Raw genomic sequence first — 71,729 nt, forward strand, 5'->3', positions numbered from 1 at the left:
GAATAGTGGCCTCCAGAGATCAGCACAGCTTGGACAGTAGTGCGCTGGAAAATATGAATTCAGTTTACTATATGTTCTGTTTGATCAGTGTTCTGCTGGATTTACACCTAATTTTGTTATGATACACTTTTCATGTATCACCGTATCAAATGTATTAATTCATAATTTGTGCTTCAATTTCAATGGTCTAGATTTCAGATAATTACTATTAACCACCTTAGTTTCTTAATATGAAATGCTTTAGGTAATCTTCAGGTATCACTTTTTTTATAAAAAAGCACAATATTGAAAAATAATCTTTGTATGAAATCTGTCACAGGAATTCATGTCTTTATGTCTGGAAGATGACACTAGATTACACTAACCTACTGTTCCTGAGTTAGTAGGCAACAGACTTTCACGTACACATCACACATAAGCACATAATTTAATTCCAAATTTTGGAAGCTGACTTACTGTTCCACTTGTGGGATAATAGGCCACCTCAAACCAAGTTGCAACAAAGACCCAGTTGGCATTAAAGTTCAGTCCTGGAAAGTATTGATTGATGTCCCGTGTAGCTTGCTGGAGAACACTGCCACTGGTGTATTGGTTGTAGTAGATCTGACCATTTCCTCTGTTGTCTAAATCTGTCCAGAATGGAGCGATGATGTCTCTTAATCCATGCATTGGAATCAGTTGGGGTACATAGCTATACCATGGTGCGTCAAAGGTCAGGTGTCCATTGTGATTGACCTGAAAAAAAAGGGAAAATAAAAACATTCTTGCAAATACGTTGTGGGAACCTCTGACTTATAAATTCACTTAGTGGACCAGTAAATGTTAGGTGTCCATTATGATTGACCTAAAAAAAAATTGAAAAGAAAAGAATATTTCCTGTCACAACATCTAGATAAACAGATTCAGATTTTGTTTTGCAAACCAGGTTTTATATTGTAATTAGTGGCAGGAAGTTTAATTAGACAGCTAAATATTTTTATGGTACAAATGTAGTAAATGAATTGTTCCTGTTAATTTTACATACATAAATGCTGTTATATGTCCTCCCAAAATAGAAAAAAGGTCTTAGCAGGGTAATCTTTGGAGAACTTCCATCATCTATCGCAGAGCTTGCAGTTCCAGATGTTGGGTAAAGAGGTCCTAAGAAGCAATTAGGTAGACCATGAAAAAGACAGAAAAGGCCTATATGGTTAATATTCTGGAAACATAAATATAAAACATTCATCGCTGGCTTTCAGTCTTTACTCCTATGTATGTGTAAATGTGATATAAATTGAGGATAAACTGATGAAAGTCAAATCTTTAGAGAAGGTTTTGAGAAGACACAAACTTACTGACAACCTGAGCAGTCACACCTATACATGAAAAAAACACAAATAAATAAAATGCAAAGCAGAAAATTATGTTTTCCAAGATTGCAAGATTTTATTTCTGATCCAAAAACTTTGAGTGATCACTTAGGCAAAAATAAACACACCATAAAATGGATTAAAGGAACATAAATACAATTACTAACCTGTCATTCCAAAAAGCAGCACAAAAAACATGATTGGACCTGCCATTCAGTCAAATCAGATCTCTTCATTTAAAAGGGAAAATTTATTTTTTGTTTAATTTATAACCTAAGTGCAGAGCTAAATTCAGATGAATCTGTTGAATCTTGATGTAATATTAGTTGTGAGTCTCTCATGCTCATTTGAGACTGCAGGGGACACACAAGGCTTTATATAGTTGGGGATATTTACCTAAGAAATGTAATCTAATACTCTATCAAAGGATATTCAAGAAGAATGATATCAGATACCGTTACCATGGTTAATAGTCAAGCAGTAACTTTAGCAACCATAGAACAGATCCCGGACAAAGGGTTTACTGCTGACACAGTAAACCATTCTCAAAATACAAGTGATGGTAAATACTGTACTTACAGTCAGGAGGAAGGAGTGGAGGAAGACAAAATGTTTTTGCCTCATCAGTTTTGCTGCATTAAGTAAATTGAGAAGCTCTGGCTTTTTCTTGTCCATGCTGACTCTACATGACAGAAAAAAAAATGTATGGGTGTCTGCTGCACACTGAAACACTGAAATTCATCAAGTCAAGTAGTGGACTCCAGCTGTAGCTCAAATCAATTCAGTTAAATTAAATTATATTTATACAGTGCCAAATCAAAAGCACCAGCTGCCTCAAGGTGCTTTATATTGTAAGGTAGACCCTACAATAATACATACAGAAAAAAAAAAAACAATCAAATGACCCCCCTATGAGCAAGCACTTTGGCGACAGCGGGAAGGAAAAACTCCCTTTTAACAAGAAGAAACGTCCAGCAGAACCAGGCTTAGAGAGGGACGGCCATCTGCTGCAACGGGTTAGGGAGAGAGAAGGAAGACAGGACAAAGGACATGCTGTGGAAGAGAGCCAAAGTTTAACAGCAAGTATGATTCAACACAGAGAGGTCTATTAATACATAGTGAGTAAGAAAGGTGACTGAAGAAGAATCACAGGCAGAATAACTAAGGGAGGATTCAGGGTCACCTGATCCAGCCCTAACTATATGATTTAGCAAAAGGAAAGTTTTAAGCCTAATCTTAAAAGTAGAGATAATGTCTGTCTCCTGAATCCAAATTGGAAGCTGGTTCCATAGAAGAGGGGCCTGAAAACTGAAGGCTCTGCCTCCGATTCTACTTTTAAATACTCTAGCAACAACAGGTAAGCCTGCAGTGCGAGAGCACTAATGTGGTGATATGGCACTACATATGGAATGCCAGGACTGCCATAATGAATTAATTAAATACACCATTAAATAATTAATTAAATGTGGCAATAATTAATTAAAATTGGAATTAATTAATTAAATAAATAGTTATGACACATGTAATTAATTAATTATTGACACATTTAATTAATTATTTATGTATTTCACATTTTAATTAATTATTGACACATTTAATTAATTATTGACACATTTAATTAATTATTTAATGATATATTTATTTATTTCATTTTGGCAGTCCTGACGCCTGGCTCTCATCATGAAATAATTTTATCTGTCAGCCTCACCCATCAAACTCAGGGGGCGGGGTTAACGCTGATCGAGTCAAAACCATTGCTTTGGCCTGGTGGCCATTGTTTCTAGCACACAACAACCGGCATGTGGAAGCTAACAGAACTGAGCTTTGAAAAACCCTGTTTGTGTGTCACCAAATACCATTTTAATATTTTTTTTAGCCGAGAATGTAGTGGTTTAATCTTCATGTGTCTGGTCGGTTTGTCAAGATACAGCCTCTTTGCAAAAGTGTTTCGATGATTTCGGAGATGTCTGCCCAGTCTCACGGCAAAGCGTGGGATAGACCCGCTCGCCTCGCAAGCAATCCCACCGACAAAGCGCAGGCCCCGGTACACAGCTGTAGTAACCCCCGCTGACTTCTTTTACTGAGGTTATATTTATCGGTGTTTTATTTCCTGATGTTCTTATGTGTCCTACGTGTTTCAGTCGCCAATTCTGAATTATAACTAACATTAAAAACATGTTTAAGGAGGAGAGAGAGCAAATAAATCTGTTTAACATCTGATCTTTGGGTTTTTGTTCAGTAATCAGCGTGACCTGTGTATAAACGCATAAAAGAGATAACGTTGGTGTTTCTGTCATGTAGTAACTGCTGGCTTTAACTGTACAAAGGTTGTTCGACACTATGAAACACATACAGACTTCATGATGTTCGGCTAATATTTTTATTGTGAATATTAATCATGCTGACCTCGCTCTGTACACCACGCAGCGAGGTCAGCATGTCCACGATATCCACGATATCCTCAGCTCCATGAGTTAACACAAAGTTTCCCACCTGACTATCTAACTTCCAACTATTCCAGAGATGTGAAAATATACAGCATAAAGAAAAGTGTAAGAGACTCAGCAGCAGATTAGAATGACAGTTATAGATTTAATAAATCACCAAATGAATCCAAGAAACGAGCAAACCTGTTCCGACAATTTGAGTTTGTATTCCCTCAGCTGCAGACTCGCTGCTGTTTAAATGTTTGAAAAGGAAGATTAGATATAAAAAACATAGACTCAGTCTGCCTTCACATTTGATATGAGGCCAGCACGTATAGTGGCCTCAGCTATTACTGAAATACACGTGCTATATCATAAACTATGATATAAATAGGGAGGTCCTATTAACATGTTTAGTTTTAAAGGACACCTTCCTGCCTTTAGTCTCATTCATGAGCAGTATTAGTTTTCTTCTAACATCCAGAAGTCTGCACGATGTGTTTCATAGTTTGTAACAAGCCTTTGACAGGTAAACATAACATGACCGAAAAAGCAAAAAAAAAAAAAAAAAAAAAAGAGAGAGAGAGAGAGAGTTGACATAAGAAGAGAAAATGCTCTCAATTATGGAGACAGGCAAATGGTTCATTTATGTTTGATGTGTGTTTATTCCTCCCTAAATATCGTCGGTGAAGTTCGCCATGCACGTCAGATTTTCCTGCGCATTTTTATACCTCTGCCAACAGAGAGAGAAAAAAAATCACATTCTAACAGACAGCTGGTGCTTAGAATACAGTTGAATAACTATTAAAAAACAGATGATATTTAGATGATAGTTCAGTCTAACACATGTGCCAGTGAACCATTAAACGTCTGTGAAACTATGCAGTTATGAAACGTAACTTTAACCTCAGCCAAACCGATTTGCTCAGTTGTAAATAAAACAGCGAAGTAAACGTGACCCGACAGACAGAACCTGAGTGAATGAAGTCCAGCGTTTAACCACTGAGAGCTAAAACTCAGCTGAGGTTTGAAAGCTGTGTGCCGGTGATTGGACATCAGCCGCTGATGAAGCTGTTCGCCTATAAAGTGCTCTGTAAGGAAACAAGCTCCAGCAGCTCTGCGCTCGGGGAAAACACTATATTTACTTATCTTGTGCAGAAAAATGCACTGACATTGCTTTATATCGAGCACCGGCTGCCCAGTTAAACTGTGACTATCACCAGGTAACGTAGGCGTGTTTCTTGAATTAGCAGCAGGTGTTAAACAGCTGACAGATGAGGAGGAGAATGCATGCAGGTAAACTGAGGGTCTGTTGAGCTGATCGCTGGTTTCGTGAGAAAAATGTCAGCTCGTTCTTTATGTTACAGAAGCACAGAGACACAAGACCAGGCGGAAAGAGACGATCGTTCGGTGAAAATGAGAATCTGCGAATGCAACATGTGGAACACGGAGAGTGGAATATGTAAACAAACCGGTTAACGTAACCCCCTCGGTGCACTCTGCATGCTAATTGTTAGCAGAGCTAGTGAAATCTCTGAAAACATCTGAGCACTTTTGCAAACATATTCTATGTTGACAACCTGACCAGACATACGGCGTGACATTCGCGGCTAAAACACTGTTAAAAGTGTAGCTGGTGACAGAAAAACGGGGTATTTTAAAACTACACCACCACCATTGCTGCCTGTGATTTGATCTGCATTCTGGGATACCTGGCTGCCCCAAGTCTACACAAGCAATCGATTATCTAGGATCGACCTGTTTTGACTTACTTTGCACGGCAACCAATCAAATGTTAGAGAAGCTGCATGGGCAGCGTTAACCCCGCCTCCTGAGTTTGATGGGTGAGGCTGACAGATAAAATTATTTCATGATGAGAGCCAGGCGCCAGGACTGCCAAAATGAAATAAATAAATATATCATTAAATAATTAATTAAATGTGAAATACATAAATAATTAATTAAATGTGTCAATAATTAATTAATTACATGTGTCATAACTATTTATTTAATTAATTAATTCCAATTTTAATTAATTATTGCCACATTTAATTAATTATTTAATGGTGTATTTAATTAATTCATTATGGCAGTCCTGGCATTCCATAACTACAAGCAGTGTTGGGTAAGTTACCTTAAATCCCCCCTAATATTGGTATGATCCGAGCTCAGGCACTAAGCGGGGCGGGGCAGCTTCTGCCTATGAGTGCGCTGTTGGAGAAATGGAGCTAGGCAGACAGAGGAGAACTGAAGTTCGACCAGGTACCAAAGCAAATCATTCGTACTGTACAAATAATGTAAATATGACGGTGTATCACGAAAGATTGATATCAAACTGATCACTTGACCCATATTACGTTACTTGCTCTTCAAGTGAATCAACAAATGGCGAAATGAAAAGCCGAACAACAACAATGCTGTTTCTTTAGAGAGTCTTAGCTTACATGTGTGTTTATTTCATATTTTCAGTTGTTGTTCAGTATATTTCTATGCAAAACAAGAGGAACTTCAATACATAGCAGTATATCCACAGTTGAAACCAGATATTTACATACACTTTATGGAAAACACAAGAACATCTTTTTACTGTACAACATCAATTTAGAGTAAACTTGTTTTGTTTTGGATAAATAAATATTGAAATATCTTTTGAATTAGTTAAATGTCAGAATAAAGAGAGAGCTGTCTGTTTTTTTATCACTTTCATCAAATTTAGGAGTACATATACACTAAGTTTATTGTTAATTAATAAGAAAACTCCAGACGATTCCATTCTGAGCTGAAGAAGCTTCTGATAGGTTAGTAGAGTCCATGTGAGCAAATTGGTGGCACAGCTGTGGATGCATATAAGGCAAAACACAGAGCCTGTTTCTTTGAAATGGGAAAATCAAGAGATGTCAACCAAAACACCAGAAAAAGAATTGTGGAGCTCCATAAGTGTGGCTCAATTTTGAATACAATTTGGTGCCATTTACAATTAAGAAATACAGATAGTTTATCTCTTTACTCTTAAAGTTAACAAATATGTTTTTTATATTTATCAATCTAAAAAAATAAACATTTAGTCTGATTTGATGTTACAATTAAAAAAGTGTTTGTGTTTTTATCTGAAGAGTACATAAATATCTGGTTTCAACTGTATAGTTGATGATTGTCAGCACAAAGAGGGAGAGAGAGGAACAGAGAGGGAGATGGAGAATGAGGACAGAACAGAGATGAACAAGAGCAGGTGAGACACACATGTTAGTCAAATGGTTGTTTACCAAAAGTATCACCGTATCATAGGTTCTCATGTATCTCGTACCTAGTGTTTCTTTTTAGGTTTGCTATTTTTCAAATTCTACATTTATTAAGTTATGCAGGCTTGTTTGCACAACAAGGCTAAATAATTATATAAACTTTTTTCAATCTAAATAGTGGACTTTGGTAGAATTAAAAAAATAAGTGTAGTGCAGGTCTATGATGATTTTTAGTGCTACTATCATCTAGTTCTGATTCTGGTTCTGTCTTGGTTAAGTCCTCAGTAGTCCTGATTTTGAACTGTTGTAGTCCTGTTTTAATTCCGGATCGGTTCTGGGTCTGGTTGAATTGGGGTTTAGTACTCGTGTCTTGATACAGCCCTGACTTTGTTCTGCCTTGCTGCTTAATTAAAAAAGTAGTTTAAGGTGTCCTGCATATGTGATATATATTTTTCCCTATTTGAAGTCATTGTTTTTTGAACAAAACTCAAAACAGAGCCTATTAATCTTTCAGTCATTTGTAGCCAGGTGGACGATAGATGATAACAAATAAGACTGGTTTTTGAGTTTTACAGCTGGGGTGGACAAGGCTAAGCATCAGGCTTTCAAATGAATTAAACGTCTGTCTTGGTCTTTGGTTGATTAATAGGCTGGTGTGAAAAATTGCTGCCACACCACCCCCTCGGCCTGTGCTTCGAGGTTTCTGATAGTTAGACTGACTCGGGGGTGTTGATTCATTTAAACTAAAATAATCATCCTGCAGCAACCAGTTTCTGTAAGGCAGAGTAAATCGATTTGTTGGTCAATTATTAAGTCATGTACTAACAGAGACTTGGAGGAGAGAGACCTAGATGTGGATACTGTATTGTTCTTTCTTTGTGATTTTTTTGTCTTTTAAGTCTTTTTTTTTTTTGCTGGTTTTTAGTTTGTTTGTTTTTTGTCTGTTTGGGAGCTGACACAGTCTCTAAGGGGATGGGGTTTTGGGGGATAACAGGAGGAGAGAAGCTACAGTGAGACGTGTAAGACTGCAACTCCGCTTCCTGGTCCCAACTCTGGATAGTCATTTGGGGGGTTTAATACATTTGGCCAGATTTCTAGAAATGAGAGCTGCTCCATCCAAAGTGAGATGGATGCCATCTCTCCTAACAAGACCAGGTTTCCTCCAGAAAGTTTCCCAATTATATATAAAGCCCACATCGTTTTTGGACACCACTCAGACAGCCAACAATTTAAGGAGAACGTGCGGCTAAACATGTCACTCCTGGCCCGATTGGGGTAGTGCTTATAACTGCAGCTATTCTTTAATGTCAGATATTTGTCATTTTCCTTGAGAAAAGTTTTGTCTAAATAGCTGCAGAGGCAATTCTGTCGCACCCAGGATGTCAACACTTTTATTGCGGGTTATCGCTTGGGATAGCGTCAGAGAAAAGTTATGCTTGGACATGTCTTAAACTAGGCCGAATTTTTTTTTTTTTTTTTTTTTTACAGTGCGCTGAAAGGAAAACCTGTCAGGTGTCATCCCTCCAGGGGATGATATTTTGTGTTGAGAATTTTATTATCAGCTCTCTTTTAAGCAAGCCTGCAAGGCTGAAACTAAAAGCGCTATAAAATATCTTACTGAGAGCAAATGTAATGTGAGCTTCTCCAGATTACAATGGGCTTCGGGGAAATTCACCTATCTGGGCCACAGATAACATAGAATGGTGAGTCCCTTTGTCTAAAAGGATTGCAGCGGGTCAATCCATTCCAAAGTCATAAAGATTTGTGTTTTTTGTTTTTTGATATGACGTCATATTGGTCTCAGTGGATACTTAAATATGCTGCGTGAGAGGCTCCACTATCAGCAATGATACACGTGAGGGGACTGTGAAGGGCTGATGACATGTATGAGCTCAAATTGTGGTCATAAATATTTTGTACTTGTAAATCAGAATGCGTAGTTGTGAACAGAGTTTTGTAAACTTGTAAACCAAAATATCTGAAAATGTTATGTTTGTGCATCTATAGATAGGTGCATCTATACACAAACTTGGAACATGCCCTGTCCAGATGGCAAACATCCATGGGTTGATGGATCTAATGATAAAGAGGAGAAACATGTCTCACACTGAATTGCTTCAGATTCTCATGAGTGAACAACTTGATGTAAGGTAACTTGAAGCTTTGTTTTAGCAGATGAACAACTAATGCTGTTTCATATTTTTTTGTGAAGTTTTTTTTTTTGTATTATTACTGTTATCTTTTGCATATGAAGGTTAGACTATGAAGATGATTGGAAATGACCAAAGGGTGGAGATTCAGACTCAGAGGAGAGGATAGTGAGGGCGAGGATAAAAATTAAAGAGTGAAATTGTTTTTTTTCCTTCTGACTGTAGTGAGAATGCACATTGTGAAAATTCCTTGAGCGTGTAATGATGTAGGGGAGCTAGAAAATAAATTCCCATATTTTTATGTTATTTTTGGGTAATCACAAAGGGTGGAACTGTAGTGGAAAATTTCTTTATTCTATGCATTGATCACATATTATAACACTATCACTTTAGCAATAATAATAGTAATATCACTTTGTCACTTGGGATACCGTCACATATATGTCTTAAGTTTCCATACACAACAGTGGGGCCATTGTGAGCAGGCCAGAGACATCCAGGTGCCGTATGTGCAGGGGTGTTGGACTGATAGGTAGTGGGGTCCTGGTGTTTGTCTCTGGGAGGTAGGGAGGTGACGGCATGGCCGTAATTCTTTGAAGAGAAGGTTTTAAGGATGAGCTAAACTGAAGGTATAGACTCACGTGATGTGTTGTGGAATGTTTTTGTCTGTGTGTTAATATAAGAGATCAGGGCGGTGGCCATTGTTAGAGACCAATTTGGCGTTTCATCAGAATGTTTCTTTCCATATTGCAGTATGTAATTAAACCTACTTCAAAAAGACGCTCACCAGGTGTTTGCAGTTTATTTAAAAATTCCACAACAATAGCGATGACCCTTTTGCTGGCAACACTCCCATCACCATGACCTGCCCTGTCAAGGGTCTGGTTCAACAACTTCCATTTTCCATGTCTTAGTCATGTCTTTGTGTTTGACTCTATCTGTTTCCATGTTCCCCTGCTTGTGTTTTTTGTCACTGCAGTCTGATGTGCGTTCCCGTGCGCCTCTTCCTGTGTCAAGTTCCTATGTCTTAGTCATGGTCTCATTGTTTTACTTCGTGTTTTATTTTGACAGTCTCATCCTGCGTTCGGTGTGTTCAGTTTTGCTTCCCCTGTCTTGTCATGTCTAATTCATTCCTGCTGTGTTCCCCATGTGTTTCCACTTACTCTCCTCATGCATATACATTTGCTATGTCCAAATTCAGTGGTAGCATGCTTTGATGGCCACATTTGTAGCAATTACGTCGCAGCGACGCAACAAAGCTGTCCAAATTCGAAGTTTCCTCCAAATGCAGCAACAAATGCGTCCTAGTTTTCCCCAGATTTGAAGGACGGGTCAGGCACATCTTTTGTGGCCCAACATATCCCAGGATTTAGTGCGGGCCATACAGGAGAATTTTATTCTAATAACAATCGTGGTTTATGCAGGAGAGAAAAACACTTTTAAATTAAAGTATATGAAAATCTGGTGGTACAAAAGTTACATTTTTATAGCGGTTGTGTTGTTAGGCTTTGGGCATTTGTATAGACATGTTTTTTGTTTATTAAAAAAATCTTCGTAAAAATTGCCTGTTAATGAGCTTGTATGGTGGGTCCCGTTTTGTCATGTATTGCTGCTTACATACAGCTAATTTAGATGTTTTCGAATTAACCTTTTTGTGATATGCTTTAGGGAACAAAGGCCAAATGGCTCAATTTACTAAAACGAGAGGAGAAACATAGTTGTCATGTTTTTCTCTCATCTCTTATTTTTCGTGTGTGATAAGGACAATACTGGAGAAGATGGGCCTGCAGGGGAAAGTCACCCCTTTGCAGGCCAGAAAGAAATGGGATTACTTAAAAAAAAGTATGTACGTGTGTTATCAAGAAGATAATTCTTAAGAACACAAGTTAATAAATGTGCAATTTCTAAGAGTTGTTGCGTTGTTTATATTCACCTCATTTGTTCCAAAATGAGAAATGCATTAAGAAATTTATGTATTTGAATATATTTATGTTATAATATGTATTGCATTAGTTTAAAAGTTTTATGGTGGGGTGGGGTGGTCACTCAGGCACAGCTGGCTGCCGGCGGAGCTCACGGGCGCGTCACTGCAACTCCCCCTGGCTTCTGCTCCGCGGCTGCTGAGTGAGCCCTCATCTGGGACTCTCCTCAGCTCTTACTGGGACAGTGGCGCGGCTGCCCCTCTGTTAGTCTTCCTTGGTCTCTTGTGTTCTGGGGGCCTCTGGATGTCTGGAGTTTTGATCTCCTCCATACCTGCTTCATACCCTGGAGGACGGGGCTGTGGCTCCCCACACTCCCTAGCAGATCGTTACATGGAGAAACCTTTGGAATGCAAGCATGCTGATCCACACAGGTATGCACACAGGTGTACACACGGGTATTCACAGACGCGGACTACAGCTTTCTTGGCTGCTGCCTCAAAGCACATTGTGCGCTGTCTATCTTGCGTGCTGCACAATATCGTTTATTATTTAGTATCTACTGATATCTACTGCTAGCTAGTTTATTGTGATGGTGCCATTTTTTTTTATTATGTTGCTCTTTGTTGTTTGCTTTCTCTTCTGTTTTTTTTCTCCATACAGGTGACCCAGGTGTTTTATTTTTTTTTTGTTGTTTGTTTTTTTTTCTTTCTTCCCCCCCTTCTCACCGTCTCTTCTCCCCTTTGGTTTTCTTTCTCTCCCTCTCTTTCTTTCATTCTTTCTCCCTGTCCTATCCCCCAGTCATGTCTGTCCCGTTTGTAGCAACTGAAAATAAAATAAATTCATAATTATAATAAAGGTCAATCAAATGGACCAATATGGCAAGGCCATGATGATCCACTTGGTAAAATAAATCCGCTTGGCATCTTTCTTGGCCTTAAGACAACAATTCTGATGGCTAAAGATCCAAACGGGACACAAAAAAAATAAAAAATAAAAGTTTTATGGTATGAATAAATTGATTAAAACAAACAGTAATTGTCACTGAACAAAAATATTTACAAGTATTTTTAACATGTATGAACATAACGCTAACTTTGAACTATTTTAAATGGATGTTTATTTAATGAGAATAAAGAAACAATAACAATGAAACAAGAATATTTATAATACATCAACAAAAATCAGGCTTGGGATCCTCCTGATTAAAAAAAAAAAAACGGTCCAGGACTTGGACACTCAGGTCAATCCTGCAGTACAATGGTCTGGTTTGGTTAAAGAAAAGGTGGAGAACAACAAACAGTTTTAGTAGAAAGGTATGATTTAATTTATTTTATGACATCAAAGCATTATTCTGATTATTAAGCTTAAGTAAACTATACTAATACACTGTGAAAGGGCTTAATTTTTATACACTTCATCTGTGTAACTAAGCTTTTTTGTTAACTCAAAAATAACCCTGTTTTCAGCTTTGTGATATTTTTACATCTATGCAGAAATATCATCCATCTATGCACACGGAGAATGAAACACATGTATATGCAGACGGACTGACAACGAACACAGGAGAACACATTAAATATACAAAGAGGGAAATGGGGAAACTGCACACAGGAGGGAGACAAACCTAATTAACGTGACGAGACGGAGCACGCAAACAGAACACACTGATATCAGACACGGACCTTCAAAGTAAAACAGGAAATACACTGACTGAACTCAGAGACACTGACAGAGTACGGAAGGCACACACGGGCAGGGATAACTGGACACTAAATGGAAGGAGCACAGAGTAACATGAGGAGCACAGGGACCAAAACCTAAGAACAAGAAATACAAAACAAAAACACTAGTAAAAACATGAACCAAGAAGAAACCCCAGACTATATAGAAGGACCATGACAAAAGGTCCAAGTTTTTCTAGCTCCTCGAGAATTAAAAATGTACAAAATAACGGAGTGACATTTTTAGGTCCATTCTAAAGTTCTTGCGCTGTGGTGCTAGTGACTGTAAAAAATGCAGAAGTAAGGGCGGACTTGAACAAAGGCTAGAAGACTGTCCAAATTCACAGCTGCTCACTTCCGGGCCTTCCCAGCCTTCGAAGGACCCGACCCACATAGGGCGGGTCCTTCGAAGCATGCTACCCCTGAATTTGGACACAGCCATTGTGTCAGTTTCCCGCTTTTCCCTTGTCGATGTGTCTCCATGTCTCAAGTGTTCAGGGATTTCCAGGCATTCCAAGTTTAATATATTTACTTTTTAGTTTTGTTATCGGATATAATAAATCCATGCTTTTTTTTTCTTTTTTTTATCTAGTTTTGCCTCTTGTCTTGTCAGTTCGTGACACACCCATGTTTTGGACTGCATTTGAGGGCCTCATCAACATGACAGGTTTGGGTCCAGAGAGCATTATTTAAACACCAATGCTGATCATGTTCATGCCTGTATAACTACAGTCTACTAATCTTCTGATGGATGCTTTCAGAAATATAATGTGTTTTCATAATGGGGGTTTCCAGTGGTTAAATCCAGTGGTACTTCCTTGTGCTCTCTGCTTTTGATTAGATTTCAGGCATTTGCTGTATTATATATCACATTATGGCACAGTACAGGAAGACAGTAAGCATTGGTTTTCAACTCATCATCAGTGTAGCTCTGAAAGAAGCATCTTTATTCATTTAAAAAATAAAATGAATAGACATTGCATTTTAACCGTTAGGTGTTTGGCCAAATTTAGGCACTGATAAGGGATTTATAAAACTGATTGAATGGCATATTCATTATATTATATTATATGAATATTCATATAATATAATATAATAACTGAATCATCTGAGTTTATTGTTAATTTCAAGTCCTCTGTGAATCCACTCGGGATTACAGTAATAATGTGATTTATGTGAACAATAGTAGCAGTTGTGATAATTGCATTAAATATTATTGCTCTCTGTGTATCATAATGAATTGTCACAGATATCATAGTGTGATGGAAATTTTCCGTTCTTCTCAATGAAAGTGTTTAAGTGCTTGTGCATTTGCTTAGTTGTGACACTGCAATGGAAACGTCCACTGAACAGTCTAAAACTAGATGAACTTACTTCAGCCTCAAAAGTAGAACAAAACAACAACTCCTTTTGCAGGTGTTGATAACACCAAGGGCACAAAACAGCATTACCATTGTTCAGTTAGGTTTCATGTCGGCCAAGTGATGTGTGGTATCAGTTTGTGACTTCCTCCCTTTTCTTGGTAATGCATAAAGGAGAGCTCCACTTCTGTTTCAGACGTTGCATGACGGCACCTCGCTGTGTGTACTCTCTCTCATGTGCATGATAGAGTGTTGACTGCAGCTGACCGGGTCTGCGGACTTTGTTAAAGGTTCCACTTTTCCAGTAAACGAGTGCAGTGGTGGCTGACATTTTAATATGATATATTATTGCACACTATGTATTACAGATATGTAATTTCTTCTTACAGAGAAGCTACATTTTATCATGTCACTAATGATGCATTTCTTTAACTACCAGAAAAATGAGCACAGGTGTGGTTTATGATCAGTATGAACCAACATTTTACCAGAGGAGTCACTCACATGTTCACTGATTGTGAAACGTGACAGCAGAGATGGTACATTGCGTGCAAATAACTTGCTTTCCCTGTGAATCAATGCAAGTAAGCAGTGTTACAACTATAACAAAGCAAAACTTGCCAATTTGGGGGTTTTTTTCACAGCTGACATAGTGGCAGATCATTTCATATTTGGCCAGTCAGGTAGCCAGTGGTTAGATGGGAAACACACACTCAAAATCTCCTTCAGTTATGACGTTATCCACGTACAGTGTTGGGAAGGTTACTTTTAAAATGTATTCCACTACAGATTACAGAATACATGCCCCAAAATGTATTTTGTAATGTATTCCATTACGTTACTCAATGAGAGTAACGTATTCTGAATACTTTGGATTACTTAATATGTTATCATGCTTTTTACAACTACATGAATGTACTATTACTATGTGACTTATTACTTTTACTGAAGGTTATTTACCATACCAATACCAACTAGATTTAAAATCTTAATATAAAATGAGTAACAGTAGGTTGGCATTAGGTAAGGCTGCACTTTTTGCAGCTATCTCCTATAGAAAACTATTCCGCACCTGTAAAACAGGTTCGCGGCTCCGAACCGTAAAGGCGTAAAACCGTAAAGGGACCTCTGGCTAATACTTCGGGGTTCGTGTCGGGCTCATAGCTGAAAACTAGCTTTACTTTGCCGTCATGGTCAACTTTGCTAGCGAGAGACAGAGAGAGGCGTTGAAAGGCTCCTCCAACGGAACTTATTGTTTCGGAGGAAAACACGAACACAGTGTACAGTCGAGTCTTAATAGCTTGCTTACAACTTGGCTCGTCAGGCACTCTTTTTGGCTGCAGTGGTTATTATTATATTTACATGCTTCCATCTCCCATTTCTGCTCAGTGACAGCTCGTACTTTTCTACTCTTTTTCTCCCTTCCTGGTGCTCACAGACGCATAACGGGTATGGCAGTCCATTCTCCCTGCAGCACAGACTACACTGCCCATGAGGCTACATTATTTAAGGCAATGCCTGTAACACTCTGCCTATTGCCTTCATATTAAATAATTTTTGTGAATAATTTTATAAAATATTTCTTCACGTTATTATGCCGCAAGTAGAGGTGACATGGGCCGCAAGATTGAGACACAGACATTAGAGCCTCTTAATGCATGTTTTGTTTGGGTTTCCACCTGCATGGAAACTAAAAATAGAGAGGGCATAGCCTAACATATGAAACGGGAAAATACTGCCGTGTAATCCATTCATTTCAACAAAGTAACTGTATTCTGAATACCACTGTCAGGAGTAGTGTTATGGATGAGAGAAGGAGGACCCAAACGCTGGACTCACAGACAGGTAGGTGAAGGTGGATGTTTATTGCCGATGGAGTGAGCAAACAGTACAGAGGGAGGAAATGGCTGGCTGACTGAATGAATGAACAAAGGACCGACTGGCTGGCTGGCTGACTAACTGAACATACAGACGACATTAACATCAGATGTACATCAATGACACGACAGTGAACGAATAGAAACAGAGGGCTTAAATACACAGGTTGAATGCTGACAATGATTGGAAACAGGTGAGTAGTACAGGGCTGAACATAATCTGACTAATGACACGAGAGACAAGCTGACACGGGGAAAAAACAGGAAGTGAGAACATTAATGTGGCAAACTAAACTGAACATGAACAAACTGAAATCACTGGGTCGTTGACCCAGGAACCCTGACAGTACCCCCCCCCCCCCTTCAAAGGCCGGCACCCGACGGCCAAAAGAAAAAAAACCAGAACAGGGCGGGCGGAGGGGGCCCAGGACGGAGGGACGGAGTCCACACAGAGACAGTTCAGGCGGGCGGCCACGTGGCCCAAGGCCGAGATGAGACAGTTCAGGCGGACGGCCGCGAGGAAGGCGGCGGCGGCCACTGAGCAGGTCCGGCGGGCAGCCGCGAGGAAGGCGGCGGCGGCCGAGACGAGACGGGTCCAGTGGGCGACCACGCCGGCGATGACGTCCCGAACGTGGCTTGGGCGACGGCGTGGCGGCCGCAGGACCAGGCGAAGCAGAAGCTCAAGCTGGACCAGGCGAAGTGGAAGCTCAAGCTGGACCAGGCGAAGCGGAGGCTGAAGCTGGACCAGGCGAGGCGGAGGCTGAAGCTGGACCAGGCGAGGCAGAGGCCGAGTCCGAGGCCGGACCAGGCGAGGCAGAGGTCGAGACCGAGGCCAGACCAGGCGAAGCAGAAGCCGAGGCCGGACCAGGCGAAGCAGAAGCTGAGGCCGAGGCCGGACCAGGCGAAGCAGAAGCCGAGGCCGGACCAGGCGAAGCTGAGGCCGCACCAGGCGAAGCTGAGGCCGGACCAGGCGAGGCAGCGGCTGAGTCTGATGCCGGACCAGGCGGCGCGGAAGCCTCTGGCTGGAGACAGGCAGGGCCAGTAGGCGCGGAAGCATCTGGCTGGAGACAGGCAGGGCCAGTAGGCGCGGAAGCCTCTGGCTGGAGACAGGCAGGGCCAGCAGGCGCGGAAACCCCTGGCTGAAGAGCGGCCGGGCCAGCTCGGCGCGGAAACCGCTGGCTGAAGAGCGGCCGGGCCAGCGGGTGCGGAAACCCCTGGCTGAAGAGCGGCCGGGCCAGCGGGTGCGAAAACCCCTGGCTGAGGAGCAGGACAGCTCACAGCTGGCTCTGGGTGCTGTGGCTGCAGGTCCGGGAACTGAACAGGATGGTGGACGGGCGACTGGGAGACAGGAGGCGACTGGACTACAGGCTGGACAGGAGCAGACTGGAGGGCAGGGGGAGACTGAACTACAGACTGGACTACGGACTGGACAGGAGCTGACTGGACTACAGACTGGACTACGGACTGGACAGGAGCTGACTGGACTACAGACTGGACTACAGACTGGACAGGAGCAGACTGGAGTGAAGGCTGAACAGCAGGTGAGGGAACTGACTGGAGTGGAAGCTGAACAGCAGGTGAGGGAACTGACTGGAGTGGAAGCTGAACAGCAGGTGAGGGAACTGACTGGAGTGGAGATGCTAAGGGATGAACAGGGGTAGGTGAGGCTGACGACCGAGCTGAGGTGGGAGTGGCTAATGGCTGAGCTACAGATTGAGCTAGTGACGGAGATAAAATTACGGCTTGGGCTAGTAAGGCTGGTGCCTGGGCAGGGGACAGTTCAGCTAATCTGGGTCGTTGACCCAGGAACCCTGACAACCACCTTTTTAAACGGTAACTGTAACGGAATACAGTTACTCATATTTTGTATTTTAAATACGTAACGGCAGTACACGTATTCCGTTATTCCCAACACTGTCCACGTATGGCTCTGCGACACTTTCTAGAATTTATCAACAGTACACAATTTATTTGGGCTGATTGGGACCTGATGAATGTAAAAAAATATATATATTTTTTTTTTACCTGATTTTGCTCCACATATGAGGACATTCGTTTTAAATTTGGATAGAGCAGTGGCAGTATAATGCCCTTGTAAGTGGATAGCAGGCCCATGTAGACTAAAATTTAGTACTGTGGTCTAGACAACCCAAAATGTGATGTCCACATATGTGGACGAAGAATTAACCACACATTCACAGGCAACGGGCCCTTTCAGAACAGAAAAATAAAGTGTTAAATGCTGAAAGTCCTGATTTAACACATGGACGGCCTGAGGATAGAAGCTCCCGTTGAGCCTCTCTGTTTTCGCCCGCATGGTGCGGAACTTTCTGCCTGATTGCAGAAGTTGGAACAGTTTATTGCTGGGATGGGATGGGTCCTTCAATATCTGAGCTGCTCTGGACCAGCATCTCCTGGTGTAAATGTCCTGTAGGGAGGGGAGATCAGTCCTGCAGCAGCATTCTCCTGTATGGATCACTCTCTGAAGAGCTTTTTGGTCCTTAACATACCGGGATGTGACGTTCTGTGAGGATGCTCTCCACAGCACCTGTATAGAAAGTCCTGAGGATCACTGGAGAGACCCCGAACTTCCTCAGTTGTCAGAGATGATACAGGCGCTGCCTAGCCTTTTTGGACTGGACCTGAATGTGGGCAGACCATGTCAGGTTTGAGGAGATGTGGACACCGAGATACTTGAAGGACTGCACCCTCTTCACTGGAGCTCCATTAATGACAATGGGCTTGTATTCTCTGTGCTTACTCCTTCTGAAGTCCACCACCAGCTCCTTGGTCTTGCCGACGTTCAGCTGGAGGTGGTTATCCTGGCACCACGATGCCAGATTCTTCACTTTGTCCAAGTAGGCCGCCTCATCATTGTTGGAGATGGCGTCCAACAACACTGTGTCATCAGCAAACTTCACAATGGTATTGGAGCCATGCGTGGCCACGCAGTCTGAAGTACAGAAGTTGTAGAGCAGTGATGAGAATACACACGCCTGTGGCGCTCCCGTGTTGATGGCGATGCTGTCAGAGACGCACCTACCCACCCTCCCAACCTGAGTTCTGCCAGTGAGGAAGTCCAGCACCCATGCACACAGACTGCTGTTGAGTCCTAGATCCCTCAGCTTTGTGAACAGTCAGCCGGGCAGTATTGTGTTGAACTCTGAACTGTAATCAACAAACAGCAATCTCACATAGTTAGCCTGTTTCTTGTCCACATGGCTAAGGGTGGTGTGCAGGACATGGGCCATGGGGTCATCAGTGGATCTGTTGGGTCGGAGCGGATCTGTGGTGTTTGGGATGGAGGAGGTGATGATGTTTTTCAACAGCTTCTCCAACACCTTCATTACCACCGAAGTCAGTGCAACTGGTAGTCATTCAGGCATGAGGACTTGTTGTTCTTGGGCACTGTGACGACCTATTGCACCCTGCCTTCCTTTTGGCTTATGTGTGTCTTGTTTGCAGACGTTGGAGAGGCAGAGTTCCCATTTACAATCAGTGACACTGGTAACACCTGGGCCAGCGTGCCAGGGCTCCATAAAAAAGCCTTTAGGGCATAGTTGTTTTTTGGCTCATTTCCCTGAGACACCATGTTAGACTCTGGCTGCGTTTGGTTTGGCTTTTGCTTTTAACACCATTACATGCACCATTTTTCCACCCATGTACTCCCTCACACCACTGATGGTACTGACCACTTTTTTAACAGTAGTTTTTCTTTTTCTGTTTTATTTATTTAAAAATAAAGTAGCTTGGAAGACATTCCTATTCATGTCTTGGTTTTTTGAATTGTGTCTCAGGCAGGGATGGATTGGGACAAAAAAATCAGCCCGGGCATTTTGACTAGTGACCGGCCCACCATGGTATTATAGGAAAAGCCATAAAGCTTTTATAATAAACTTAAACCTACACCTACACCATCCTCCCTATTCTGGTATTCTAAACAGTACTTAGTAAAAATATAAAACAACCTAATTAATAATTACATATACCTAACTAATAGGGTTGCCAACTCCCAGCAAAAAAAGAAAAGAAAAAAAAAAGGAACCACTCCCGTACCCTCTGCCTCAAGATGCTTAATTGACAAAACCAATTTTAATTTAATGCACGTATAAAACAAATGCACAGAAATCTATTATTTTTCTCCAGTAATTAAATAGATTCAACATCTTTCTTCAACAGAATTGCAGACTGCACAGATGGTACCTTCCCAAAGGAAAGAATACTATAACTTACTAGGGTGTATACTAGACTTAATATTTACTGAATACAATAATGGACTTCTATACATTTTACATCAGATGAAAACTTTGGTTGGAAGATTCAGATAATTATTTATTAAAGCTAGACATTTTAAATAAGAATAAGAAAGAAAAGTATTTCTTTGTGCCCCCCTTTCCCTGTTAATGCCCTACCTGGCCCCCTGGCAAAACTTTGCTAGACCTGCCCCTGCACACGTAGCCGTCAGCTACGTGTGCAGGGGCACACGTAGCTGCACACGTAGGGGCACACGTAGCTTCAACACTATTCAATAACTTTTATCCAAATACTACTTGGTCACTTAAATACTACATGTTGTCTTCATATTACATACGGTTCAACAAAGTCTAGATCCTGGTTACCATAAAAATTGAATGGGTCTACAACAACTACCATCCTCCTATGGTTGCAGGAGGGCTGGGAAATAACCCTGAAGTGATAGGTTACGAGGCAGGGTACACCCTGGACAGCTCACCAGTCTATCACATAGAAACAAACAACCATTTACACATACATTCACGGATAATTTAGAATCATCAATTAACCTAGCTCTAATAACTGCATGACTTTTTCTTTCACACTGGAAACCAGAATTTCGTACAGATCTTTAAAGCGTGAGGCAATTGTGTTAAATACACGCGAGATGCTTACGTAAATCAGAGGGCTGGCCCCTTTTTTCTTTCTTTTTTTCAGTGTGTTCCTCCTTCAATTAAATCTCAATCACAAAAATGTGGCGCTCCGAAAAACTCACATCGTTAATTCATCATTTTCACTCTGTACCACTGCTCCTTACCAGGCTGTGTGAAGCACAGTAAACAATTCAGTCGAGGCCTTAAGCCATAAACAGACATCACGCACAGACATTGTTTTCATAACCAAACTGCTCTAGACCTTGTCCCTTAAATCTACACAAATGCCCTCTGGGTGATATGAACTGCATTTAGCCAATAAACAATCAATGGCTTCTTGTTGTTGTAACAGATTCTGTATTTGGATGTTTGTGTGCAGCATTTGTTAGTAAAGCATTCTTCATTGCATCAGCGTGTGTGTGTATCACTCTTCATTGCACAAACGTGTGCATGTGTGTGTGTGTGGATCACTTCTCATTGCACAAGCGTGTGCATGTGTGTGTGGATCACTTCTCAGTGAATTGAATCAGCATTTCGATTTGTGTGCGGGTGTGTGTGTGTCATTTCTCACTCAATCAACGAGTGCATATGTGTTCATATGTGTGTTTCTCTTCATTCTGAGTCAGTGTATGTAGATGTGTGTGTTCGTGTGTGTTCGTGTGTGTTTGTGTTCATCACTTTCCTGTTCTGGTGTTCTGGGTAAACCACGGCCTGAAGCGGGCCCTGGGGTCCTGCCCTCCTCCTTTTCAGTCCTTTTGCGTTCATTGGTGCTGCTGCTCAAAGTTCTGTCCATACTGGTTCTGGCCCCAATTGAGGCAGTCCTTTTCTCCAGTGTCCTGCATCTTCTCCTTGTCCAGCTCCTCCTTAACTTGACCCTTTTGCTTCTGTAGCTCCTTCAGGGCTTGCTCCTGCTGTTGGAGCTTCTCGTTCCGTTTGGTGACCTCCTGCTCCAGCAAGCTCCGGCCTGATTTCAAGTCCAGTATCTGGGACTCCAAGCCTGACTGATGGGTTCGATTAGCAGCCAGCTCCTCCTGAGCCATGCTCAGTTTCTGCTCTGATGCCTTGAGCTCTGACTGAGGGCAGAAACCTCAGAGTCTTTTCCGTACACATCAGATTGAAGTTTATTGATGTTTTCCTTGCTTTGCTCCACGGCCTTCTGCAGCTCTGCTGTCCGGCTCTTCTCAGAGGTCAGCTCCTGGCCAAGCCCCGACACCTCTGCCTTCAGCTTATTTTCTTCTGGTGCTTTTGTCCATTCTGAGGTGCCTCCTGACCTCAGTTACTCCTCCTGTCTCTGGCACGCCCTTTTTGCTGCCCAATCATCCGTGTTGGTCCGTCACTGTCCTGCACAGTTTTAATACAGAGTTGTTAAGGTCAGCATTCTTTTGCTCGCCCTCACTTTTCATCCGGGCTTAATGGGCGTCTTGTCACAGCTCTGTTAGCTGAAGCTGTCTGGAAATCTCCCTCGTGTAGTGAAACGGGCCTTGGATTTAACGCTCTCCGTCTCCGCTGCATGAGATCGTTTTCCTGCAGCACTGTTGACATTTTCAGGTTGTTGTTGTGGGTCCAGCTGCTGTAGCATTTGGTCAGGGTCACATCAAAGATGGTAGAGGGGAGAGCAGGAGTCCAGGTCAGCCTCGGCTTTCAGAGCCGGCAAAGCAGCCTGTAATCAAGCATAAAGAGAAAAAACAAAAACAAAACAAAAACAGACGAACAGGAAAATGATGTTGTTTTGGCTGTGTTATTCAGAGAGGGGAGAAACAACGGGACCAGGCCCTGTGTCAGCCTTCTCTCCCCCTTTTTTTGTTTTTTCTCACCATATAATCAACTCATAACCCACCAAGTTGACAGGACAACACAGGTACATGTTAAAATTCTTAAGATCATGTTTAAAAGCCCAAAAAAGGAATTTTCTTTCATTCACTAATCACTTGTATTAATCAATCAGCAGAAAACATGTCACAAAGTGGGGACAAAGTGAGAGGTCAAGCTGTAAAATTTTGAGCCAAAGCTTGGCCTGTCTGTCATCCCAATTCTGTTAATCTATCCTTTTGCCGCTGTACTCAGGTTTCCAGGTTGAGAGAAATCCACGTGTATTAACACACTAAAACATTCACTTAGTATTTCTTTTCTGAAAACATCCATTCACTTCATCTGCCTAGATTTTACTCTCTCTCTCTCTCTGGGTGCATACTTCACACAGTCAGGCAGTTGCCTTTTATGGGCATGCAAAGTTCCTGTCACACACACACAGCTACTCACCCCCAGCAGCTGCAAAGCCGTCTTCACGTCCTCTCTCCACACTCTTAGCCACAATCCTCCGTCCTCAATATGAATGTATAAAACCAGTAATAATTATCCCTAAAAACACGCCCTCAAGAAAATTCACTGTATTTAGTCATTTATTCATACTCACTGCGACAAATGCAATTCATGTAAAGAAGATCCCCTGTATGTGAAATTTCAATTCGGCATGACCCTGAAATAAGCATGCCTTTTATCTAAGTAAAATGAAATTACTGCACCACATCTAGTGCTGAAATTCGTGCTTGATCACACCCTATATTATGATAAAACCAAAAGTAAATCAAATGTAACTGCTTTTTGACATGGTCCTGGGTCGGTGACCCAGCGCTTTAAGTTTATTATTATCATTTTCCAATTTATTATCATTATTATTATTGTTTGAGTTCTACGTGTTATATTCGGTCTGCCTCTGAGTCTGCGTCTGTATCTGTCTGTCTATGGTGTCACCCCGTCTGTTTGTAAATCTGTTTGTTTAGTTCAATGTCTTGTCTGGTTCCATGTGTCTGAGTTTCCTGTTTTATTGTGAAGGTCTGTGTCGTATGTGAGTGTGCTCAGTTTACGTTTCCCAGCTGTGATTTCTCCCAGGTGTGTTCCCCTCCTGTCTCTCATCCCTTGATTACTGCCATCTGTGTATTTAAGCCCTGTGTTTCTCTGTGTCAGTGTCGCGTCGTACCCTCAACTTGCTGTGTGTTTGTAATGTCCTGTCCTCCAGCACCTCGGTTTAGAGTTTTGTTTTTGTAAGTTTTATTTCGTGAATCATTCCTCCAGCAATAAAGCTGCGTTTTCAGTTTATTCCCATCTCCAAGAGTCCTGCAATTTTGGGTCCTCCACTTCTGCTTGCCTGTGACACAGCCAAACATGACACTGATATTATTGAACTGAAACAAGAACCACTTAACAATCTTATAAATTCTGCTTCACACCACAAAACTGAAACAAATCACCCCCGTATTTATTACTCAATCTTACCCTGCTGACTGAAGTGCCGGTCTAAATCATGCACGATTTGTCTCTTCTATATCAAAACCCAGCCAAACATCAAACATTCACCATAGTCATTCAAAACTTTATTTGTAATATTATAATCAGCAAAATCAGCATCTTAATTACAGGCATGTATCATTGTTTGCAAATCATAATTATAAAACTTAATAACACGCTAAACAGGAAGTGAAAGTCCTCTGTGTGCTTCACAGCAGCCACCTCATTTGCATGTTCACACACCGTCTAAAAATAGCTCGCAGCGCTGCAGCGCGCTGACGTCACACACAGCCTCGTTTCACACCCAACTCTATTATTTTATATTACAAAGACGTCTTATATTTACAATCACTCTCAGGCCTGACAGCTTTAGCGCCTACACAATTTTGACAAATTTAAGTTAACGGGTCCAACCGAAGAAAGTCCAACTTTTTTGTAATCAATTAACCAGTATCTGTCCAACAGTTTCTGGCCTCATCTCTAAAGTCCCTAACTCAATTTAAAAGTGTCCGACACCCAAGGTCCAACCTTTGCTGCCCAAAAAAATCACAGATACCATTCCAAACGGTAAAGTGGTCCAACCACTAGTTATTCTGGAGTGCCCCAAGCTCCACAGTGACCAACTGACCATCCCTCAAAGAGGACAAGGCCTAGGCGTCCCCGGCCTTGGCAAGTGTTACCTCTGAGCACTGCGCTTCTTAGCGGTCCCACCGCCGTTCTATAATAATTTATAATACTTTGAAACAACAGTCAACACCCCAAAACAAGAGTATGACTGACGCAGGTCCAACCTTATGACCAATGGGGCCTTTAACCCACAAAATGACCAACTCAGGTCCAACCTTATGACCAATGGGGCCTCTAACCCACAAAATAACCAATTCCCTATCAAACTACTTGGGCCTCTAACCCAATTTCACTGTTTTCCTTTTCCTTGGGCCTCTAACCCAGTACTGTAACTTACAAACTTCCATTATCATTACTTCAACTTTCAATTCTCATGAGATTTTTTCATCAAAATCAAAACAGACATCTACCAGTAATTTCAGTGAGTAGACTTTAATTTTATCATGTCCAATTTTGCACACTTTGGAAATAATTCAACATCTTGCAGGAGCTTTCCTCTCCTCAGGAACTCTCTGCAGGAGGGGGAGATACAGGAGAGGTGGAGGAAGATCTCAGCCTGGGCGTCTATTGTCTCATGTAGTCTGGAAGATGAGTGGATGGTGGGGTGGGTGCAGTTTTCTCTGTGGTGGGGTTGGGTGGACTGTCCCGGGCTCTATGGGGCCGGGGGGCGCTGCTGCGCCTGGGCCCCCTTTCCCTGGCGGGTCGCGGAGTATGGGAGTGCCTACTGGGGTCAGCGGGGGAGCTGGCCCCAGGGAGGGGTCACCTGCCCCTCCCTTCTTTCCCTCCCCATCTCCAGCTGCCTCCCTCTTCCCGCTCCACCACAACCACCCACACATGCAGGGCCTTGGAGTAGGGGTATGTCACCAGGGTGCAGAGGAGGCTACCCCCCCCCCCCCCCCCCCCCCGTCCCCTTCTGGCTGCCTCTGCCTCAATTTTATCCCACAACTTAGACATTCACATTACTCACACTCTCATTACACATACATATAGGATCTCGGGGGTGGGCACGATACACGGAGTCCAAATTACCATCAGGGTGTACACCCCACCCCTGGCGTCGTTGCCCACCTCTCAATTTTGAATACACGTAGACATTGAGGGCTAGCAGGAGGGACCATGCGCTTACCTGCTGCTCCTTGGCAGGTAGCTCCATGCCCTCCTGGGTTTTAAATGCACCTTAGAACACACATGCATCAACACTACAATGAGCGGGTGGAGGGAGGTTTGGAGTCTTCTCTCACCCCCGTTCTCTGCGGCCTGCTGGAGCGGGGGGGCTAGGAGGAGTTGGCCGTCCGACTGCGGTCTGGAGTGTGGGGCCTCCCTGCTGCTGCGGAGTCGGGGCGGTCTGCCTCTCCCCACCGCAGGGAAAAGGGTAACACCACCTGGGTCTGGGTGCAGTTCCCCCCTCCAGGGGCAAGGGTACCTAGACCCGGTTCGTAGAGTACGCTTGGGGAGTGTGATCGTGTGTACAGCGTCTCTTTATGTCTGTCTCCACGTTGGTTGAGTGTGGAGTAAGTGCATATGAGAGCATGAGGGTGGGAATGGATGTTTGTGTCTGTGTGTGCCTGTATGTCTGTGTCTATATGTCAGGTTGGGTGTCAGGCGCCACCTCTCTGGGGACATCTCAGGCCCTCCAAGGTTTGGAGGCCTATCTCCACCCACCACCACTTCCCCTGCCAGTGGCGGACTCCCTCAGGTGTCGGTGCGTTGGTGGTTCTTTGTGTCTGGGGGTGGGCGTCCGGGTACACACCGGCTCACTCCTTGGCGGCAGCTTATCGGGGCCTGGAGCCTGGGGCTCGCTCGGGCCACTTCGGAGGTGGGGTGCCCCCGGCCTCTCGGCCTGGGGCTCGGTCACTCAGGCACAGCTGGCTGCCGGCGGAGCTCACGGGCGCGTCACTGCAACTCCCCTTGGCTTCTGCTCCGCGGCTGCTGAGTGAGCCCTCATCTGGGACTCTCCTCAGCTCTTACTGGGACAGTGGCGCGGCTGCCCCTCTGTTAGTCTTCCTTGGTCTCTTGTGTTCTGGGGGCCTCTGGATGTCTGGAGTTTTGATCTCCTCCATACCTGCTTCATACCCTGGAGGACGGGGCTGTGGCTCCCCACACTCCCTAGCAGATCGCTACATGGAGAAACCTTTGGAATGCAAGCATGCTGATCCACACAGGTATGCACACAGGTGTACACACGGGTATTCACAGACGCGGACTACAGCTTTCTTGGCTGCTGCCTCAAAGCACATTGTGCGCTGTCTATCTTGCGTGCTGCACAATATCATTTATTATTTAGTATCTACTGATATCTACTGCTAGCTAGTTTATTGTGATGGTGCTGTTTTTTTTATTATGTTGCTCTTTGTTGTTTGCTTTCTCTTCTGTTTTTTTTCTCCATACAGGTGACCCAGGTGTTTTGTTTTTTTTTGTTTGTTTGTTTTTTTTTCTTTCTTCCCCCCTTCTCACCGTCTCTTCTCCCCTTTGGTTTTCTTTCTCTCCCTCTCTTTCTTTCATTCTTTCTCCCTGTCCTATCCCCCAGTCATGTCTGTCCCGTTTGTAGCAACTGAAAACAAAATAAATTCATAATTATAATAAAGGTCAATCAAATGGACCAATATGGCAAGGCCATGATGATCCACTTGGTAAAATAAATCCGCTTGGCATCTTTCTTGGCCTTAAGACAACAATTCTGATGGCTAAAGATCCAAACGGGACACAAAAAAAAAAAAAAAAAAAAAAAAGGAAATGATTCAACAGGTAGTGCCTTACCTTTGTATAAGCCGGCTTATGCCCACTCACGTCAGACCACTGGCTTGTGCCTGTCCGTTCGACAACCTCGGACCGTCTAAACCTCCAACTTCCACCCCAATACCACAGGACGAGCCCCCAAACTGTTACGGATTCAAATATTGGGGATGGATACAAGAGGAAAACCAAAATAACAACACTGGTCTGGCCGGGTTGAGTCAAACGATGATTTTAATGTACACGCGTGGGAGATGGACACCGTACGCAGACAGCATCAGATCTCAAAATGGTGGAGCGTTGATCAAACTCTTATAGCCTCTAGTGGCCCCCGCCTAATCATAAAAGCCTAAACATTGACATTCTTTCTCTCACACGGCGCCTAAGCTACGACCTTGGCTCCCTGTTTATCTGCTCCTGCTGAGATGGGGCAGAAAACCTCTCCGGTATGCTCTGTTCTTTTCTAATCAGACAAATAAGGCGATGACTTTCTGTGAACAGTATTTCTTATAACTCAGCAGTATAATGCATCGTAAAACAATATCATTCATTCACAATGAATCAGCAGTCTAATGTAATGCAAATCAGTTTAACAAATGTAATAGTTATCACCTTCTTCTAATTCAGGAGAATAATGCAAACTAAAACTACATAATAATTCACAATCTTTAATTAGGGGTCTAACATGGCATAGGTAATATTATAATCCCACATGACGCAAAAGCAATGTAGTAACATTTTTATTAAAAAAAAAAAAAAAGAAACAGAAAAAGAAACAGAAAAAGAAAGCAAGACCATCAATCAACTCAGACTGTATTTTGACACAGTTTACAAGGCATTAATATTTCAAACATACATTTATTCTTCATTATTTTTATATTTGCTAATGAATGGATGAATACCACAAAATAAATCATGATGTAACGATGTTAAAACAATCCTGAATGACCTGAAGGTAAAACTCATGAACTGGAAACAGAAGCATACAAATATGTTTTTGATCAGATGCTGCCCTCCAGTGTTGCAAAGAAAAACTGCAGAAATTACAAATAGGAGTGCTCAGAGCAAATAAGAAGTATTTTAATAGATGTCAAATATTCAGTAACATCCACTTTTCAAACCATCACTATTCCTCTGTGCATATAAAAAAGTCTTCTGATTCTATTTTCAGTGCTTTTATTTATCAAATCTATACTAAGTTATTATATGATTGCTGAGTTTGCTGTAATTTGTGCATCAACTTGATTTCTCTAGATCAGAATATTTGCAGTCAGCAAACAGATTATCAGGGTCACCAGAGATGTCAAGAGGCCTGGAGAGCTGCTTGCTTTCATTCTTCTTTCTGTTAGAAAACAACCAAAATCTACAGTGAATTGAAACTTGGCTCATGAATCCAATTGTCACAATCCACTGATTATACAGCTGTATCATCTACAAGACTGCCAATTTTGTACAAATGTTACCTGTGTTCAATACTAGCGGTCCCAATGAGATGCCTTCACTGTCATGGTAGGAAATATCCCTCACCACTCTTGTATGGTAACCTGGGTAGCAATGCTGTGGAAAGCAGAGTGATTTCAGCAGATGAAGGAATCCAATAAGTGGTATGAAAGATTTTTTCCCAGTGTTAATACAAATCGTTATAAATAGTACGTACAGCTGTGCAGTTATTGTGTCTCAAAAGACACAGGTGGACCTGGCAGTGCAGGTAGATAGATGAAAAGTTGGTAAAGGTGAACATCCTGAATGAGAAACGGGCTACGGTGGAGACGCCGTTCTGAAGCAGCTCTACTGTGCCATCTGCTGGATTAGGACACCTAGGTAACAGCATAATGTGAAAGTTGCAGTGTTAATGTGCAAGCAACTTAGTTATGATAAGAAGATGATTAAGTTCACCCATCAGAAAAGAAAAGTTAAGGCAATGTCTTTACTGTGTGGTGATCAGATCCCAGCGCACAGGGTAGCTGGCATCATTAACAGGCGTTGCCCAGCAAGAGTCCAGGATAGTGGAGATCTGCCGCTCATCGATTCCCTGCGTCTGAACCTCAATGTATAACCTCTCATCTAATTCCATTTCTAAATTTCTGTTTCTGGTCAAAGGGAAGTGGAAGCCAGGGTCCCAGTAGGGTATCATCCTCAAATGATAATGGCCCAGACCAGATGGAAGTCTCTTGTTCACAATGCTACAGGAAAACATGATAAAACAAGATGTTTTCAGGATTTGGAATTCATAAAGCGGTCAGGTGTGTGTGCAGTTTGTAGCAAAATATATACATAAATATGTAACACAAATGAGGGAAATACACAATTAATGCATTAATAGAAAAGCACTCTAACTCTTAAGTAAATTTATTATAAACAGCAGTACAAAGATAGGGTGATACAGCCTAGAAGAAATTACATATAAAAGTGTTCAACCACCAATTAGAACATATTGCAGATAGTAATTGGAAATGATCAAAACAAATTAAGGTGACAGAGTGGGTGTACAAAAAAATGAGCACATTAGAATAATGTTTTTATTAAGCAGGTAGGACGAATGTTTTTAAGCATCCAACTAACAATTTGAAATTCCTTCATTAGTTCTTGATTCCAACAACAGTCACTTTAACGTTAATAACCTCAACCTCATTGCTTTACTGTACTCTTAATGCACTGTGATTAGAATTCTTGCCTTGCCTTTCACAGATGCACATCACTATAATGTTATATAACACAAAGGCTGCAGAAGCAGTTGCCTCCTGTATCCTGCAGTCTTACCATTAAAAGTGCAGCCTGTTGATCCATGGTCTGTCCGGAAGGCCCAGCGACCTGGTTCATTGACGTTGCTGCCAAGGCGAAAATTTGAGTTACTCCCTGATGCAGCACTGGTGAATGATCCAGGGAGGACATAATAGTGAGTGGAGTCGATTGTATCATAACCAGCCTGCAAATGTGAGTCACAAAAATATGATTATTGCATTTAGAAATAATGAATGTTTTTTCATTAGTAAATATGCAGAGTATTGACTATAGTAGGTCTGACCTGAATTCTCAGTGTTGTTGAGGCTATTATACCGTAGTTCATCAGCACAAATGAATAGTGGCCTCCAGAGATCAGCACAGCTTGGACAGTAGTGCGCTGGAAAATATGAATTCAGTTATTATATGTTCTGTTTGATCAGTGTTCTGCTGGATTTACACCTAATTTTGTTATGATACACTTTTCATGTATCACTTTATCAAATGTATTAGTTCATAAGACATTAAGTTGTGCTTCGGTTAGAATGATCTAGATTTCAGATAAATACTATTAACTACCTTAGTTTGTTAGTATGAAATGCTTTATGTAATCTTCTGGTATCACTTTAAAAAAAAAAAAAGCTCAATATTCAAAAATAATCTTTGTATGAAATATATCACATGAATTTATGTCTTTATGTCTGGAAGGTGACACTAGATTACACTAACCTACTGTTCCTGAATTAGTAAAGTAGGCAACAGACTTTCACGTACACATCACACATAAGCACATAATTTGATTCCAAATTTTGGAAGCTGACTTACTGTTCCACTTGTGGGATAATAGGCCACCTCAAACCAAGTTGCAACAAAGACCCAGTTGGCATTAAAGTTCAGTCCTGGAAAGTATTGATTGATGTCTTGTGTAGCTTGCTGGAGAACACTGCCACTGGTGTATTGTTTGTAGTAGATCTGACCATTTCCTCTGTTGTCTAAATCTGTCCAGAATGGAGCAATGATGTCTCTGATACGTTGTGGGAACCTCTGACTTGTAAAGTCCCTTAGTGGACCAGTAAATGTTAGGTGTCCATTATGATTGACCTGAAAAAAATAGAAAAGAAAAAGATTTCCTGTCACAACATCTAGATGAACAGATTTGGATTTTGTTTTGCAAACCACATTTTATATTGTAATTAGTGGCAGGAAGTTTAATTAGACAGCTAAATATTTTTATGGTACAAATGTAGTAAATGAATTGTTCCTGTTAATTTTACATACATAAATGCTGTTATATGTCCTCCCAAAATAGAAAAAAGGTCTTAGCAGGGTAATCGGTGGAGAACTTCCATCATCTACCGCAGAGCTTACAGTTCCAGATGTTGGGTAAAGAGGTCCTAATAAGCAATTAGGTAGATCATGACAAAAAGATAGAAAAGGCCTGTATGGTTAATATTCTGCAAACATAAATATAAAACATATTCATCACAGGCTTTCAGTCTTTACTCCTCTGTGAAATGTGAGGCTGATATAAATTGAGGATAAAGCATTAAAAGTCAAATCTTTAGAGTTTTGAAAAGATACTTACTGACAGCCTGAGCAGTCACTACACCTGTACATGAAACAAAACACGGATAAATAAAATTATGACAAGTTTTTTAAGATTGTAAGATTTTATTTCTGATCCAAAAAATTCAAGTCATCACTTGGGCAAAAATAAACACACCATAAAATGGATTAAAGGAACATAAATACAATTACTAACCTGTCATTCCCAAAAACAGCACAAAAAACACGATTTGACCCGCCATTTTGTCAAATCAGATCTCTTCATTAAAAAGGGAAAAAAAAATTTAATTTATAACCTAAGTGCAGAGCTAAATTCAGATGAATCTGTTGAATCTTGATGTAATATTAGTTGTGAGTCTCTCATGCTCATTTGAGACTGCAGGGGACACACAAGGCTTTATATAGTTGGGGATATTTACCTAGGAAATGTAATCAAATACTCCATCAAAGGATATTTAGAGAAGAATGATGTCAGTTACCGTCACCATGGTTAATAGTCAAGCAGTAACTTTAACAACGATAGATACAGATCTCAGACAAAGGGTTTACTGCTGACACAGTAAATCATTCTCAAACTATTAGTGATGATAAACACAGTGTTTACAGTCAGGAAGAGGGAGTGAAGGAAGAAAAAATGTTTTTTCCTCATTAAATTTGGTGCATGAAGAAAATCGAGAAGCTCTGGCATCTTCTTGTCCATGTTGACTATACAAAACAGAAACTCCAGCTGTAGTGTTTGTAACTGCAGCTATTCTGTAATGTCAGATATTTCTCATTTTACTTGAGGAAAATTTCATCCAAATAACAGCAGAGGCAAAAGCTGCTGCACCCAGGCAGTCAACACTTGCGGGTTACAAAAAATGAATGTTAACACTTATTAAATTCTTAGAATCAATTGTGGGTGGACTGATGTCTGATATCACCTCACATTTCTTCTTCTGCACCTCCTTATATAGAGATGACCCTTTTGCAGGCAAGACTCACACTGCCAATACCTGCCCTGTCAAGGATCTGGTTCATCAACCCAGCATTTTAAGTTATTCTGTATTTGGTTCTTTCTTTGGTTTATTGTTATGTTTAATAAGTTTATACAGTTTAGTCTTGAGTTTAGTTCTTTTTCATGTTTCTGAGGTCATTTGTATTTCTGGTTTATGTTTTCTTGTCTTTGTCTCCTATTTATGTGTCCTATGAGAGTCCATCATGTCCTCTGTGTATGTTTTCCGGTTTGTGTCTCTCGCCCTTTGTGTCGTAGTGGTCTGTCTGTTTTTCATTTCCCTCTCTGTCGCTCTCCATGTCTTAGTCATGTCTTTGTGTTTTGTCTCTATCTGTTCCCATGTTCCCCTCCTTATGTTTTTTGTCTCTGCAGTCTGGTGTGGACTCTCGTTCTCCTTTCCTCGTGTCAAGTTCCTACATCTTAGTCATGGTCTCAGTGTTACTTCCTGTTTTTGTTTTTTTACAGTCTCGTCCTGCGTTCAGTGTATTCAGTTTTACTTCCCCTGTGTCATCATGTCTAATTCATTCCTGCTGTGTTCCTAATATGTTTCCACTGACCGTGTCTTTCCTCATGTGTATATATTGTGTCAGCTTCCCCTTTTCCCTTGTTTATATGTCTCCATGCCTCAAGTGTTTGGGGATTTCCAGGTGTTCCAAGTTTAATGAATTTACTTTTCCCAGTTTAGGTTTTTGTGATTACTTTTTGTTTAGTTGGTTTTCTTGTTTGTTTAATATTTTTTAAAAATCTAGTTTTGCCTCTTCTCATCTGCATTTTGGATCCTCTGACATTGCAGATCGTGACATGCCCATGTTTTGGACTGCATTTGAGGGCCACATCCACATCAACATAACAGGTTTGGGTCCAGAGAGCATTGTTTAAACACCAGTGCTCATCATGCTCATTCCTGTATAACTACAGTCTACTAATCTTCTGACGGACGCTTTCAGAAGGATAATATGTTTTCATAATCGGGGTTTCCAGTGGTTTAATGTTTACATGACAGGGGTCAGAAACACAATGTCCTTGGAGCAGAAAACATTTTTTATTGTCCAGGAAGGAGAATGAAAATACCCAGGATTGGTGGAAGCTGAACATTCGATCAAACTCCTAGTGTTATCAAGCCAAGCCTTTTTTTGTTTCTAGATAAAGTTTTCATGTCTTAAATGTGCCACTGGATCCTCAGACAAAAGAGCACAGGCGTCGTTTATGATCAGTATGAATCAACATTTTACCACTGACATGTTCACTGTGTCAGGGTTCCTGGGTCGATGACCCAGTGTTTTCAGTTTTGTCACATTTAGGTTATGTTGCCACATCAATGTTCTCATTTCCTGTTTTTTCCCCGTGTCAGCTTGTCTCTTGTGTCATTAGTCAGATTATGTTCAGCCCTGTACTCACCTGTTTCCAATCATTGTCATCGTTCAACCTGTGTATGTAAGTTCCTCGGTTTCACCAGTTCTTTGTCGTGTCATTGATGTTGATTTTGATGTTCGTGTGATGTTGTCCTTCCCGTGTGTTCCCTCAGTTCAGTCAGCCATTCAGTGATCCAGCCAGTCTGTGTCCGTTCACCCTCTTTTCATCTGCTCCTTATAATAAACCTTCACCAGTCTTCACTTACCCGTGAGTCCTGCGTTTGGGTTCCTTCTTCCTCGCCTCCACACAACGCCTGACACACTGATTGTGAAACGTGACAGCAGAGATGGCACACTGTGTGTAAAATTCCAAAAGTGAAAATCCTTTCCTTATGAATTAATGCATGTGTAAAGTGTAGTAAATTTCTATGTCATTTGATACACAAAGAGGTGTTTAGGAGGGTTATAGAGTTAGTTATGTACCCATTTGGTGGTTACATGTTTTGATATTTACATGTTTGCACATTTGAATGTTCACACCTGCACTTTCAAACCAGTAATAAGTATGTGTTGAATCTACCTCATTGTTTTCCCTGCATTTATCCGAATATAGGATTTCCTGGCTTCTGAGTGGCCAGTGAAGTCTCATGAGGGCCAGATACAGGAAGTGTTTTTGTTGTTGAGGTGTGCGGTTTGGCCTGTCAGCTGTGGTTGGATGGGAAACACACTCAAATCAAAACACTTGTTGTTTTGATTTGCTACATAAATAAATTTGAATTGAATTACATTAAATTACAAACTCTAACTCCTGGAAAACTGAAATTGCCATTTTAAAGGCTTTTAACATTTAAAGTATTTTATAATACAAAGAATGGTGGATTTTCCCTTCTGTCGAACAAGATGACATTTTTAGTGTCTTTGTAAGCTTTGTAAGCGGCTGCATACTAACTTTTACTTGTCTTTTGATTTATTTTGTTTTTTTCTTTTATTTTGTTGTAAAGAACTTCAGGGTCTCTAGGATGGGAAACAAGTCTCCTTCAGTTACTGCACTCAAGCAGATGGATAACAATTTAAGGTAAAATAGCACAAAATCCTGATCCTGTTTCAAAACATAACCCATGAAACGTCCTGATGCACGCTCAATCATCCAGGTAAGTAAATGCCCAAAAGTTGATTCTGTTCATCTGGATGTAGCGTCTTCAGTGGGAGAAACGTTTTGTCACTCATCCAAGTATTCAAGATACCATAAGTAAAAAACAAAAATGTGGGCCTTGTGCAGGTTGCGCGGCTCCTTTTGGGTACATTCCTCCTTTCATTCTTTCATTTTCATTTACTGAGAAATGAAACTAATATCAATCACATATTAATCATAAACAATTTATCAGAATAAACAATAGCTTTGATAGGAATAACATGAAATGTCCTGGCAGCAATGATGACAATGGGATGTGGATAATAATTGTTTCTCTTATGTATTTAGGTCAGCAATTATTGCACAGCATTAGCCTACTTAGAGTAAGAACAGGTTTAAAGCTGTGTGCAGGCTCAACCTATTCATTACTCCACCATCAAGTTGGCTTTCACCCAACCCAATCATTCCTGGCTTCCAGTCAAAGTTCACCCAGTGCAGTATTTACACATCTACAGTTCCAGCACTCATATAATTAAGATAAGATAAGATACCTTTATTAGTCCCACAAGTGGGAAATTTAATGTTAAGGCTGCCGACCTATTGCATGCAATGGCGGCGCCATCTTACCCTCCGACCATACATACATTACACAAAAACATCACATGGGGAAGACAATTAGAAACTGAACGTGACATTGGTTGCTTCACTTGCAGTGCTTGTGTTGAAATCCTGAGAAAAGTTCATGTGCTAGCCAGCCACGTGATCTTATCAATGGAAATATCACGAGAGAGTGCGACAGATAACTGTTAAACATAATCACCATGTTGTAAATGAACAAACTAAGTAAAAGGAAATTTCTCAGGCAAACACACTGCCCAATATTCACATGGATCTGTGGATTCACATAAGTCATTGTGAATCTTGCCTTCAAATCACTGCCACTTTTCTGTTAAAGTATTATGAATGCCACAATCAAAACCTCTTCATGGGCAAAGCATCATTTAAGCAGGTGGGTCTAATGTTTTTACTCCTGTAACTGTAATCCAAGTTGATTTTCCCGGTATTTTCCTTTCCTTCATGAGTTCTTGATTCTAATAATTAACCATAGTAAGAATTTGTGGCCTGAATTTGTGGTGACAGCCCAATTTTTGTTGAGCAGGGAAGGAGGAAAAATGTCTTATAATAAATGCTATCAAGCCAAGCCTCGTCTTATTCTTAAATATGTCATTATGTCTGTCAGGTTTATATTGTCGATTGTCATTTATGCTTAGAAATATCTACTCATATATGCTTAGAAGTATATAATCATTTGTAGATTGAAAGAATGTCTCATCCTAGGAGGTCTGTAACAACTCTGTGTAGCATGAAGAGGGGGGTGCGTTCACTCCTCTCCAGAGTGTTCTGGCATAGATCACACACCTCTTGGGATCATGAGCAAGGTTTTATCTTTTCTTGCTGATATATGGTATAGCAAACACATCTATATCTGTTTTACTCTAAATGCCTTTTGTTTAGATGAACTGCTGGACTTCCAGACCACACACACACTTACACAACGCACAGGCAAGGTACTCTTTGTGTGTATGTAGACGTCATATGTTAATGAACCTATGTATATTCATGTAACCTCAATAAAAGAGCAGTGTTACGGGGGAGCGGACGAGAGCGACTGGGGTCAAGTGAAGGAACGGCGTTTGTCCAGTTCTCTCCCGTGCACGAGAAACAAAAACAACTTTGCCTACTCGTCTTGCTTTGCTGTGTAGTTAAATTGTCTTGAACGTTCCAGCGAATAGGTTTAAGCTACAATGTCTTAAAGGTAACGCTTGCAACAAACAAGCACAGATGCGCTTAACAATCAATGAGCAACGATTAAAGCTATGTTATTTGGGAGATCATTCCTACTGTCAGTTTAGAATCATAAGCACAAATGTTTTAACAGATGAGTCACTGATTTGTGGAATTGTGACAGCAAAGATTGCATATTGTATACAAATAGCTTTACTCCAAAAATAAACATGGATAAAAATCCATAACAGTATTGCGGGTTGCAGCTGGCCGCCACCCGGCATTGTGTGCCGGGTGGCGGCCAGGAGCGGAGGCCCTGGCGGACTGACCCCCGGCTGCCAAGACTGGCAATAGGGACATGGAATGTCACCTCTCTGGTGGGGAAGGAGCCTGAGTTAGTGCGTGAGGTTGAGAGGTACCGCCTAGATATAGTTGGGCTCACCTCTACACATGGCTTGGGCTCTGGAACCAGTCTCCTGGAGAGGGGCTGGACTCTGTCTCAGTCTGGAGTTGCCCCTGGTGGGAGGCGGCGGGCTGGGGTGGGTATCCTAATATCCCCTCGGCTTGCTGCCGGTACGTTGGGGTTTTTCCCGGTGGACAAGAGGGTTTTTTCCCTGCGCCTTAGGGTCGGGGAACGGGTCCTGACTGTCATCTGCGCTTATGCGCCGAGTGGCAGTTCAGAGTACCCAGCCTTCTTAGAGTCCCTGGGGGGGGTGCTGGAGGGTGCTCCACCTGGAGACTCTGTTGTCCTGCTGGGAGACTTCAATGCTCACGTGGGTAACGACAGCGAGACCTGGAGGGGCGTGATTGGGAGGAACGGCCTCCCTGATCTGAACCCGAGCAGTGCTCTGTTATTGGACTTCTGTGCTAATCACAGTTTGGCCATAACGAACACCCTGCAAGGTGGTTGGTGCCTGCCGTGGTGGTAATCCCCGAACCAAATGGTGGACACCAGAGGTGAAGGGAGCCACCAGGCTGAAGAAGGAGTCCTATCGGGCTTGGTTAGCCTGTGGGACTCCGGAGGCAGCCGACAGGTATCGACAGGCCAAGCGGAATGCGGCTCGGGCAGTGGCTGAAGCAAAAACTCGGGTGTGGGAGGAGTTCGGAGAGGCCATGGAAAAAGACTTTCGGACTGCCTCGAAGAGATTCTGGCAAACCGTCAGACGCCTCAGGAGGGGAAAGCGGTGCTCTACCTGCACTGTGTATAGTGCTGGCGGAGCGCTGCTGACGTTGACTGAGAAAATTGTCAGGCGGTGGAAGGAATACTTCGAGGACCTCCTTAATCCCACTGACACGTCTTCCGAGGAGGAAGCAGAGTCTGGGGATGAGGGGAATGACCCGCCAATTTCTGGGGGCAAGGTCACTGAGGCAGTTAAACAACTCCTTGGTGGCAGAGCCCCTGGTGTTGATGAGGTCCCCCCCGAGTTCCTGAAGGCTCTGGACGTTGTAGGGCTGTCCTGGTTGACACGCCTCTGCAATGTTGCGTGGAGATCAGGGGCAGTACCTGTGGACTGGCAGACCGGGGTGGTGGTCCCCATCTTTAAGAAAGGGGACCGGAGGGTGTGTTCCAACTACAGGGGGATCACACTCCTCAGCCTCCCTGGGAAAGTCTATGCCAGGGTGCTGGAAAGGAGAGTTCGTCCGTTAGTCGAACCTCGGATACAGGAGGAACAATGCGGTTTTCGTCCTGGTCGCGGAACACTGGACCAGCTCTTTATCCTCTCCAGGATACTTGAGGGTGCATGGGAGTTTGCCCAACCAGTCTACATGTGTTTTGTGGACTTGGAGAAGGCATTCGACCGTGTCCCTCGGGGTGTCCTGTGGGAGGTGTTGCGGGAATATGGGGTGTCTGGCCCATTGCTACGGGCCATTCGATCCCTATACAACCGTTGCAAGAGCTTGGTTCGCATTGCCGGCAATAAGTCGGACTCGTTCCCGGTGGGTGATGGGCTCCGCCAGGGCTGCCCTTTGTCTCCGGTTCTGTTCATAATTTTTATGGACAGGATTTCTAGGCGCAGCCAAGTGGCGGAGGGCTTTCGCTTTGGTGGCCTCAGAATCACATCTCTGATTTTTGCAGATGATGTGGTTCTGTTGGCTTCATCGGGTGAGGGCCTCCAGCTCGCACTGGAACGGTTCGCAGCCGAGTGTGAAGCAGCGGGAATGAGGATCAGCACCTCCAAATCTGAGGCCATGGTTCTCAGCCGGAAAAGGGTGGAGTGCCCACTCCGGGTCGGGGATGAGTTCCTGCCCCAAGTGGAGGAGTTCAAGTATCTCGGGGTCTTGTTCGCGAGTGATGGGAGAAGGGAGCCGGAGATCGACAGACGGATTGGGGCTGCAGCTGCAGTAATGCGGACGCTGCACCGGTCCGTCGTGGTGAAGAGGGAGCTGAGTGTAAAAGCGAAGCTCTCAATTTACCGGTCGATCTACGTCCCTACCCTCACCTATGGCCACGAGCTGTGGGTAGTGACCGAAAGAACGAGATCGCGGATACAAGCGGCAGAAATGAGCTTCCTCCGAAGGGTGGCTGGCCTCTCCCTTAGAGATAGGGTGAGAAGTTCGGCCATCCGGGAGGGGCTCAGAGTAGAGCAGCTGCTGCTCCACATCGAAAGGAGCCAGCTGAGGTGGTTCGGGCATCTGACAAGGATGCCCCCTGGGCGCCTCCTGGGTGAGGTATTCCAGGCATGTCCCACCGGGAGGAGGCCCCGGCGCAGACCCAGGACACGCTGGAGAGATTATATCTCTCGGCTGGCCTGGGAACGCCTTGGTATTCCCCCGGATAAGCTGGAGGAGGTGGCTGGGGAGAGGGAGGTCTGGGCCTCTTTGCTTAGGCTGCTGCCCCCGCGACCTGGCCCCGGACAAAGCGGATGGATGGGTTGCAGCTGGGTGCTAAAGATCAACTTGGCCTTCTACTTCAATAACAGAATGACTAAGTGAGATTTTATTCAGCAACACATTTTACTGTATGATCTTACTGGAGATAAAAAATAGACATTGTTCATAATCAGATTTTTATTACATATTATGAATGATTTGTGATACATTTAGGCAATTATTCATTAACTTTTATTTCAACTGATAAAACGAAGCAAAAATAGTAATCATGTTATGATATTAAATTGTAGCTCAAACAGTAGGTACCCAGTTTATTGTACTTCACTTTGTACTATCACTTTATTTTGTAAATCCAAAGTAGTGTTGGTTGCGTTTCTGAGAGACAAGTATATGTGCACTAAATACTTTATTTAATCCTTGATTTGCCTATTTTAATTATGATGTAGATTTAATTATAAAAATCTTACACAGAAACCAAGAACAAGTTAATCTTATCAACAAACAGTGAATGCAACAAGAAGGTTAAAACTTTAATATCACACATATTTTATCCCATTTAGATTTAAAGCCAACTTACTGCAAACCTTACCACAACTAAAGAAACACTCCTCAAGAAAGACAAAGACAACACTCAGATGAAAAATACCATTTAGAAGTAACTGAATAATGAATGATTTTCAAAATATGGATAATTTTTGATCTCCAGAGTTTTGGCAGTTTCTAGACTGGAATTTTGGGAGCAAACCGTTTGACCAGCAGGGTTACCAGCATGCTGGCTAGGATCAAACTGGCCAGCAGGGCCAGCAGAGGTGTCACCTGGCTTTGGCCACTGTTTAATTGCATCACTGGGTCTGCAAGAGAAGAACCAAAGTTTACATTTACTTTATCCGTGAACTTTATGTGATCAATAAGAGTGCAAGGTGAAGAGACATGAGAGCTTCAATGTACCTCTGCTACCTGGCCTTGAAACAAGCGGTCCAAGTGAGATGGATGAAGTGTCATGGAAGGATGCATCCCTCCGAACTCGCCTGTGGTAACCCGGGTAACAGCGCTGAGAGAAAAAAAATGTTTATAGGCTTCTGCAGATTTAACAGTTTTTAAATTTATTAGGTAAAAATGAAAACCAATAAGAATTTAAAACAGTGGTACGTACAGCTGTGCAATTGTTGTGTCTCAAAAGACACAGGTGGACATTGCAGTGAAGGTAAATGGATGAATAGTTGGTAAAAGTGAACATCCTGAAGGAGAATCGGGCCTCAGTAGAGATGCCGTTCTGAATCAGCTCTACCGTTCCATCGGCTTCATTGGGACACCTGGAAGACAGGCAGACGTTTAAATATCCCACATTATAAAGCAAAGCAGCAGAATTCATTATGAGGAAGAATTGGTGGAGAAAAACCGAGGAGAGGTCTGTCTGGGGCTGATTCTTTCAAGTTTTTAATAAAGTATACTAAGACAAGGTGACACTGCAAACGTGCTCTTACTCTGCAGTAATAAGATCCCAGCGGACGGGGTAGTTTGGCATGTTGACTGGTGTGGCCCAGCAGGAGTCCAAAATAGTGGAGATCTGGCTTTGATCCACTCCTTCTGTTCTCACCGCCACATATAACCTCTGATCTATTTCCATTTGTATGTTTGTGTCACTCCTGAATGGGAAGCGGAAGCCAGGGTCCTGGAAGGGGATCATTCTCATGCTGTACTGTCCTTGACCGATTGCAATCTTCTTCCTAATGATGCTACAAAAAACATAATAATACTACAAATGAGTTCATTATTAAATGATGAACATTATTAACATGCATGAACATCAAAAAGTGTAATGTTAATGTGCGGCAAAAATGACGTTCTCATTTTCATGTTTTTATTTTGTCTTATTGTCAGTATTGTGATCTTAAAGCACTATCTTTCAAAATAAGTTCCCAAAAGATGCCTGAAGTGCACATTTAATTACATAAAACACTGGAATATGTAAAAATCTAATCTAAGTATTGTATATAATGCATAGGAGATGTATTGTTACCTTTCTACAGGATTGATGCCCACGGCCATAGACAGGGCCTGATTCAGGGGGTATTCGCAGCAGAAACGCAGATTGATGCTCCTCTGGCGGCTGATAAGACTTCCATGAGGATCCACAAAACCCTGGACGATGTTCTCATACATGAAATGTGTTCCGTTGCTCTAAAATTAAAAAAACAAAACATTACAAATTGAATATGATGTCATTTATAATATAAATGACAAAACATGACATGTATAATAACAGTGACTATCCATAATATTTTGGTTTTATAACTGTACCCTGAGTGCTGTCCCACACAGATGGTTGTCATTGTCAAAGTGGAAAACCAGTCGACCATACTCAAGAGTCCCATTGCAGGATTCATCTCGGAGATGGAGGGCATCAGAGTGAAAGCCAGCCTCAAATAGCTGACAACGGGACACGGACATGGTGCCTGAACTACTGGCACAAGTGATGGTTGAGTCTGTTAATACAAGTTTAAAAAGAAGAATAAGAAAACAAATAACTAACAAATCCCATTTTTCTTGTACAAACTGCACTGCAGTACCATTGCCAATGACCCAAAAATAAAACAAGGTTTAAATAGGAGCTTCCTTCACCATAGCTTTCACTGTTGCCTCGGTCATGGTGTTCATCACAGAAGCAGCCATAGACACCGTCCTTCTTACCACACCACTCGTACTCTGTGCAGTCCAGCTGTTCACATGGGTCTGACTCCTCTGCAGAAGAAGAGTGACAGGAGTACAATAAAACAAAGCCAATCTTTCAAGAAAAACCTGTTAAGCTCTATCAAAAGACATCAAAAAGACATCACTTAATTATCCAGCACAAACTTACCACACAGTAAACCAGAGCGCCAGTCAGGGATGTCTAGCCCTAGAACAGAGCAGGTTTTCTCATAGGCGGAGACAGCGGAACACAGCATGCCATTGGCTGGAGTGTAGAGGCAGAGGTCATAGACACAGGAAGTGAAAAATGGCTCGGGGTCAGAGTGCAGGTGACAGGCTCTGAATGGACCGGTGGTGTTGGTGATGACACTGCAAAGTTGGGAGTATTCTTCTCTAAAGGTGCAGTCATTCAGTCCATCACCACTTCTTTGATCAGTAGACCCACATCTGGAAAAGACATTATATGTTTAACACTTTGGGAAATTTTGTGTACTTTGGTAAAATGTCCTGTACATCTACACTCCCAATTCACACTCAACACAACGGTACATTTATTATTTTTACTGGGATGTAATATATATGCTGTTGTCCTTAAATGTCCATAAAATCTTCTCATTCAAAGCAAGACATTATGTTATATGAGTTGATGAAGGTCAACAAGACTCTATTTTTGGAATGTCCTAAAGAAGTTCCAAACAGCTCACCCTGGTTGGCTTCTTGTTGACTTCCAGCTCTGTCCAAAGTCATTGTCATTTTGTGCCAGTGTGCCATTGGGTGAGACTTTGTCATCCCCAGAGTCGCCATTGAAGTTTCCACACATACCTGTGACTCTGTTTTGACGGTTTTGGGCGATTCTTACCAACAAAGTACTCTGGCCATCAAACTGGACCGCCAGGTCAAGTGCATCGACAACTATGTAGCTTCCTTCCCTTACCACCTGAGCTAAAGTTCTTGCAGAGGTGGGAAGAGACACTTCTCCACCATTTACCTAGAAGAACAAGAGTTATGAGAGACATGCAAAGTACCTGCTGTGAAGGTGTTCATATGAGCGAAACATAGAAAGCTTAGTATTTACCGTTACTCTTTTATTGGGTCCGATCCTGATGTGCACACTTTCTGGATGGTTTGAGAGGTATATGTCCACTGCAGACACAAATGACACACGGTTGTTTCCACGGTGATTGTTGGTGGCTATCACCTGAAACTGGGTTTCATTGGTGCCATGGTTTGTGCTCTCAGTGATGATGTAGGAGCAAGTTCCCTGGAAATGAGCCACTGCTCCATCAAAGGTGATGTAGTGTGGATCCCCCCACACTGTGCAGGTGGACATGGCATCGTAACAGCCCAGCTGGCCGTCTCTGATGGAGCACTGTTGTGCAGGAGCGCAAGACGAGGCAGAACATCGCAGGTCATTTGGAGCGTGACATTCACATCTCTGTGAGCAACCGTCTGTCCAGAAGGACTCGCCAGCCTGTGTGAGAGAATGTAACAAAAAGAGGAAGAATAACCGCAGTTTATAGTAAAGCCTACCATGTATTTACTGTTGCCAAGCTGTCATTGTTAATTATCTGCTCAAATCATTTATGCAATTAAAACCTTTAAACTATATCCCTCTTTTATATAGCTCTATGGTTCTTTGTAGAACTTACATTATAGTAGAATCCATTATACTGGCAGCCACAGCGTTCCACTGGGACACAACTGGTTCCACTCCTGCGGTAGCCTTCGTCACAGAAACATCCCTCAGAGCAAGCCCGTTCACAGGTGGTATCATTACTGCTGGCACAGGTGTGGCCACAGTCAGTACCACACAGCTCATAATGGCTGTTGGCTGGACAGTCCAGTGCTAAAAAATCAAGAAAGCAAAAGATGGATGTCAGGTGGTTAAAAAAAACAGTCATGAAACTTAGACACCATATTTCAACACACTTACAAAAACAACAACAAAAAAGAAGCATTTTATTTTCTTGTGCTTGATACTATATCAGCAACACAATGGCAGGTTCACTCACCGCAGGTGGTATTTTGTCTCCAAGGGTAGATTCGAACATTAGCAGACTGACAGGCTCTAACATATGTTTCAAGAGCCCTGCAAAGGAGGTCATGACCTCGATTTCCTGCCACACACACGTCAAACACACAGTCGTTGAAATATGGTGCACGGTCCACCTCCTCGTGGCAGAAACTGAAGGGCCCATCAGCTGCCTGGATCACCTCACATTGATCTCTAGCGGGCTGTTCATTGGGACATCTCGGACATGATGAGCCGCATCCATCACTGCAGGTGTAGTTTCCTGGGACCTTCCAGGCTCTCCCAAACTCATCTGGAGATGCGACTGTTATTCCAGATGGGGTGTAGAAGTCATCATTTGAATTTCCATTGAAGTTTCCACAAAGTCCACATGTTTTTCCCCTTTTGATGAGAACAGTAAGATAAAACAGATTCATTGGTTTTACTGTGGGGAGGATTATCAATCTTATGGGACACCCCAAAAGACCATTCTGAGCCAAATAAAATCCTGTACATTCGAATTATGTTATAAAAGTGTGGTAGTGCACAACTATGAACACTTTTAAAGGTGTGAGTGTGTGAGTAATTGCAACACCAGCTGATTTTGAGCGAAGATGAATGGCAGATACCTGTAATTTGGAGGCACAGTGATAGAAACTGTACTCCATCCATCGTATATGACGCTTAAGCCAAAATCAGTGCGGACAATTGTTCGAGATCCACTGGCAAAGATAGATACTCGACTTCCATTCAAGAGAATTGGTACATTCTGTGTTATTCCATTTACCTGGGACATTGGAAGGACAATTTAGGAAAGCCAAAAATATTTAATTTTATTCATATGCCCTTTATCCGTAGTCATATGTCAGCACTAAACAAATGTAATAGCAGCACAATGACCAACAGCACATGGCAATTATTTACCAAGGGTCTCTCACATTTGGTTATTTTTTATTACTGTCCCTACAAGTGTAAGTGATAGCTCATTGTTAAAAATAAACTCAGTGAGGCTCTCTAGTGAAGAAATTGAAGTTTCCAGACTACTTTCTCTTTAACATTCCTTTACAGCAATTTTTTGTTGTCCATTTTCTAACAATACTTTGCAGTTAAGTGGAGGTCTCTCTCATGGTAGGTTCATCTGTAACTGTCTGTGGCTTTAAATTTTGCTTTTTATAATGTAAAATATGAGTAATTGTTCAGAAACAGTTCCGCTCACCTCTACCATACCCCTGTTGTATCTTGACATGTGCACATGATAGCCCCACACATTCACGAAAACTTCTGCTGTGACTGAAACTGGCAACCCATTCAATGCCTCATTCTTAGCTTCCACAGAAAACTGATTCAGCTCATCAGTGGCATTACAAAGGGTCACCAGAACATAGCGACATGTTCCTTGGAAGTCATAAGCCTTACGATCAAAGGTGAAATAGTGAGGGTCTCCAGAGGCAGAGCACGTGCCAGAAGGGTTGGGATGGCAGCCAAACTCGCCCTCCACCACACGGCAGGACTCCTGGGGCCCACAGGAGTTGGGAGTACAGTGGACGTTCCCTGTATTTCCGTTACAGGTACACAAGCTCTGACATTGTTCACCATCCCAGAACTGCTCACCACTTTCGCGATAGCGTCCTTGATGATAGCATCCACAAGATGTTGGTGGAACACACTGGTCACCATTGAGGATAAAACCACTGTTACACTGACAGCCCTCCTGGCACACACTATCACAGGTGAAGGGGAAAGAGAGGCTGGGGCAAGCAGAAGGACAAGAGGTTCCACAGAGTTCATAATGGCTGTTTGATGGGCAGGTTAGTGCTGGAGAAGAACAAACAGGTTAACATATGAAAGCATTTTTAAACATTTGGAGATCGTGGCTAGAATTAATTCAAAAACAGTTGAATGCTTACCACAGCCAGTTGCATTTCTCCATTGTCCTAAGGCAACACCCTTCTGTTGACACATTAGTGCATAATCTCGTAGGACGTCACACAGAGTTGATGCTGGATTGTTAGAGCCCCTCATGATCTCCACACATACATCCACCTGCTGCCTTGGGTCAACCACAGACCAACAGGGTACAAATGGCCCATCTGGTGATCTGAGAATGCCACAGTACTGACTAGAATTAAAATCGGTCCTAGGATCATGACCTCTGCTTTCCACACAGTGAGCAGCCAGAGAGCCAACTCGCCAGCTGTCTCCAAAATCCTGAGAACTGTTGACCAGGACACCGTTGGGTGTGCGGAAGTCATCATGCGGACGACCATTGTAGTTACCACAGAGTCCACCCAGTGAACCGCTGTAGACACCAGGAGCAGTGACACGGACAAAGTGAGGCCAGACTGTCTGCACAGTTACACCAAAGGAGGTGCGAATGATGACACTGCGCAGGTTGCTGTAGAAAATTTGGATTCCATTGGACCCAGCACTGAAAGGCAGCCTGATCACCTGACCAGCCACCTAAAAGGCATTAAAATAGTCAGTCATAATAATTATAATAACACTTTTAAGTAAAGACCATTTTGTTAATGATGTTTCCATCTGTCATTTCCCAATAAGTCCTAAGCTTGGTACTTATTGTAGAATGTAGTAGATAATATTTTTTTTTACCAAACAACCAGTTTGGAGCTATTATATTAGATCATTTTTATTTGTAACAATTTCCAGATTGACTCTTAGAGCTAACTGGTCTTCCTTAATGCAGCTCCAAAACTCTGCAACAGTCTTTTCTGTCTATCTTACATCCTGACTGTTTTAATTTATTATGCTTTAAAGTGCCAATTGTTTCAACTGCTTCAATATACACCACTATAATCAACATCTGTTGTATTTACTATACTGTCGTACTATAAAAATGTCATACTATAATGATCATATGGCAGCCTGTGATGTGATGGTCTGTTTAAATGAAGGAGTATATCAGTAGGACAAATTGATAGTTAGTTAAATAACATCATACTAAATTAAAAAGTAAAAGTGAATATAAAATGAATAATTTTGGTACACTATAAAGGAATTCATTCTTATAGGGGAAAAAAGCAACTCAAAGCTAAGTGACAGTATTTAAAGGTAACCTTTCCTATTTCAGATTTTCTGGTGTAATATTCTGGTTACAATGAAAACAACAATGTAGAATAATGTCCGCATAAGTACAGAGTGATCTCTACTTAATGATTCTCTATTATTAGTAGCTTATCTGCTTGTGTCAACTTTTTTTTGTGTCTTTCATTATGACACATTAATCTACAATGACTTTCAATTGTATTTCTGTCATTTACCTGAACTTTGCCGTTTATTTCCATCTCAATTGAGACCTGTGTCCCCTCTGCCTCAAACTTTAGCACATTGGAAAAGCCTTGCTGGTTTCTTGGCACTTTTTCTGCTGTCACCGTGAAGTTTGGGTGACTGGACAGTCCCATAACTTTGGCAAGTGTCAATTGACACGCCCCAGGATATTGGTATGTCAGTCCATCAAATGTCTGATATGACCCTGGGCCTCTGATCCAGCATGTTTCATAGCTATTTGGTCTGCATCCTCTTTCTCCATCCTCCACCCTGCATGATTCAAATGGCCCACAACCATGAGAGTGGCAAGTCATGGAGCCATAACTGCAGCTACAACGTCTCCCACAGTTTTCATCTAGTATTACAGTTTGTCCAGAGCGGTAGTAACGGCCCTCAAAGCTGCAGCCACACTCGGCATGAGGGACGCAGACCCCACCACTGAGGATGTAGCCTGAATCACAGATGCAGCTTTCTTGCACAGGGAGAGGACAGTTGTGGGTGGAGTTGGGATTGAGACAAGTAGCTGGACATCCTGTGCCTTCAGACTCAAAGTGGCTGTTGGCTGGGCATGGGATTTCTAGAAAGAAGAGGAAAAATTAGATTTTAGCATCTGTGGCATTTTAATAAAATTATATTTTGAAATAATTATTAAAAATGTGTTAATATACCACAAAAGCCGGTTCTCCTCCAGCTTTGCAGCCGAATATTATTTTGTTGACACTGACTTGCATACACACTTAAGGCTTGACAGAGAATAGGTTGGTACCCTCCTCCTACACACAGATCATACAGACAACTGTCCGCAAAGGACTGTGGAGGAAGTTGCTGATGGCAAGCAGCAAAAGGTCCAGAACTACTGCTGAGGATACCACAGTGGTCAGTGTTGCTGTACAATGCTGTCTGTTGTGCAGTGCAGCCAGCACAGGCCAGACCTCCACACTGTGCCTCACAACCAGGCTCATCATCCCCTGATGCTCTCCAGCTGTTAGCAAAAACCACATCAGAGCTCACAAGCTGGCCCTGGCGTGTGCGAAAGTCATCTTGAGGTTGATTGTTGAAGTTTCCACAAAGACCGCATGTTGTATTCTGATAAGTGTAGGTCAAGCTGATCTGGACATAATGATTTGTGTCATAAGACACCACTAAACCAAAGTCAGTGCTGACGACCACAGAAAAACCTGACTCATAAACTTGCACGGTGCCATTGCTAAGGGAGAATGGAGTGGATGCAAAGTTCCCATTAACCTGTAAAAACACCAGCATACAGAAAGAGTAAAACACACATGTCACAAACACATATCACCGTAAGTTTAAACTTGATTCTTATTCCATACCTTTGCCTGACCACGACGTCCTTTGACAAGCTCAATTGTGTCATTGTAGACATGCACTTTTACCAGTCGTGTCCAAGAGACTTGAGTACTGCCTCTGTGCTCATTTTTGCCTTCTACTCTGTAGTAGGGCAGTCCACTATTACATTGCTCAGAGAGAACATAGGTGCAAGTGCCCTGAAAGTGGAACACTCGGTTATCAAAGGTGTAGTAATGGGGATCACCACTTATGGTGCAAGTGCGTCTCTGCACTGTCTGGCAAGAAAACTGGAAGGAAGTTTGCTGGCAGATCTGTGAAAAGGAGCACGGCTGGTTGCGGCACTGCAGGCCTGCTGAGGTGCATGTGCACTTCTGTGCACAGGTCCTGTCACTCCAGAAGGAATCACCAAGCTGCACTGGTAAACCTTTGAAACAATAGAAAAATGAATACTTTACATTTTTTTACTTCAACTTGAAGAGATTCTTACTACTCAAACAGTGTTCATTTTTAAATTTTAGGATTCATTTTTGTTTACTGTTTTCACAGAGTGAAGATCAAAAAATGAAGGGCTAGAGAGGGGGATTGTCATTTAATATAATAACATTCTTCTCATAGAATTCTCGTAGAATTTTAATCAGCTGGCTATGATGATCGTTCTCTAGTTCAGATCTTACTGTTGAAAGTACAGCCTCTTGATCCATGGTCTGTCCTGAAGGCCCAGCGACCGGGCACATGGACATTGCTGCTGAGACGGAAATTTGAGAACTGTCCTGTTGCGTTTCCTGAGAATGATCCAGGGATGGAAAAATGGTGAACAGAATTGATTGTGTCATATCCAGCCTGAAAATGACATGTCACACTGTTAAAAATAATTGCATGGTTATTTTGTATTTACATATCCCTGCATTTAACTTAAAGTAAGAGATGGCCACAAAAACTAAAAATATATGTTTTTACTATATTATATTTTAAATGGTACCAACCTGTATAGAATATGCTGTGTAGGCTATTTGCCCATAGTTCATCAACACAAATGAGTACTGGCCACCCGATATCAGGACAGCTTGGACTGTTGTTTGCTGAAAAAAAGCAACTTCTTGTTTTTAAAGTATATATATTCATAGGTATTATAACCCTATGCTTCATATTGATTGCATAATTTAGTAAGAGGTGACTTACTGTTCCACTCGTTGGAAAATAGGCAACCTGATACCAAGTTGCAACAAAGACCCAGTTTGCATTAAAATTGAGTCCTGGAAAGTATTGATTAATGTCCTGTGTAGCTTGCTGGAGAACACTGCCGCTGGTGTATTGGTTGTAGTAGATCTGACCATTTCCTCTGTTGTCTAAATCTGTCCAGAATGGAGCGATGATGTCTCTGGATCCATACATTGGAAACAGTTGCGGGGTGTAGCTATACCATGATGCATCAAAGGTCAGATGCCCATTGTGGTTTACCTAGAAAATAAAAACATTCTTGTAAGTCAAAACCAGTATAAATTAGGTATCAACTGTAGGCACTTCAGACACAGGTGTTGATCACTTGTTATTAAAATGGTGGATCTGATATCACTGTGTTGGTCTTGTTCCTGCATCATCATAGTAATTATGGTCCAGGATCAATATTACAACTGACCAGTCACATTGTTATAATATTATGTCTTTGTAAGGAAATGTAAGGATGTGTATGTAATGTAAGGAAAAACATTTTAATAAATACATTGTCAGGGTTAAGTTTGCTGTTGGCCAAATTTATGTTACTTGCTGATTTGCTAGTGATAGTTTTTAATAGCATTAGCCAGATTCTTGACTAATGCGAACTCAATTTGCAGACATGCTCATGATCAGTTGCGATGTTGGCCCTGGACGAGCATTATTATGATGATATAGGAACAGCACCAACACAGGGATATCAAATTGTACCATTCAAACCTATACTATACCTGTAGCGTAGTATAAATAAATAGAGGAAACAATAATCACTCACTGACGGGGTAATGAGCCAGATTCACAAAGATGAACAAAATACTTTTGACTCATTAAAAACATTAAATCTCAAAATATAAGTTGATATTTAAGTACTCTATACCTAGTTTGCAACTATGAAGATAATGTTAGCTTTGTGCTTGCCATTCCTCATATTTTAGGGGTGCAACGATACACAAAATTCACGGTACGGTTCGATATTTTTTCGATCCAAAAAAAAATGTTCATGCCTTTTTAATTTGTCATTTATTAAAATTATAAATATATATTTTAACTTAAAAGTACAGTTTTTAAATTTAATGTTGCTGAAACAACAAAGTAATAAAAATTAATAAATCTATCTGATTGAGGAATCACTCATCTTTGGAAAAGAGTTTATTACAGAGAAATGGCTCTTTCCAAAATAAACGCTATACTATACGCTTCTTCTGGGCTATATTCTCAGCAGCATATTAAACATATCAGGTCCCCATAAGGAGAATCATGTGCTAACAGCTGTCTAAATGACTCGGGTAAAGTTTGTAGCATGCGTGCTTGTTGTTTTTGTCTGCTTCCACTTGTCTTTGCACTAGGATGATGTCGGCGTAAATGTGCAGTCATATTCGTTGTGTTCCCACTAGTGCTGTCAGCGTTAATCTCGTTGAAATGACGTTAACGCCACAACACAGCAAATCTCTGTTAACGAGCTACCGCGGATCGCCCCGTGCGTGGGGCTGGACGGCCAACACGTTAACGAGCTAACTGCGCTAACGCACTAGTTCCCACCAATGTAACTGAGCATTGCGTGGCACATCCAACATACTGTTTTACTTTAGTCCATGACGCGCTTACCTTCAGGGTCATACGTCACATGAAAACCAAAATAGTTCCAAACGCCAGATCTGAATGAGGGTGGGGGAGGTTCAATTTGCCATGTTGCAAGGAGAGCTTAACTTCTGTCTCACTAGCTTGCACTGCGCTCAGTGAATCTGCGTTCGACTACTCCGCCTAGGCTGCACTATCGAGCGCAGATCCACTGAGCGCTCAACACAGATCGTCAGCATCGTCAGAAGGAAAGTTGATAAAATAAATTTAAAATTTTGTATTGTTCGATACATATGCCTACCGAACCGAAAGCACTGTATCGAACGGTTCAATATCGATACGAGTATTGTTGCACCCCTATCATATTTATACTAGTTTAGTTAGCTGGAGATAAAATACCATTGCTCGTTTTCTGACTCATCCATATTCCAGTATAAGAGATTGCTTACTGTTAAAATGCTTTAGTTCAATGCCCAGAACAAACATGAGCTAATTTGGCAAAAACTGGAATTTTACTTATTAGTGACACAGTGCAAATTGTTTGAGCTGATTTTGCCCATAGATTGCATGTAAAAGATAAATGGCCACACTGCAAAGCTTTAGCGGATAGTTCTGACCACTACTATCTATGTGTTATAAACCAGCTGATGATAAAGGGGTCTATCTGAGAAAGTAGATCCACCCTAAAATAAACATTACAGATCTGCATTAGGATCTGCTTGTGCCCAGGTGAAGTAAATTTCATCATTAGCTGGTGATCGCAAAGTTCTATGCAGAAGACCAATACCCTGTCAATTTTTTTGTGACCGCATGAACTCATCAATGTAAACACAATGGTTCACTTAACCAACTTTGTCTCCTACAGACAGAATTCAAAGACGTGTACCAGAAATAATGTCTAATTTTTATCTAGAGAATACTAGGAGTTTTCTTTCTTTCTTTTGTTTAACCTTTATTACAACTTTTTGGGGCGGAAGTTTTATTTTTTTTGCCTGTCCCGTTTGGTTCTTTAGACATCAAAATTTTTGTCTGAAGGCCAACAAAGATACCCTACAGATTTACTTTACCAAGTGGATCATCACGGCCCTGCCATAGTGGTCCATTTGATCCATCTTTGTTGTTGTTATTTATTTATTTTATTATATTTTTAGTTGTTAAAGATGGGACAGACATGGCTGGGGGATAGGAAAGGGAGGAAGGAAAAGAAAAAAGCTAGGCCTCCTTCCCAGAGAGGTGGAGTCTAAGTCCCGACCTGACATAGAGACACAGACGTACAGGCACACACAGACACAAACATGCATTCCCTCCCTCATGCACACGTACCAATACTCAGCACTCACCTAACGTGAAGACAAACACTAATGGACACTGTACACACAATCACAACCCCCAACCATACTCTATATCCCAGGTCCAGGTGCCCTCGCCCCACAGGGGGAAGCCGCACCATCTTGCACTGCAGTCATGTATAATTAACTGTATGCAACAACAAACTCTGACAGCACTTTAATAGTGTCTTTAATAGTGACTAAGAATCACTAACAATTTGGTAACCTATTGTGATTCATAAAGTAAGCTTTTGGTGGAAAGGAATGACACCCTGCATTAACTTGCTACCTGATGTGGGGATATGCAGAGGTGGCAGAAATACCAAACAGTGTTTGGTCTCCACACGTGGCAAAAGCTGAAAGATGTTCAAAGAGTGACCTGATGCACACATAGGTATATATGCACACATTAACATGTGGGACTCTTACTAAATAGCTGCCTTTGTCAAACTCTGTGAGTTGTCCCCTGGTGGTCACTAGAAAAAACATATATTTAAGGAACATATTGCGAGCATTGACTTCACTTTCAGACCCAAAAGCTACATCCAGCCATCTTTTTTTGCAGTCTACGATAAATCATCACTGCTGTACAGCTACATTTTCCTTGTAAGTAATTATTGGTCCTACATTCCACCACACAGAAGCATTCAACTATTTTTATGTATTTTGGTACTGGATGAAAATGACAAGTCGGCAAGTAATTTTGAAAATGAACATACATTATTACTTTCATAACAGCGAATTTTCTTTTCTTTTTCTTTTTCTTTTTCTTTTCATTTTCTTTTTTAAGCATGTACAATTCAGCTCTGTGGTTGTAACTGATTTGCAAACCGGAGAATGAACATTTTATAAATGCAGATGTATAAAACAAAGATGTTTGAGTTTTCCAAAACATATTTTACTTACATAAATCTGATTATATGACTGTCCAAAAAACAGGAAAGCACGCTGTAGGACAATAAGAGGAGAACTTCCATCGTCTGAACGAGCACTTGTTGTTCCAGATATTGGATAGAGGGTACCTTAAAAGAGTAAAAAGGGGATTTGCCCCATTATGCTGCAGTTTAAACACTGTATCCTACAGATACAGTGTCTTAATAAATACAACCCCAATTTCAAAAAAGTTACTGTCAAAAAGGTAACTAAAAACACATTGAAGTTATTTGCAAAACTCAGAAACTTCAATGTATTTGAAATTAAACACACAAACAGTTTGAACTTAGAACTGTACCATTAAAAAAATATATTGGTTCATTTCAAATTTGATAGCAGCAACAAATCTTATAAAAGCTGTGATTCTAAAAAGGAAAACATGAAGGAACACTTTGCAAATCGTTGTTTAGATTCCAATTCCATTACTTTATTTTGGAATTGGGGTTGTACAGCATGAAGAACCAGAATAAATCCTTTTGAAAGCATTTTGGCCTGTCATAGCAGGAAGAGTAAATCAGAACACAAAAACAATACACTATAGAACTAAAAAACAACAGCCAACAAGGAGGTGGTGGCCTCAGACTGAATTCAGATCTGATTATTCTAAAAAGCCACCTGATGAGATAACTCTTATATTAAAATCATGTGCAGCTAAAATTTTGATGCCAGAGGAAAAAGTTTGGATTACTGTTAGTGTTTTCTGTTCACTTCTTTTTACATGCTTGTCTAGTGGCAGCTATATAATATAAATATAATGTAATATAGTTGATACTAATAATAAGTAAAGACACTATATGTGTCTAATACACAAGATTCCCTCTAAAGGTGCTTATTGTTGGAATCAACAATGCAATAAGCTCACTTAAGTTATAATTTAAAGAAGTATATTAACTCACCTGATGTCACAGGACCTGCTACAACAGACAGATAAATAAATACATAGATACATAAATACATATATACATTTGAAAGAATTACATTTAAGGCTACTCAATATTGTAAGTATGCACTCAGTAACTTAAGTTTTAATTAAAGAAGTATGTTGACTCACCTGGTGTCACACCTGTGATAAAAATATAAATGAATACAAACATACAAGTTCACATACATAAATCATGAGTTTAAAGCTACTTAATTAGGAAACAGTGATTATAGTAGTTGTCAAAGTAGTCTTTGTTGTTATCGACTGGTATAATCTCAAACTATTATCGATTAACTATTTATATTATTTGATAGTAGATAGATCTCCAAGAGAATGTTAATAAATTATAGAGAGGTGATCAAAGCTTTCACTTACTTGTTGTCTGAGGACTCACATGGCCTATCACAATAAGCACGTGTTTGAATACAAATCTGAGAATCCTCACATCGTTAATCAATACAACAACAATAAATCATTAGGCTGATTTTATTTAATACTCACCTATAATCACCAAAAGCAGCAAAAACAATAGGGTTTGACCCGCCATAACTCAAACTCAAACCTGCAGAATGAATATACATAAATAAAAAAGTGGGTATGCAACATGTATATGTACATAATTTGTTAAGTAGCCTATAGGGCAGAAGATGTTTTGAAGTTTAAATGTTGATGTGCACTGAAATACTCTCAGCTAATAATATAGGCATTACTGTGCGATATTAGTGAAATCTAAACATATCTTTATAAATTTCAGCATACACATAATATAATAGCACATAATAATAATATAAAACAATCCCAGAGAAGTCTGAAAATAATTTTAGTTTAACCTCCTAACACCCGAACTCTTCCATGGTGTGCATTTTTAATTTCTCTTTGATATTTGGGCATATTGGGGCCAGATGAATGTAAAAACAAAGAATTACCAGATTTATTTTTTTTTACCTTATTTTTGTTTTCAAGAAAAATAAGAGCCACATATGAGGATATTCGTTTAAAATTTTGATAGAACAGTAGCAGTATAATGTCCTCATAAGTGGATATCAGGCCCATGTAGAGCAAAATTGAGTATTTTGGTCTAAATAACCCAAAATGTGATGTCCACATATGTGGACGCCAGGTCCTAGAAGGTTAACCGAAATAACTTAATTACCTTGCCACGTCTTCTTTGGCTCATATACATCTCATGTGAAGCAACAGGACTCCCTGCAGCACTGCTTTTGTACTGCCAGCACTGGCAGAGTTCCAGTAAATGTTCTTTGTCTTACCTCTAATGTGCACGAGACACTCACAAAGAACATTGTTTCCTCATAGCAATGAATCATACTTTTAAACATTCATTATAATAATCTCGAGTTATTGTGCACATTAAAAAAGAAGAAAAGGAGACGTAATAATGTAACAAAGGCCTGAGTAAGGAATTGTGGGACAGTATTTGTTTCAGATAGGCTATTCTTAGACAATTCAAATCTATATCGTTTAATCTGTCAAGTAAAAAATAAATAAATGCAAACAAAACAACAAAAAAGTTCTGTTTTTTCTTTTTGTTACTTTTTTTTATTGGTGTCAGTAACAAGTTGCGCTTCAAATGCCATCTGGAGGTCTTAAAACTATTGCAGAGACTGGTCTACATAGTTTTGGTTTTGTTTTCTTGGTTTTAAAATACCACATCTTCTATGGGAAATCTGATTTCAACACAATGTCTGAGAACAAAAAAAACAAAACAAAACAACATCAGTCATGCAGAACAGAAAACAAAACAGAAAGGTGTGCCTAACCATAGCACATACGTCTATGTCAAAGTTGTTAACTAAAACTAAACTAAAACTAGATATGAGCAAACATTTAGTTAACTAAAATAAAAACAAACACTAGACTCCAAAATGTTTGCAAAATAACTGAAATAATACATGGAGTTGAAAACTAACTATAAAAAATATATATAGGGAGAGAGGAAGTTGTATTATTTGTTACTTTTGTAAAAATTCTATCAAAAGGCTTTCATTGACATGTTTATCGAGACTCTGAATGTCACTACTATCAAAAGGTTCTGTATTTGCATTGTAACATTTTCCTAAATGTTGCCTCTGACATATACCATACATACAGTAATCATTAAAAAGACTAAAACTGATGCTGACAGTAATAACAACTAAAATTAAACATTTTCATACAATAAACGAGTACGTGACCTGACTTGAAAAAATTTCAAAACAGAATTAAAATAAAAACTAATTAGAATATACAAAATTAGAATACCTCTGATCTATGTACATGTAGTTCAGTATTTCCTTTTTCCTCTTTATGAAAGTGTATAACCGACCACTTTTATAACTAATCCCTTTACGGTTTTTTGTTTGTCTTTTTTTATTTTGTTTAGGTTACTGAGTTTATTTAGAATCCTAGAGTGGGTCATAACTCTTAATGCACAAAATTTTAATTACCTGATGCACTTAAAGAACAGGGCAAGCAAGTAGTGAATTAGAAGTGTTTAACATTTGTTTTGTTTTAAATGCTGCTCTGGCTTTGTGCGTGTGTGTGTGTGTGTGTGTGTGTGTGTGTGTGTGTGTGTGTGTGTGTGTGTGTGATTCAAGTATAGTTCAAAAGTTTTGAACTGTACTTGTGGGGACCAGCAGGCACTTGTGGGGTCCAAATGCCAGTCCTCATGAATTTGAAGGACTTTTTGATTGGTTTAGGGTAAGGCTTAACTGATTGAAAAATGTTTGTTTTCTCTTTGATCTCTTTTTATTAGAGTAAGCAGTTATAATCATTTTCTTATACATATTGCATATTGTGCTCATGAAAGAGTTGATGCTCAGTCTATTCAAGGTCTTAAGCTTCGTTTGGTGCGTTGTCCCGACGATCTATTGTGTAAGTGACTTGGAGCAATAGAAGGTTAAACCGCATACACGCTTACAAACACAAATGCTTTAAACATAGGCCAGGCCAAGGGCCTGGAAATCATTTAGCTTCCAACTGCATTTGAGCTTGCCTAGCAACAAGTGACAGAAGTAGAGTCAAGAAATTGTAAGTCCCCAGGAATCATAATGGAAGAATGTGATAGAAAGAGGAACATCTCTGTCTGTTTTTATGCTGATATGGTGATGGTGTATATCTTACCCTGGGTGTGTTTAATAAAATGAAAAGTGTTGCTCACACACATAAGGAACATTAAGATTAAGTAAAGGTTAAGTAAAGTTAATATAAAGGATAGAGCCCAGAACATGATATTTTGAACCAACTTTGAATAATTAAGAGAACAATAGATGAACACAGTAGATTATTGAGGTGTAGCAGAGAGAGGCGTTTTGTTTTGTTTCCTGTACAGGAGATTTCAGGACAACAGCGACCGCAAGGGTTGGCGAGAATGAAGCAAGCCCCAGACCGAACAGAACCAACTAGAGGAGGGGGACCCAGAAAAGAAGCACAGAGCACAGAGAACCACATGTGTTGTTTAAGAGACTAAAAGTTCGTTAGACACAGGTTAAATGTGAGCATAAGAGTAATGATGCGAGTGGAAAAAAAAACATTAATTTCAGTGATGTTACAGGAAATCTAAAGGTCAACATAAAGTCATTCAAAATGTCCATTTGAAAACTATTATTTTGATCTTCTATCAAAACCCAGTATTCGTAATAAAACACACAGGCAGGTCATGTGTTGTAGTTTACCATACAACCATGGTAAAAAGAAAATACAACGTCTTTATATTGTGAAGTTTTATGCATGATCTCAAAGTAACAATAGTTTTAAAAAGACCTGGCCCTTAACAGGTCTTAAAATGAAGTAAATATAACCTTAGATGAACAACAATATATGACATATCACACCGTCTCATTATTTATTTAACAAAACAATATGTCATCATGAGCAGTTGTGCTGTAAAAAATAAAGCATCCTTACTGCTTGCACGTGAGTATGATGGTAATATCAGCCAGCTAATAAAATGCACTTTATTAATTCATTATCAGCAAGTCTATACAAATAGTTTTCATTTGCATGTTACAACAATGAAATGAGCTGCACTTCAGTTTGGGAGGAGAAGGCCATTAAAAAAGTTTATTAATCTACAGAGAAAGAAGAGAAAGATTATTCACAAGTTCAAGACAGCTGCCAAACTTCCCAGGAGTGGGTATCCCAGCAAATTTATCCTAAAAGTCAGGCTTCGCAAAGCTCTGAGAAACTGCAGAAGGTTGTTTGTAAGGGTAGTCAGGAGAAAGCCTCTTCTCTCTAAAAAGAACATGGCAACATGGTTTAAATTTGTAGTTGAATCTGAATAAACCACAAGACCTAAACACAAGAGACCAAGATGGAAATATTTGGCTATAATGCGCAATGCCACATTTGGCTAAATCCAAACTCAGCACATCACAGCATGCCTCATCGCGACTGTCAAGCACGATGATGTAGACCATGCCTATTCAACTACGAAGTTAGTTGGGCCAGATTTTCAAACCGAGGAATTTATCTGGGCCAGATATTTTTTTTGAAGCCAGTAAGCAGCAGATCATGATCAGTTTCAAACCCACACAACTGTAAAAAAAAGGGAGCTATAACTAAACTATTTTTTGAACATTTGAAATAATAATAACAAAATACATTTTGATAATTCCCTTTCAAATTAAAATAAATATTTCACTGACCACTCACTTTTCCTGCCATGGATGGAGCCCCATCGGTCACAAGTATACAGACACGCTTCATATCCAGACCATTTTCCTCAAAAAGAGCTTAAATCTTCTCAAACATCATTTCGCCAGCTGTGTGTCCCTCTAACGGTAGTAAACCGAGCAATTTCCCATCCAAAAAACGGACATATACGCATAACTGTGCATTATCAGTTCTGTCTGTGATCTCCTGCTATAGACATTACATCAGTTTTCTTCAGGTCATCTAACAGCATTTCAAACTCGTCTGACGCCAGAACTTCAATTCTACGAATATTTGAACTGTCCTACAGGGGTACGTTTTTAATAGCAGATGTCACACTCACTTTTCACCGCATCCACCACGGCCAGCATGCAGTATTTCATTGTTTCAGAATCTGTGAAAGGCCTTTTCTTCTTCGCCAAGAAGCAAACACGAAGGGAAGATGCTGCAGCTCTCTCTTGGGCTGTACAGGACCCTCACCATGGTAGTACAACTCCGGTTGTAAGATTATTAAACTCGGTAAAATGAATAAGTATTTGTCAGTCCAGGCAGGGTTAAACCGACAGTTTTCATTGTCAATTTTGCGCTTTTGGAGTGAGAAAGACATGCTGTTGTCGCATCATATATTACGATGATTGTTTAATATGTTTACATCACGGTGCATTGTGGGTTAAATATTGCTAGGCTACTAGGAGTGTTGCATTCACAGTCTACACTACGCTGTAGGAATTTTTAATTTTTAAAAATTAATTAATGAATTCATTTTTTGCGTTTTCTCTGTGTTTCTGCCAATCAAGGCAGGGCCACTCGCAGGTTGCTTCTGGGCCGCATTTGGCCCGCGGGCCGCCATTTGAATAGGCTTGATGTAGACACTTTGCGGTCACTGAATTAACCATAAATTCCTCTGTGTACCACAAAAGTTCCAGAGTAGATCGAGGTGATTTGACAACTGTACTGACTTGTAACAGGATTTTTAAAGTATGCATATTTTTTTCTTAATTCTTAATGTTTAATTTTACCTTGGTGTGTAGTGCCCTCGTTCCTGTGGGGTGTCTCAGCATGTTTAAGCTGCGACATCACACAGGAATAAGGTGGCTTACCAAACTGAAACTTGCATTTTGATACAACTAGATGGTAAATGGCCTGTATTTATATAGCGCTTTACTAGTCCTTAAGGACCCCAAAGCGCTTTACATATCCAGTCATCCAACTACACACATATAGAGTCTCGTAAATTAATTTTGCACAATTGTGATTCCTTCATGTTGGCACAATTTGCTGAGACAGACACAAAGGCTTGACAGATGCTGAAAACCACATCTGATGTTCCTGTTTGTGCTGCTGGTAAAAATTATAACGTACACTAACTACTGAAAGCGTTAGTCACAGATTACAGACCAGCTTCATAGTATTAGTGTTGCCATGCCTGATGGAAGCAACACAAAATCAGTGGCATTGTGCTGTACAGGCCCAATTAGAATTATTAGAATTCATTAGAATTATTCTATATATAGATATAATAATTAGATAATTAAATAGATGGGTTGGTATTATAAATATAGTTGTGTATCTTTTAGATGTAGATAAAAACATGCTTGACCAAAGAGCAGGAAATAAGCGAGTACAAGATCGCTGTATCTAAAAGTGTCAGCTGAGTGCAAAGTAAGGCTTATAGGTTCAAGTTCAAGTCTTCTGCCAACAGCAGGAACCAGATTTCTGTAGGAAATAATCTTGACACATCATCTCTCAATTAAATGAATATGTGTTTAAGCACCTCATTTCCAAGAAGCAAACTCTGGCATTGTGCCGCATTTGACTCTGTGTAATGGAAAAAACAACATACCACTCTATGTTGACAGAATAGTAGTGGATAAACAGGTTTAAACATAATAGCTGCCAGTTAATTGCTGTAATTAAACAAGTTGAGGAACATTTGAACACTGGTAATCCTTGCAAATGTATTTCTCAAATGTCTTGTGTTCCTTCTTTCAGATATTGCTATCACTTGATCTATCAGTTCTTCCTTTAATTCTCCACCACTACTATGTCCAGCTGGTTAGCTGAAATCTTTAGCCAGCCACTATTGTTGTGTTGTAGATAAACTGGTTGGTTTCACTGATGTTCCCAGTAGGAATTGTCTGCAATGTTGCATACAAATCTTCTAGTAGACTTTTGGGTACTTCTGGTACTCTTAATTATCGGCCACAAAGGGTGCAGGTTTCCAGCCTAGCCACAATTTTCTCTTTCAGATCAGCTGCTCTGGCATTCAACGCCTGCAACACACCAGTTGTTCTAGATGCTCAATCTTGGAGTGTGAGGATGATTAACTCTCTGCTGACCTGACCTTGCCTTAGTATTTGCGTTGTACTTCATGAGTCTCCAGTTATGATAGCAGTTGCTTCTTTAACACTGAGCTACTACTTCATTTGATATTAGTGTAGATGTTAGTTGTCAAAGGAGTTGTCTTCCATTTGCACAGTCTCTCCAAAATTGGAAATATTCTGTCTCGATGACACTGAAAAACTAGTTCATCAGTACTTCAGTTAATCCAAAATGCTGCAGCAAGAGTACTGACAGGGACTAGAAAGAGAGAGCATATTTCTCCTGTTTTGGCTTCCCTTCACTGGCTCCCTGTTAAACCCAGAATTGAATTCATTCTGGGTCTTACATAATCAGGCCCCATCTTATCTTAAAGACCTTATAGTACCATATCACCCCATTAGAGCAATTCACTCTCGCACTGCAGGCTTACTAGTTGTTCCTATGTATCCAAGATGGCGCCGGTGTACGTGGCTTGCCGTCCTCGGCTACATCTGCTTCGCTGCTTTTAACCCTCTCTATGCTCTTTATGGACCATAGCATTGTATTTTTTTATCCTTTTAGTTGTATGATCATCTAATGGTTGTGCACTGATTACATACGGCAGGCAAACACTTTTAAATCTAAGACTCTCTCATTCCTCTCGGCCTGATCCTTGCTGGAACCTGGGTGACGCCACCGCGCCCCGACCGGACCCTCCGACCGGACCCTCCGACCGGCTTCCTCCACCTACCTATTCCGAATCTACACAAGAAACGCTATAGGAAATGCGGTAGTCGCGTTCGCCTCAGGGTCTACTTTAATGCCAGAGCCACAGGCTGGATATTTTCTTTTCTTTTCCTCCTTCCCAGGAGCGCTCTGATGCTAAGTTGCTCACCCGCCGTTGGATCTGCTCAGCTGACCATGAAGTCTACCCTGCCATTCCTGTGGCACGTTTTCCTGCTCGGGTTTGGATAACATCGCTCCGATGCGGCGTTTGCCGAAGCAACCTAAGTGTCCTACGACGCACCACCCGTGGCGACTTAGCCCCTAGGATACGGATGGCATTGCTTAATGTCAGGTCGCTGGTCAATAAGACCTTTCTCTTAAATGACTTCCTCTCCACTAATGGGATTGATGTTTTATTCCTGACTGAAACCTGGATTCGTCCTGGTGAGTTTATCCCTTTTACCGAACTTTTCCATCGGACTGTGTCACTTTTAGCTCACCAAGGCTTACTGGTAGGGGTGGCGGCATAGCCTCAGTCTTTAAAAATTCTTATGCAGTTCGGCAGCTACCCTCACCTACCTACTCTAGCTTTGAAGTCCAATTATTGGAGATGACGGCATCCACGACCACACTCTGCGTGGTGGTTTATCGACCACCTAAATATAGCAAATATTTTATCACAGACTTTGCTGATCTCCTAGGCTCCGTTCTTTTTAAGTATGGTTGTGTTCTCATTGTCGGTGATTTTAACATACACACTTGCTGTAAGGATGACCCATTTGCTAAACACTTCCTTGCTTTACGGACTCTTTTAACCTGGCTCAGTGGGTTAATGACCCAACGCATGTTAAAGGACATACTTTGGACTTGGTTTTCTCATATGGTCTGGACATTTGTATCAAGGATATAAGATAAGATAAGATAAGATAACCTTTATTAGTCCCACACGTGGGAAATTTGTTTTGTCACAGCAGGAAGTGGACAGTGACACTGGGATCTCGGATCATTTCCCAGTTATATTTGATACTGGCTTATGCACTAATGAACTACATCCTGCGGCTCCCCTTCGCCAAACCTCTCTATGTCTTTCTTGGATTCTGCATCTGTCACTCTCAACTGTTGTTCTTTTCGCTCGGTTGATGACTGTGGTAATACCTTGTTATCGCTATTTTCTTCAATCCTTGATACTGTTGCCCCCATTAAGATGAAGCGCCCTAGAACCTGTTGGCTTAATGACACTACGTGCGCTTTACATCGCGTGTGTCGGCGCGCTGAGAGAAGGTGAAAAAAGATAAACTTCAGGTTTCTCACGACATGCTACGGACTAGCCGCTTAAAATTCCAAAGTGCTGCTAAAACGGCCAAAGTGTCCTTCTTGTCCAAAATCATCCTGGCCAATGACCATAACCCCCGTACCTTATTTAAAATTTTTAACTCTGTGGTTAACCCTTCCCCGGACATGCCTTTAATTTATTCTCAGGCTCTTTGTGAGCAATTTCAAATTCACTTTTTAGATAAGATCACATCTCTTAAGTCCTCCCTTCCCCCTGTTTTATATCCTCTCCCCATTCCTGAGTGCATTTCAACTTTCCACCAGTTTGAGCCTGTGTCACTTTTGACTCTTATGCGGCTAGTTGTTCAAATGAATAACACCAATACTGTGCTTGACATTCTTCCATCTCGTTTAGCTAAGGACTGTTTTGATGTAATCAGACCTAGTATCCTATTTCTTATGAACTTTTCCTTGCTCTCAGGCTCTGTTCCTTTGGCTTTTAAGCATGCTGTTGTCCACCCGATTCTTAAAAAAAGAAACTCTGACTGTTATGACCTTTCAAACTACAGACTGATCTCTAAGCTCTCATTCTTGTCCAAGATCCTGGAGAGACTAGTTCTCTCCCAGCTCCAGGTGTACTTGGACACAAACAATATTGCTGAGAAATTTCAATCTGCCATAGCACTGAAACAGCGTTGGTTAGAGTTCTTAATGATATTCTTGTAATCACTGATACTGGACGCTCTATGGTCCTAGTTTTACTGGACCTCTCTTCGGCCTTTAATATGGTGGACCATAACATTTTATTACTAAGACTTGAGCACACTGTGGGTATTAGAGGCACTGCCCTCGACTAGTTTAAATCATATCTCGCTGATAGTTCTTTATCAGTTAACTTGGGCACCTTCTCCTCTTCCTCCGCTCCGGTCTGTTGTGGTGTGCCTCAAGGATCAGTGTTGGGCCCTATTCTCTTCTCATTGTATTTGCTCCCTCTAGGCGCAATCTTTGAAAAATACAATATCGCCTTCCACTGTTACGCCGATGACATACAGATCTATTTTGAACTTACTGACGACCTTGCTGTGTCCCTGCACTACTTTCAAGAATGCATGCGGGAGGTCAAAGAATGGTTCCTGAGTAATTCTCTTGTATTAAATGATAAGAAGACTGAGATTGTGGTGTTCAACAGTAAAATCCCTCGTGCCCAACTCTGTGCTGCCCTGGGCTCCTTTGCTAGCTTTTCTTGTGACTACGTCAGTAACTTGGGTGTACTGCTGGATAGCTCGCTCAAACTCGATAAGCAAGTGTCTGCTGTAGTGAGATCTAGCTTCTACCAACTGCGCCTTATCTCTAAGGCTAGGCATTATGTTCCGCATGAGGACCTGGAGAAGCTTATTCATGCTTTTGTGACCTCCGGGTTGGATTACTGTAATTCCTTGTACTACGGTCTTCCCTCTTCTCTTCTTCTTAGACTGCAAACAGTCCAAAATGCAGCAGCCCACCTCTTGACTGGTACCAGGAAATTTTGCCCTATTACTCCTGTACTAGCTAGCTTGCATTGGCTGCCCATAAAGTACCGTATTCAATTTAAAATATTACTCCTTACATTCAAAACTATTAATAAATTAGTGCCAAGTTATCTTAGTGAACTTCTCAAATCACATACTCCTGCTAGAACACTCAGATCTGCCACTCAGCTACTTCTGACCCAACCCAGATCTCGGCTGAAGTCCCGGGGTGACCGTGCGTTTGCTCTGGCTGCCCCGGTGGAATACCCTTCCTCTCGACCTCCGCGCATCTGATTCCATTGCACTGTTCAAATCACGACTAAAAACCCACTTATTCAATCTTGCCTTTCCCTCTAGTTAATATTTCTTTTATGATTTTATATTATGCACTTTTATGCTCATTTAAATTCTTGTTTGCTCTGTACCTGTTGCTTTCCTATGTATCAGTGACAGCTACCTGCTTGCATACTTAGTACTTGCTTTGGTCCTATTTCTATTATCCTCCTCCTATTCTCTATGTTACTTGTTAAGCACCTTGGCATACCCTTGGTTTTTAAGTGTGCTTTATAAATAAAGTTTATTATTATTATTATTATTATTTAAAAGTAGAATGAGACGCAGAGCCTTCAATTTTCAGGGCCCTCTTCTATGGAACCAGCTTAGAAGACACCCTCTCTACTTTTAAAATTAGGCTTAAAACTTTCCTTTTTGCTAAAGATAAGATAAGATAAGATACCTTTATTAGTCCCACAAGGGGAAATTTCATGTTAAGGCTGTCGACCTATTGCACGCCATCTTACCCTCCGACCATACATACATTACACAAAAACATCACATGGGGAAGACAGGTCAGAGAGGTATAACAATGGAAAATGCACCACATGAGGAAAGATAAGGAGAAAAAAATAACTCCCCCCAGACTGAGCTCCAACAGGGGGTTCAGTTTGAGAACAGAAAAAAAAAACACCTCTGCACATGACACATGAAAAAAAACTTAATACACCAAAGAAACACATGACAAGCAACAGGGATGGGTAAAGGGTGAGAGACAGCCAGTATAGACAGGGCATCCGGGCCTGCAGCATAAGCGCTGGTCTCCTTGATCCACCGTCAGCATCGGAGGGGAATAAGCGCCGAAGGCGTTTGGAGGGGGAGGGGGATGAGTGTACATCTGCATGTGTATATATGTCTGTGTGTGCGTGTCCAGAGTTCAGCTGAGACAATGTCCTTCGCCCTGCCAGGCTAAGTAAACAGTCTTCCAGCCAACCCAGGTGGCCTTGCATAGAATGGGAAGAACAGTCTAAACACAGTCGAGGGTGTTTTTGTTCAGCTCCAGCCTTGAGACCGCAGCTGGCGCCGAAGGGGTATCCGCATGAAGTGATGGTGGTTTTTACTTTAGTGCAAACAACTCATATGAATTTCAAAGCTGTTCTAACAGTCCAACACTGGTCTCTCAATCTCCTGTTGGAGAGCCGTGAGCTTCTCCATGATGTGATCTAATTTGCGCTCAGAGGTGTTATTCCGAGCGAGCCCCTCCAAGATGTAATCCAGTTTGCACTCAGAGATCTTATTCTGAGTATTCACGGCAGCCGTAAGCTTCTCCAAGATCTTATCCATGCTGCACTCACTGAGCCCATTTGGAGAAACTCACGCCTCGTCCCATCGTTTCAATCCCAGCGGGCAGCCTTGTGGGGGTTTGAACAGCCGGTTCTGCTTTCTTAATTCTTCGATAAGTCAGGGCCAAGCCAGCTCCGATCAGCAAGAACCCTGTTATCAAGGTTCCGAATAGGTAGATATATTCAGCACTCAGGCTCACCCGAGCCCAAACTTCTTGTCGGGTGTCAATTGCATTCAGGGACCAGTTGATCAAATCCATAATTCCTCCTTTAGGTTTTAGAGAACAGACTGTGAGAGAGTGTTCCAGGGAAAAGTAATACAAAAAATACGAGACTAGACAAGGACACAAGAGGCTAAGCAGGGAAGCTAAGGGAGAGGAGGAGGAGGAGAGGTGAAAAGTGTGACCGCCTTCGTCAAGAGCAAGAGCTCCTTTAGCTACACTGCAATAGATGTAGGTTGCTGGGGGATTCTCGTGAGTGTTTTTTCTTCAGTCATCTTTTTCACTCACTAATGTGTTTATACACCTCTCTGTATTTAATTATTTGTTATTTTTCATTTCTGGCTGTCTTCTACAGCATGTCTTTACTCCTGTTTTCCTTCTCTCACCCCAACCGGTTGCAGCAGATAGCCGTCCCTCCCTGTTTTTCCTTCCCACTCATAGGGAGTCCTTATGATTGTTGGGGTTTTCTGTTTTCTTTGTATTATCGTAGGGTCTTTACCTTACAATATAGAGCGCCTTGAGGCGACTGTTGTTGTGATTTGTTGCTATATAAATAAAACTGAATTGAATTGTTCCAGGAGCCCACTTCTCATCCGTGTGTCCCAATCCTCAACACTTGACGCAGACCTTGTTAATCTGGTCGACATCCAAGCTGGTATGGCTGGTATGGCTTCAGCTATCTTTCTCTTACTTCATATTTTGAGGTATGCCAACAAATCTGCAGCAACTGTGCGATGCTGTCACATAATCTCTGGGTAATGTTTCCAGCATCTTGAAGAATTAAGGTAGTTCTGAAGGCAAAAGGGGGTCCAACCTGGTAGTAGCAGGGTGTAACTCTGAAGCTCTCCTTTTATCTCCTTGAAGTACAGAAAGGGGAAACCCTGCATTATAAGATGAATATTAATTATAGTTTACTGAGGGCAGTGCTGTGTCTGCCTTGTAGAGGCAGGGCTCTGCTGTAATATCACCTTTTGTCAGCTTCACGTTGTGCCTGAATATCTTCTGCAGCCTTCTTCTGGCCCTCTACATAGCTATAAAGACTCAATGACTCTCCACCACCTCCTTCATTTCCTGACACTGAGCAGAGAACTCAGAGTCCTTTTCATAGCTTGTCTTTTAGAAAAAATATCTGGTAGAGGGAGCAGTCTGTTTCTCCTGATGTCGAACATGTCCTTATGTTAACAGTAATGCTGTTGGGACAAATGTTCCCTAAGACGTTTTCATTAACTGGAAGACACTGGACTCGAAAGCAGCACTGGTACCGTTCTGATGAGCAGTTTGACATTCAGTTTATTTCAATTACCTGGCATCCACACTAAGGCAACTAGGTTTGGAAACACAGATTTTTCTCACAGTCGAAATGCAAATTTCAAAAGCAACAGATGGAATCTGTGTTGAATTCTGATGATTGTGCTGACATACATCACACCTGTCTGTTGGCTCACTGCAACACAACAATGTAAAGATTTTTACCCACATACCCACGCAAACATTACAAAGGCTGCTCAGCAGGTGACTGGCAGAAATGTAAAACAAACATGCATACTTACCCAACTTGTTTTGGCCCCATTCCCACTTTCATATTTTCATTTTCATTTTGTAAGAACCCATGTAGCAATGTGCAATGAGGGTTAGTGTATTCATGTATCTAATAGATACAAAATCACTTGAAAGAGAAACCTCCAAAGCAACTCACTCTGTGGGCAGTATTTACTTTTAAGGGAGTAACATTGTATTTTTATATATATTCATTTTCTTATTTGTTGTTCTTAGTGTTTTAGTGCAGTAAAAATCAGATAAGAGTAACATGAAAGTAATTTACCTTGATTACACACACACGGAGGATTGGGAGTGGATAAATACTATTGATGTGTAACAAACTGGACATGAATAACTTAAGCTCATTATATAATATTACACTGCAGTATATTTCTAACTAACTGCAGCTCATTCGCTTTCTCTTGACAATCTTTTCTTTAAAGATATAACTTATATTGGGGTCAACGTAAAAGAAAGACAGAGGTGAAATTTAAAGGGGGGTCGGAGCTGTCAAATCTGACATAGTATTTGTACTGATACTTTGTGCATGTGCCTGCTGTGCTGAATTTGTTTTGCCTTGTCTAGAGAGTAATGGAGCTAGAGGCAGATGCCATGGGTCATGAGCAGGTTTTTGTGGAGGAGGCTGTTTTTCACCTCACTAAGACAAGGAGACGTGGCAGGAACATTATTGGACACCGTGCCATAATCAATGTCCCAGGACAACATGGTGGTAACATAACAATGTGTGCAGCTATAAGTCAAAATGGTGTTGTTCACCATCAGGCAACGCTGGGACAATATATAACACTGCACACATTATTACATTCCTGGATGCCTTACATGACATGCTCACTAATGTTCAGAGACCAAAGCAGACCAGATACGTCATCATATGGGACAATGTTAGTTTCCATAGGGCTGCTTTGGTCCGCAACTGGTTTACAGATCACCCACTCTTCAGTGTACTCAACCTCCCCCCATACTCTCCATTCTTGAATCCAATTGAAGAGTTCTTTTCTGCCTGGCGCTGGAAGGTCTATGACCGCCATCCCCATCAACGCATAGCCCTTTTACAGGCAATGGAGGAGGAATGTGGGGATATTGACCAGGCATCATGTCAGGCCTGGATACGCCATTCCAGAAGATATTTCCCCCGGTGCCTTGGACTAGAGGACATTGCATGTGATATAGACAAAATTTTGTGGCCAGACCCAGAGAGACAACACGATGTAGACTGATTTCTTTTTTTTTCCTCAGTGAAATTACTATTTTGTTTGGACTTGGAAATAAACACTTGTGTTTGTTTTTGTTCGAATAAACACCAGTACTTGAAGTTTGGATCCCTCTACGTTTACGGGCCTATGACAAAAGTATGACCTCAAACTGACATAGCCTACCTTGTGCACAGAGAAAACAAAAGCCAGATGTGTTTTCTATTCATACCATCAGTGTGTAGTTGGTGCATTGTGTGGTTATTAATGTGATGGCTTGTGTTAACTGTTTGATATGAAAATACAATTTTTTTTTTACAAAGGTTTGGAGAGTTAAGCAAGGTTTATTAGCTTTTGCAAGAAAACTACAATGTTTTGGTGATTTGGTGAAGAGTCTTCTTATTTTTCTTATTTCCAATAGTTACAAAAAATGTGCTTAAGCCATCAGAAAAAACTGTAATGTGTATATATACCTATGTGTGCATCAGGTCACTCTTTTAACAATTTTCAGCTTTTGCCATGTGTGGATACCAAACACTGTTTGGTATTTCTGCTTTGCCAATCTTTGTTTTCTGGGCCACCTCTGCACATCCACATATGAGGTAGCAAGTTAATTCAGGGTGTCATTCTTTTCAACCAAAAGCTTACTTTATGAATCACAGTAGGTTACCATATTGTTAGCGATTATTAGTCACTATTAAAGACACTATTAAAGTGCTTTCAGAGTTTGTTGTTGCATACAGTTAATTATACATGACTGCAGTGTCAATTAACCTTGCTTCCTTGTACTCGACTTCACTCCACAAAAATCTCATGTTGATTTTTTTCTTAGTCAGTTGTCATGCTAAAATATTTTAACTACACACTGGAATTTCAGACTTGAACTGTGGTTTACTGGAAAAACAAAGCAGCATAAATGAAATGAGCTTAACAGTGCTTAAGTAAATAACATGTCTTAAAAGAAAATGTGACCTGGCCGCATCAAGTCGTGAGACAGATTAAGGAGTGGTACAGCAATGTTTCATCTTTGTGTGTGTGTGTGTGTGTGTGTGTGTGTGTGTGTGTGTGTGTGTGTGTGTGTGTGTATGTGTATGTGTATATATATATATATATATATATATATATATATATATATGTATATATACATATATGTATACATATATATGTGTATATGTATATATATATATATATATACATATATATATGTATATATACATATATGTATACATATATATGTGTATACATATATATATGTATACATATATATGTGTATATATATATATGTATACATATATATATGTATACATATATATATGTATACATATATATGTATACATATATATATATGTATACATATATATATGTATACATATATATATGTATATATATATATGTATACATATATATATGTATATATATATATATATATATATATATATATATATGTATACATATA

The 71,729-nt window shown here is 41.1% G+C and overlaps 4 protein-coding genes across 4 annotated transcripts in view; all 4 read right to left on the bottom strand.

Annotated features, from left to right (window-relative positions):
* The window catches only part of LOC309713169 (alpha-tectorin-like), an 11,893-nt gene extending 10,658 nt beyond the window's left edge, over positions 1–1,235 (bottom strand). Inside the window, exons 1-3 of the mRNA XM_082544570.1 lie at positions 1,025–1,235; positions 457–735; positions 1–44 (exon numbers count right to left, since the gene is read on the bottom strand). The exon at positions 1–44 is cut by the window's left edge and continues 52 nt beyond it. Of these exons, the coding sequence (XP_082400696.1) occupies positions 1–44; positions 457–735; positions 1,025–1,225 (524 nt within the window). The 5' untranslated portion in view covers positions 1,226–1,235. The remainder of the gene's footprint in view (positions 45–456; positions 736–1,024) is intronic.
* A 27,097-nt stretch (positions 1,236–28,332) lies between these two features.
* LOC309712759 (uromodulin-like) lies at positions 28,333–29,788 on the bottom strand. The gene is made up of 4 exons (XM_082543824.1): positions 29,508–29,788; positions 29,234–29,393; positions 29,040–29,133; positions 28,333–28,918 (listed from the first exon to the last, which is right to left on the bottom strand). The coding sequence occupies exons 1-4, from the start codon at positions 29,771–29,773 to the stop codon at positions 28,827–28,829; spliced, it is 612 nt and encodes a 203-aa protein (XP_082399950.1). The 5' UTR covers positions 29,774–29,788; the 3' UTR covers positions 28,333–28,826.
* A 356-nt stretch (positions 29,789–30,144) lies between these two features.
* On the bottom strand, positions 30,145–32,235 carry LOC309713170 (sushi, nidogen and EGF-like domain-containing protein 1). Its single transcript, XM_082544571.1, has 6 exons — positions 32,060–32,235; positions 31,883–31,906; positions 31,537–31,691; positions 31,123–31,464; positions 30,602–30,697; positions 30,145–30,502 (listed from the first exon to the last, which is right to left on the bottom strand). Exons 1-6 carry the CDS (start codon positions 32,103–32,105, stop codon positions 30,275–30,277), a joined length of 891 nt encoding a protein of 296 aa, XP_082400697.1. The 5' UTR covers positions 32,106–32,235; the 3' UTR covers positions 30,145–30,274.
* An 8,213-nt stretch (positions 32,236–40,448) lies between these two features.
* LOC309712756 (alpha-tectorin-like) lies at positions 40,449–56,482 on the bottom strand. The gene is made up of 25 exons (XM_082543821.1): positions 56,383–56,482; positions 55,731–55,791; positions 55,605–55,628; positions 54,281–54,396; positions 50,436–50,714; positions 50,240–50,335; positions 49,931–50,096; positions 49,280–49,680; positions 48,614–49,190; positions 47,939–48,522; positions 46,568–47,120; positions 45,877–46,475; positions 45,290–45,447; positions 44,662–45,062; positions 44,299–44,495; positions 43,725–44,120; positions 43,354–43,637; positions 42,819–43,096; positions 42,581–42,700; positions 42,260–42,444; positions 41,979–42,139; positions 41,443–41,694; positions 41,112–41,271; positions 40,907–41,009; positions 40,449–40,809 (listed from the first exon to the last, which is right to left on the bottom strand). The coding sequence occupies exons 2-25, from the start codon at positions 55,774–55,776 to the stop codon at positions 40,679–40,681; spliced, it is 6,267 nt and encodes a 2,088-aa protein (XP_082399947.1). The 5' UTR covers positions 55,777–55,791; positions 56,383–56,482; the 3' UTR covers positions 40,449–40,678.
* Between the last annotated feature and the right edge of the window lie 15,247 nt (positions 56,483–71,729).

This window comes from Aulonocara stuartgranti (assembly GCF_965226115.1).
Source record: "Aulonocara stuartgranti genome assembly, chromosome: 8".
In the NCBI taxonomy this organism is placed as follows: domain Eukaryota; kingdom Metazoa; phylum Chordata; class Actinopteri; order Cichliformes; family Cichlidae; genus Aulonocara; species Aulonocara stuartgranti.

Excerpts from the sequence above, each read along its gene's own strand:
- LOC309713170 (XM_082544571.1), bottom strand. The coding sequence starts at position 32,105 with ATGGCGGGTCAAATCGTGTTTTTTGTGCTGTTTTTGGGAATGACAG. Across the intron at positions 31,907-32,059 it reads GCTGTTTTTGGGAATGACAG|GTGTAGTGACTGCTCAGGCT; the intron begins GTTAGTAATTGT and ends TTTCATGTACAG. Across the intron at positions 30,698-31,122 it reads ATTATCCCACAAGTGGAACA|CGCACTACTGTCCAAGCTGT; the intron begins GTAAGTCAGCTT and ends CATATTTTCCAG.
- LOC309712756 (XM_082543821.1), bottom strand. The coding sequence starts at position 55,776 with ATGGCGGGTCAAACCCTATTGTTTTTGCTGCTTTTGGTGATTATAG. Across the intron at positions 54,397-55,604 it reads TGTGAGTCCTCAGACAACAA|GTACCCTCTATCCAATATCT; the intron begins GTAAGTGAAAGC and ends TACTCTTTTAAG. Across the intron at positions 47,121-47,938 it reads AAATAAACGGCAAAGTTCAG|GTGGCTGGTCAGGTGATCAG; the intron begins GTAAATGACAGA and ends AATGCCTTTTAG.
- LOC309712759 (XM_082543824.1), bottom strand. The coding sequence starts at position 29,773 with ATGTTTTCCTGTAGCATTGTGAACAAGAGACTTCCATCTGGTCTGGGC. Across the intron at positions 29,394-29,507 it reads TGGGATCTGATCACCACACA|GTGTCCTAATCCAGCAGATG; the intron begins GTAAAGACATTG and ends GCTGTTACCTAG. Across the intron at positions 28,919-29,039 it reads ACCGCTAGTATTGAACACAG|AAAGAAGAATGAAAGCAAGC; the intron begins GTAACATTTGTA and ends GTTTTCTAACAG.